We start from the raw sequence: 60,948 nt of genomic DNA on the forward strand, positions 1-60,948 counted from the left end.
CACAAGACCGCCATACTCCTGATAAGACCTCTTTCACACTGCCTGCGTTTTTCAGGCCGTACAGTGCTAAAAATAGCACCTGTATAGCGTCTGAAAAAAGAGTCTCTATTCACTCCAGTGTGAAAGCCCGAGGGCTTTCACACTGGAGCGGTGTGCTGGCAGGGGTCAGAAAAAGTCCTGCCAGCAGCTTCTTTGGAGCAGTGAAGGTGCGGTGAACTCACCACTCCTCCACCTCTGCACCCCATTGCAATCAATGAGGCAGCTCTGCGATACCGCCGGCAAAACGCAGCTCCGGGTGTATTTAACCCCTTTTTGGGCGCTAGCGGGGGGTTAAAACCGCCCCGCTAGCGGTCGAATAGCGCCGCTAAAACAAAGGTAAAGCGGCGCTAAAAATAGCGCCACTTTACCGCCGATGCCCCCCCACGTGTGAAAGGGCTCTAAAGGTCCAATCAGGTCCGCCTGAAAAACTGACAGGGGAACCTGATCAGACAGCCCGTGTAAAAGAGGCCAAGCAGGGAGATGACAAATAATACATTCATTTTAATTTTAAGAAAAAAATAAACAGTTTTTACTTAAAAAAATAAATAAATAAAAGCTATTACGAAAAATAAAAGGCTATCCCCACACTCACCATGAGGCAAAAGGCGCCAGATGATGCCCGAAATCACTTCCTTCTCTTCTCCACTTTGGGAAGGAGATGGGCGGGCAGTGAAAACAGGCAGGTATCACAGCACTGCCTCCATTAGCATTGCATTGCTGGTTGTAATAACAACGGCCACCACAAGATGGTGATTCCAGAAGGACTCCAGAAGGACCGAAGAAGGCCGCAAAGCCACGGCCTCAATTACCGACTGGCGCGGCCCGACGCGATCACACGGGGGGGGGGGGAGGGGGTGTCGGAGTCCACACGGAGACAGGATACCCCCAGCTGTGCCGCCCCAAGCGCCGGGGGGTCGCTAATTTAGTTCTAGTCGCAAATGCGACCTGGCGCCCGGGGTTTGTCGAACCCTGGTGTTAATCCCCAGAGGGAACCTGTGTCCACTGAGTGCCCTGTCTATTTGAATTCAATCCCGGGAGAAACGAATGCACCTTTAGGACTATACATATTGCTTGTCATCTCTTAAAGGGAACTATACCGTTCTCACTGAATATTCAATCTATATAAATTTAACTCTGGACATAGGCGTGCGCACAGGGTGTGCCGGGTGTGCCCGGACACACCCTAATCACCCCATGCGCATTAGTATTATCGCTCTGTGTAGCAGCAGGAACATGTGAAAGATCTACCTCTTACTGGCTCTGCCGTAAGAGAAGTGTCTATGCTCTTCTATTTCACTGTGCCGGCAGAGAGATCAATTTGCCGGGGTCATATATATGTAGACACACACACATGCATGTGTGTTTGAGCTTTAGGGTGCACACCCTAATGCAATAGGCTGCGCACACCTATGACTCTGGATGAACTCTATGCACTTTATGTTGCCAAGTGGTTATCATTAACACTACAAGCCTTCTAATTGGAGTCCATATGCACGGACCTGGTGCATCCTATTATCTCCAGCTTTAATTGTTCAGTGAAATTGCCGTATTATTACTTTGTTTATTAATAGGATCCAACTTTGTTAAATCAATGGGGAGTGGTGTCTGTGAGGCCTGTATGTCTGATTGTGTTGGCCACCTGTGTCCTTAAGACAACTGTCTATTTTTTAAATGTACATGGTGGAGGTTAGTAGTACCATTATAGTTATTAATTTCTAGTGTTATATGAAATTTTCGAAATAAAGTTATATTTTATCTTTAATAACGGTCTTTCCTTTTTGAAGAATTCTTTGGGAATTTCTTTGTGTTCCCGCCCCCCTTTTTTGTATGCCTAAACAATTCAGAGGAATACAATCCTATGGTTGATTATCTTTGTATCTCTGGGGTGATGGTATACTCTGCCACAGTAGGGACTTACTAATCTGAATAGATATCCCTGTGTTTGACCTATGTGGATGCAGTCAGAGCGTCAATTTTAAATAGTTTTTTGATTACGGAACAGCAATGCCTATTGCCTCCTGGGATTGATGACAAACATCTACCAGGAGGCATTGCAGGCAAGAAAAGAAGCGTTCGGCCGCAGCCGAGCACAGGAAATGAAAATTAGAATAAAGAATATAAAAGTGAGTTTAATAAAACAAAAAAATAATATGCCAATTCTTTTGCAGCACACACAGCGGCTTTGGATGCCGAGGAGTTTAAAATATGGGTGGAACTCCACTTCAAGTGGACCTCTCCTTACCCGCCGACTGTATCTGGGTGGATTTTAGATCTCAATAGGATTATTCTTTTTGAAAAACATTACATACTCCCTAAGAAATTCCATGAGTGAGTTTGATGCTACCTGGTCAAGATGGCTTCAGTCAAAGACTTTAGGTATCATATAAACCAATAGGTACTACGTACTTTGTAATATTGGATACTGTTTTTGTTTTTTCTCTTTCTTTTTTTTTTCATAAATACTCCAAGTGTAGGGTGGGATTGGGGGACAGGGGTCTTTTTGTTGTGGTGGGGTGAACTAGGGTTTTTCTTTTGTGTTGTCGGGATTTGCCTGGTTTAACCACTTCAGCCCCGGAAGATTTGGCTGCTCAATGACCAGAGCATTTTTTGCAATACGGCACTGCATCGCTTTAACTGACAATTGCGCGGTCGTGCGATGCTGTACCCAAACAAAATTGACATCCTTTTTTTCCCACAAATAGATCTTTCTTTTGGTGGTATGTGATCATCTCTGCGGTTTTTAATTTTTGCGCTATAAACAAAAAAAGAGCAACAATTAAAAAAAAAACACAATATTTTGTACTTTTTGCTATAATAAATATCCTCAATTTAAAAAAAAAAAATATATTTTTTTCTCAGTTTAGGCCGATATGTATTCTTCTACATATTTTTGGTAATAAAAATCACAATAAGCGTATATAGATTTATTTGCACAAAAGTTATAGGGCCTACAAAATAGGGGATAGATTTATGGCATTTTTATTATTATTTTTTTTTTTTTTTACTACTAATGGCGGAGATCTGCGATTTTTATTGTGACTGCGACATTATGGCGGACACATCGGACAATTTAGGTGAAGGGTTAGTGTGTGGGTGTGGCGCTGTCCTAATTCATAGAAATACTTAATAAATCATGTGTAGCCAAATCCCATATGTAAAGTCGCATATAAAGTATAGACCAAAATTGTAAATAAAAAATTCAACGAAAATAAAACCAAACATAAAACAGCAAAGTGACCCCCTTTGGAGTGTGTAGGTGTAACGTTGTCCTAGTTTAAAAAATACTTTATAAGTCGTGTGTAGCCAAGTCCCACATGTAAAGTCGCATGTAAATTATAAACAAAATATAAACAAAATCGCATATAGCAAATTTAACGGCTAGGTTGGCCCCCTTTGAATTGGGGGAGGGGGAAGGGGAACAGGGGATGAAATCAAAAAATGACTTTAGCCAAAACTATTCCATCTGCATAAAAACCCCATATAGTGATTGATTTAAAAGTCTTTGACATACATAACATTGCTGAATAATTACATAGGTTAAATCGTGACTAGTGCTCAGTGCAACTTAAGTGAAAAACTTGACATCTTTGTAAAACAAGGCAGGTATTTGTATTAATCTTGGTGACCAGGTGCTCGTGTCTTGTGATCATGCGGACACTCACCAGCTTCTTTAACCCCTGCGGGGGTAATGCGCAGTCACAGTGTATGCCACTGTGCGGCAATCCACAGGCTGTTTCTGGATCACGGTGACGTTTTAGGCAGCTTCTTTAACCCCTGCGGGGGTAATGCGTAGTTACAGTGTATGCCACTGTGCGGCAATTCACAGGCTGTTTCTGGGTCACGGTGACGTTTTAGGCATAAGAGAAGAAAGAGGAGATTCTATAGCGTAAAACCATAAAACACTCTTTATTGAATGCAGATGACAGAATGGTACTCACATTTAAGCAGTTTATAATAGGCAACCAAATGTCATCAAAACAGGAGAGCGTCAGATTTAAGTTGGTGATCCTCTGGGAGATGATGCAAAAGCGTCAAAAAAGTCACGCCCTACACGTTTCGTCATAGGGACGTCAACTGGAGCGGACAATTTACACATCGGATACTTATTATAGCAAAAAGTTTTTAAAAATGCGTTTTTTTCAAAATTGTTGCTATTTTTTTGTTTATAGCGCAAAAAATAAAAACCGCAGAGGTGATCAAATACCACCAAAAGAAAGCTCTATTTGTGGGAAAAAAAGACGTAAATTTTGTTTGGGACCCACGTCACACGACCGCGCAATTGTCACTTAAAGTGACGCAGTGCCAAATCGCAAAAAGTGCTCTGGTCTTTGGCCAGCAAAATGGTCCGGGGCTTAAGTGGTTAAAGGAGCCGATGTATAGCTACGACGGCTCGCGGGATTGTGCCGACCTGCCGCAGTATAATGACGGCAGGTGGTCGGCAAGCGGTTAATGTGATTTTGTTTGTAAACTTTGTTTGTATTGTTTCTTTTTTTTTCAAATAACATTTTATTGATCCAAAAGTCAGGTAAGTTACAAAGACAATGATATCTTGTTGTATAAGATTTGCCATGCCGGAGGCAAAACCGGCAAGTAGTCGGTATCAAGAGAAAAACATTCAGTTGTATAAAGCTTAGATTAGTAACCATATACTGTGCAATAATCAACATATGCATATAGACGTGTAACCTTACATCATCCAGTAAACATAAGGAATAAAAGAAAGAGTAGAGAAGAAAAGGAAGGAGAGGGGAGGGGAGGGAGGGAGAGGATGGGGGAGGCTCCACCTGTGGCTCAAGGAGGATCTTCTCGTCTATGCCAGTCTTCCCAGACCTTATCATGTGTTTCCAATCTGTCTTGCAATCTAGCAGTCATTTTTTCCATTAGCTCTATATCCTTGATTCTGGCATATAGATCTGTTGAGGTAGGCGGGTCCCTTCTTTTCCAGTAGAGGGCTATGAGACACCTCGCGGCTGTCAAGATGTGCCGAAGCAGTTTCTTGGAGTGCTTAGGTATCTGTAAGCCAGATACTCCCAAGAGGAATAATTTAGGGGTTCTGGGAACCTGTACTCCCAGCAAGTGGGTTAGTAAGGATTGCGCCTCCCTCCAGAAGGGCTCTATCTTGGGGCAGGACCAGTAAATGTGATATAGTGTTCCCCTTTCTCTCTGACATCTCCAACATCTATCTGAGCTAGAGGGGTAGATGGCTCGGAGGACATCAGGGGTCATATACCAAAAGAAAATGATTTTATAGGCGTTTTCCTTATAGAGTGTGCAGAGAGAGCTTTTAGCTGCTTGAGACCAAATTGTTTGCCAGGTTGCTTCTGGTATTTCTTCTCCCAGTGCTCTTTCCCATCTCAACATGTATGCATGTTTACCCTGGGTGGCAATACAATATGAATTTAGCACCTTGTATATATCTGAGATTAGTCCTCGACGTGCGGAGCCCTCTAACATCAGGTTCTCAAATACGGTTGGAGTTGAGAATTGTAAATTCGGGGCTATTGACTGGGCATAGTGCCTGATCTGTAGATACCCATAAAACACCTGACGGGGGAGGTTAAATTTCCGTTGGAGATCGATGAATGAGAGCAATTTGCGCGTGCAGGGGTGCACTAGATGACCAAAATGGAACAAATTTCTGATTGCCCATGGTGAGGACATTTGATGTGTAAGGCCTGCAGGCAGTCTGGGGTTATAAAGAAAGGATGTGAGGAGAGATCTCTCCGAGCCCAGTTTATGAGTTCTGGAAAGTTTACGCCAGAGAGAGCGAAGAAGAGACATAGGACCCAGGAGCCGGGTCGATTCCACCTCCACATTTGCATTCCAGAGTAAGCTATTTGGGTGTATGGGTGCCAGCCAGATTTTTTCAATTTCAGTCCATCTATTGTAAGACCGTTGGGGAAACCAGGTCGCCAGGGCCCGCAATTGGGCTGCTTGGTAATACTTGTTCAAGTCGGGAAATGCCAGTCCACCCTCTGAGCGCGCCGCCACTAATACTGATTGAGGTATTCTGTGCCTCCCGTAGTTCCAGACAAACCTCACCAGATCCGCCTGAAGTTTCCTCAGATCTGACCGAGGGACCGGAATGGGAAGCGTCTGGAAAAGGTACAGAAGTTTGGGAAGGATGGTCATCTTTACAGAGGCCACCCTCCCCAGGAGGGATATATGGTGGACCTTCCATTTTTGTAGCAACTCCCTTATAGATCTATAGAGGGGAAGGAAGTTGGCTCTATAGAGGGTGGTGTACGACGGGGTGATCTGCACTCCTAAGTATTTAAGGGCTGTAGTTTTCCAGTGGTAGGGGAAGCATTGTTGTAGATGTTGAACCTCTACTGGAGGGATATTTATGGGAAGGGCCTCTGACTTAGACGCATTTATTTTGTAACCGGATAGAGAACGATATAAATCTAGCTCAGCATGTAAATTAGGGAGTGATATCCTAGGTTGAGTCAGGGTAAGTATAATGTCGTCCGCGAATAGTGCTAGTTTAAAATCCCTGCCCCGTACCGGAACCCCGTGTATATTTGGATTTTTACGCACCGCCGCTGCCAGAGGCTCCACACATAGTGCAAATAACAATGGCGAGAGAGGGCATCCCTGGCGCGTTCCGTTAGCTATCGAAAAAGCTGATGATAGGGCAAAGGGTGTCTTAACCTGAGAGGAGGGATTTGTATATAAGTGTTGTATGGCCCGCAAAAAGGGGCCCTGGAACCCCATGTGTTTCAGTGTGGCAAACAGGAACGGCCATCCAAGGCGATCAAAGGCCTTTTCAGCGTCCAGCCCTAGGACCAATGTTTCTAGGCCGTCCCTGTTTGCCACCTCTATGAGATCAATAATCCGTCTCGTATTGTCCCCTGCCTGACGGAGGGGGACAAAGCCCACTTGATCCTTATGTATTAAGGAGGGAAGTATTAGGTTCAGTCGCATCGAGAGGAGCTTGGTAAAAATTTTTAAATCAGAGTTTAGTAGTGCGATTGGCCTATAACTTGCGCATAATGAAGGATCTTTTTCAGGCTTAGGGATCAGCGTGAGGAATGATCTCTGCATGTCTGAAGGAATAGGGGTTTGCTGGAGGAAGGCATTGTACAATCTGCACATATGGGGCAGGAGGACCGGGAGAAATGTCTTATAATATTCATAAGGGAGGCCATCGGGGCCGGGGGACTTTCGTGACGGTAAACTTTTAATGGTGGCTGTCAGTTCTTCTACCGATATCGGGGCGTTAAGGGAAAGTAAATCAGATGCCTGAAGTTTAGGAATATTACTGTCTACTAAATATTGTTGCATACGCTCAGCTAAGTCAGGGGAAAGTGGGTCGTGTGGAATTTCAGGGTCATTATATAGGGCTGTGTAGAATTCTCCGAAAGCCTGAGCTATATCCTGGGGGTGTGAGAGAAGTGTATCTCTTCTATTTTTTATTTGATGAGGGGTGGTCATATGTGATCTTTCTGACAGTTTACGTGCTAGTAATGAGTGGGCTTTATTGCCTTTGTCGTAGTACGTTTGTTTTAGTCTAAGGAGAGCTTTCTCTACCTGGCCTAACGCTAGATCCCGAAGTGTAGTACGCAAGCAAACAATTTTTTTAAGAAGGGTTAGGGATGGCGAAGTCTGTAGTTGGGATTCTAAGGTTTTAAGATCCTTCTCCGCCTGAAGTTTGGATGCCTTTGCATCTTTCTTCATGGCTGAGGATAGTGCTATACACCGCCCCCTGAGGACCGCCTTGTGGGCCTCCCAGAGAGTGGCAAGAGTAACATCTGGTGTGTCATTTTCAAGAAAATAGTTTTGTAAGGTTGACTCGAGTTCTAGTTTAGATGGGGTGTGTTGTAGAAGAAAGTTGTTTAGTTGCCAGTGACATGGTTTACGTGTATAGGTACCCATCTTCAAGGACATAGTCACAGGGGCGTGGTCAGACCAGGAGATGGGTAGGATCTGAGCGTCCACAGTGGCGCGAAGGGTGGCATTGTTAACAAATAGGTAGTCTATACGAGAGTGCATGCGGTGAGGAGAGGAGTAAAATGTATATTGTCTGTCACCTGGGTGTAGTGCCCGCCATATATCAAAAAGAGCATAGCGCCTAGTGAGTTGGCGAAATAATTGTGCTTCCCGAGCCACTCGGGCTTGGGGTTCTGTGGGGTTCATTACATGGCGATCTAGACCAACCGACTGACATAAATTAAAGTCTCCTCCAATGATCAAGTAGTCGTTGGGGGATTTAAATATGCGCGCTAGTACTCTAGTTAAAAAGTGTATTTGATGGGTATTAGGGGCATATAGTACACAGATAGTGACCCCTTGATCTTGCCATTGGCCCCGTAAAATAATGTAGTGTCCCTGTGGGTCTATAAGAGATTCAGTGCATTTGAAGGGGGAGCCCTTTTTGAACAAGATCGCCACTCCGGCTTTTTTGCGGGGACTAAACGCCTGGTAAACCTGAGGATAGTATCTGGATGCAAATGTGAAGGCGCCTCCCCTATTAAAATGTGTTTCTTGCAGCAGGGCCACATCCGCCCCAGACTGCCTGAGTTCCCTCGTAACTAGATGCCTTTTTTTATTTGAATTTAGGCCGTGAACGTTAAGTGATATTATTTTAACCATAATTGAGGGTATGTGTGAGCTCAGCGTTACTTAGCTTATCCAGCCGCGAGAGTGTCTCATCATCCAAGGAGGTGAGGGATCCATACGTAGGACATGTCCGGTCAGCCCTCCCGAGCCGATGATGTGCCAGGGGAAGGGAAAGAAAGGGGGAGAGAAAAAAGAAAAGGAGAGTGGAAAAAAGAAGAAAAGAGATATTAGTTATCAACACAATCAAAAGAAGCAAACATTGCAAAAAGACCCCAAGCAATCCAGATCGCCCGGGATCAAGTAAGTTCCAATAAGTCTCCCCGGGCGGGCTCCCCATAAAGAGTCCAGTCCGGGGGGACATAGAGAACCCAACTGTCAAATACAGCAGTATTCAGAGAACCTCCTATAACAATAGGAAATAAAAAGGGGAACTTTGGTTAGGTAAACCTAAAGGGGGACTAGTGACCAGAGAAACTACTACTGTCAAGTCTCCAACTGAAAGTGCCTGATGTGAAGCAGGAATTAACAGGCTTTGGGCCTAAGAAGGGGGGGTTGCAAATATAGCTGATGGGTGGGCCAGGGGGGGGGCCCAATATGGCAATCATCCATTCCTATGCTTAGTGGACCCTCTAGGAGAGTCTCTGTCCCTGGGACGTTTTGTTGGAGATATCTTCTGCCAGATCACCGGCGGGGGCGTTGGTGTTTCTACCAAGTCCCATTCTTGAAGACGGGGGACAGGAATTTCTAGGGTGTTGCAAAAGTTATCAAAGTCCTCCGGGTAGCGCAAGATGGCGGATTTTCCTTGGTGGCGGGCTGTTAAACTGAAAGGAAAGCCCCATCGATAAGTTATGCGGTTCTCCTGTAGTGAGGCTAGTAGAGGCTGGAGAATTCTACGCTTTTGTAGGGTGATCCAGGAAAGATCAGGGTATAGCTGTATAGGCGCATTTCCATGAACAACCTTCCTGGCGTCTCGGGCCTTTCGCATGATGTCTTCCTTTAAGGGGAAGGAGTGGACTCTGCATATGACGTCACGTGGTCTGGAGGCAGGTCCCTTGGGTCGTAGTGCACGGTGGGCTCTGTCCATCTCTATGGGTTTATTCAGGGGGTCCCCCAATAAGTTGTTGAATAAAGATTGCAGGGTTTCGTGGAGATCCTCCGGGCCCTCCGATTCTGGTAGTCCTCTAATCCGAATGTTGTTCCTGCGACCCCTATTATCTAAATCTTCAATATGGCGTTGCATATTTCTGAGCATTAGGTGGTGATCAGCTCCTTGCATTTGAGTGCGATGTATAGCAAGTTTGGTCTCCTGAATCTCCTCTTCAGCCATCTCCACTCTCTCAGATAGGTGTTTGAGGTTGGCATGAATTGTTTGGATTTCCGCCCTGCATGCGGACTTAACTTCTTCAATAAGGAGTTTAAAGTCCTCTTTAGTGGGTATGGCTTGGAGACATGCTTGCCATGTAGTGTTTTGTTGGATTTGTGGGACATCATCCATGTGTTGTTGGGGACAATGCAAGAAAGGGGGCTCCCCTCGTGGAGCAAGGGGGGGCTCAGTTCCTGGTGCTCCACTAGGCTGAATATGGGTGCCCTGTATGTTACCCCCTCTTAAGAAAGGGGGATGAGAAGCAGTTATTACGCCTTCTCTGTGGGTCAGATTTGGAGAGTTAGTCACTTGTGCATAGGACAATGCCTGATCCATGCCTCTTTCTGTCGTGGTGGAGGTATTATGCCGCGCTTGTCTTTGTGGCTGAGGTAGGCCCATGACATAGTGGCGTTCCTGCAGGGGGTTGCTTTCCCCTGTTTGTTTTGTGAGCTGGGGTCCCAAGGCGTACTCCGGCGCCGGTAGTGGGGGAAAGTCTCCCGAAGTCAGTGAGGGTGAGGGGGACCCCCTCCTTCCTGCTGAAAGAGCCGGGTCTGAGGCCGTTCGTAGCAGCCGCGGGTAGGCCTCAGAGCACTGGGTATAGCTGGCTGCTGTGAGGCCTTGTGTAGTGTCTCGGGGGTCATGCTGTATCCCATTATGGGGCATATAAGGTTGTGATGGACTCACCCCTCCTGGGTCTCGGGTGCCCGAACCGCTCCTCTCCCGATCCAGCACCAGCGTGTTCTGTGGGTACAGCAGCGGAGGAGAGTTCGGCGGCTGCTGCGGCATCGTGGAGAGAGAGCATGGCGGCGGCGCCATCTTGTCCATCCCGCCGTCGGAGCCGGAGGGAGGTTTAAAGTACTCCCGGAGGGTCGTTGAGGATCCGGAGGGTGGCGCGGATGGTCCCCTGGGATTAGAGGAGCGGGTTGTTTGTATTGTTTCAATGTTGTTTGCATATAAAAATAAAAAAGGATTTGATTTAAAAAAAGAAAGTGTCCAGACTTGAGGTGGTTAAAGCACTGCACCTGAGCAAAGCAAACCAAAAACACTATTTAATTTATTTTTAATAATCAAAGCAAACTCATCCATCCATCCATGTCTCAATGCCTTATTTTGCAGAGAAACCACTTTGGAAACACCCCTTAGCATTACTGGCCATGGCCATCTTGAGTAAGGTGAAGGCTCTCTGCTGGCTGCTCTAGCTGCCACTGCCACTGGAATGCCTGCTGGAGATATTCTCTTGCCTGTGCAGGACACAGCTAACCCTCCTGTCCCTGGTGCTGCAGGACCGGTCAGATGTGGGGGTATGGTGTGTGTGTGTGTGATGGGTAGGGGGGTATCTAGGGGAGGGGGTGTGATCAGAGTGGAATGATCTGGTGGGGTATGTGGAGGTGTGATCAGAATGGAGAGATGGGGGAAGAGGATCTGGGGGTGTGATCAGAGTGGAGGGATCTGGAAGTGTCATCAGAGGGGAGGGTTTTGGTGGGATTTGGAAGTGTGATCAGAGTAGAGAGATAGGGGGGATCTGAAGGTTTTATAAGAGGGGAGGGGATCTAGGGGTGTGATCAGAGTGGAGGGATCAGGTGAACTATCTGGAGTTGTGATCAGAGGGGAGGGATCTTGGGGGATCTAGAGTTGTGATCATAGTGGAGGGTATCTGGGGGGGTGTGATCAGAGTGGGAGTATCTAAAAGTCTACAGGTTATGGGGCACAAATTACTTGCCTTGCCCCGAGCATTGACAACCCATGCTATGCCACTGGTAACAAGTCAATATGAATGTTTATTCTGTTACTGCTACTGGCTGTCTTCTTAAATAGTGACCTACTCAACTCACACTGGTATCACAAGCCCCATCTTCCTGGAGGGGACTCAGACTTCAAACAATGGACAGGGCACCTGACATTTGCATTCAGATGTGGGGACAGAGATGTCACATATGCAAGCATGTGCAATCTAATTGTCCTTACATATTACTCATATGCAGTCTATTTTCAAAGTGATTGTAAACATGTTATACTTACCTGCTCTTTGCACAGAGCAGCCCCAATCCTCTTCTCAGGTCCCCTGCCGGCGCTACTGGTCCCCCCCCCCGACTGAGCGCCCTCATAGCAAGCAGCTTACTATGAGGTTACTCGTGCATGCTTTCTCCTGAGCCCCGCTCTGTATGTCCATAAGACACAGAGCGGGGCTTGGCGCTCCCTCCTCACTGGCTATGAATGACTGAGTGTCTGAGCCAATGAGGCGGGAGAGCCTCTGCTCTAGGGCACATCGCTGGGCTGAGATCGGGCTCAGGTAAGTATTAGGGGGACTGCATGCGGAAAGTTTTTTTTTTTAACCTAATGCATAGAAACTTTCTGCCTTCAGAACCACTTTAACTATGTATTTTTTTGGCAGAACTGTATATAGTTCAATATGTTCTGTTGTTCCTGTTTGATGCTAACTGTCTGCTAGGAAGAAAATGGGGAAAGTCACAAAACTCAGTTCCCTAGAGGAAACGACAGTGACCAGAGCCAGGCACATTTCACATCCCAATTTTTTTTTTTTTCTTTTGGATGTCGATTTTTTTTTTCCCCATTACTTCCTGTACTGACCCAAGGGTCCATGTTGTGGATTTCCATACGGCACTTTGTACACCATGAAAATCCCAATGGGCTCTTTAAATATACAAGACTCCTCATAGGTTACTTTCAGTCAACAAGGATCTAATATACCAGGGCCTAATCCTATACCAAGTACCAATGCCAGGAGTTAGTGACTGATTGATAGTCTAGCAATTTCTGGTATTTTTTTATAGGCTTATGTTTTCACTCCTTAGTACACTGGACAAGAGCATTATTTGTATTATTTCTATAAGTAGCTATTTTGGCACATCAGGAGTCGCAGTGGAAGTCATGGTTTAGCTATAATGGAATCCTACTCATTCAGTCAGTCAGTAGTGGTCTGCTATAATTTCTGGAAATTTTAAAGCCATGAGGGAAAAAAGTTTTTTCCGTTTTTCTTTTGTCCCCTCCCCCTTTTTTTTCCCCCTCTGGGTTTTTTTCCCCCCCGTTTTTTTTTTCCCCCCCGTTTTTTTTTTCCCAGCTAAAATGGACTTTTTGTGAAAAATTACAGAAAAAAAATTCAGTGTGGAGTCGTTTTACAAATTGAAAGTCATTTTGATGCACTGGGAACATGAAATGCAATGTATCTAAAAGTACAGCTTATTCAGTAAATAAACTAAACTTGCTTTTTAAATTTGTATTGATATGTTAAGAACATTTCAACTATACATGAAAACAGGTAACCACCCTCTTTTCCCTCCATAATAGCATAAAAGTTTCCTATCAATATGCATTTTCAGTTATTGACAATTCTGATCCAGAAGCACATATTGCTCTTGCAAGAGCTTGATCAATTTTCTCCTGATTTTCAGGTGTCATTTTCTCTATAAATGAAGGGACTGTGTATTTTTGGTAGGCAGTGGTTTGTAACACTTCCTTACTTGAAGATGCTGCTGGTGAAGAAACACTTTGGGATGATCCAAAAGCAGCAGAGTGTTTCTGGAATTAGAACTCTGGAGGGAAAAGGCTACTTGCACTTTCATTATTATTCATTTGGAAAAGAATATTTCTTCTCACAATATTTGCAGCTTTGCTCTCAGCAGAAATTGCACTGTGGAAAGGTTTCCAAACTATAGATGTTGGTCTCAGCATTTTACTGAGAGGAGGAAAAGATAAAAAAGGGTTTTTGACTTACCATAAAATCTGTTTCTCTGAGTTCATTGACAGACACAGCCTTCTTTATTCAGAACCAAAGTCTTATGTCGCCCCCTACAGGAGTAGGACACTAGGCAGACAAAAGACTTGGCTACGCCCATGGGCAGTCCTAGGTGATATACACCCCCCTCTCTGCTACAGGCCTTCAGTTATGTAACAAGCAGTATCAGAAGTATTAAAAACTCCATAGAGGGGCGGGTGCTGTGTCTGTCAATGAACTCGGATGTTACGGTAAGTCAAAAATCCTATTTTCTCTTTCGTTCATTGACAGACACAGCCTTCTTTATTCAGAACCATAGGGATGTCCCAAAGCAGTGCCAAGCATGAGGGGTGGGGCAGCCAACAAAAACAAAAAAACCCAGGCCAACCAGACAACCTGGAGCTCAGTGAAAACAGCCTGAAGCCCACCTGACCAGCAAAAAAAAAAACCCTTCACGAGGGAAAAACCCTCTTGACCACAGCCTGCAGAACTTTGCAGCCAAAAGAAGCATCCACAGATGCCAGCACATCCACTTTGTAAAATCTAGTGAAAGTGTGCACCGACGACCAGATGGCCGCCTTGCAAACTTGCATTACTGATGCTTGATGACGGAAGGCCCAGGAGGCACTTATCGCCCGAGTCGAGTGTGCCTTCACGGGGAAGGGAGGAACCTGACCCTGGCCTGAGTCACCGTCTGCCTGATCCATCTAGAGATGGTCGCTGAGGAAGCAGATAGCCCCTTCTTTGGCCTGTCCGTGATCACGAACAGAGAGTCTGATCTTCGAAAAGACTCAGTGGCTGCCAAATACACCTTGACTGCCCATACCACATCTAAGGTGTGCAAGGCAAATTCCCTCGGATGTTGCGGCCGGGGACATAGAGAAGGCAACACGATGTCTTCATTTAAATAGAAATCAGAGACAACCTTTGGAAGGAAAGAAGGACAAGGACGAAGCACCACCTTGTCCTCGTGAATCACCAGGTAGGGCGTGCGACAGGATAGCGCCGCCAACTCTGACACTCTGCGAGCAGAAGTAATAGCCACCAAGAAGGCCACCTTCTGTGATACCGTGAGCAGGGGAATTTTTCGAATATCCTCAAATGGAGGCTTCTGTAGAACCAAAAGTACCCACGGTGGCAAGGGAGATCGCACCGGTGAAACCACATGTCACACTCCCTGAATGAAGGTATGCACCAGGGAATGCGAAGCCAGGGATCGTTGAAAGAAAGCCGCCAAGGCCGACACCTGGCCCTTGACAATACTCAAGGCCAAATTCTTTTCAACGCCCCTCTGAAGAAAAGTCAAAATCCAAGCCACCGAAAAGGAACGTGGGTGAAACCCCACTGACTGGAAAAAGACTTTCTAGCTCTGAGCAGCATCGGAATCACTGACGCAGATAAGCCCCTATCCTTCAAAACTTGGATTTCAATAGCCAAGCCATTAAAGCTAGCGACGGTAAGGCAGGGTGGAAGATCGGCCCTTGGGATAGCAGATCCTCCCTGAGAGGCAGCCGCCAGGGGGCATCTGCAACCAGACGCACCAGGTTGGCATACCAGGACCGTCGAGGCCAGTCCGGGGCCACTAGACCAGAATTGTGACATTCTTAATGATATCATCCAGAGTGGCTCCGAATAAACGATCGCCTTGAAAAGGCAGATCAGCTAGGGCCTTCTTTGAGGCTTGGTCCGCAGTCCAACACTTCAGCCACAATACCCGTCGAAGCACTACCACTGAAACAGATAGCTTAGAAAGCAAGGGAGCTGCGTCCAAAGAGGCATCGCAGACAAACTGCAGCCCCTGGACCAGTTGGTCCGCTAATTCCATGAAGGCAGGTGGAAACTGGTCCCCTTCCGAGTCATGGCACAACAGCTTAGCCCACTATGTCAGCCTTTGCGACACCATAGCAAAAGCCAAAATTGGCCGAAGCGCCGAACCCGCAATAGAGAATATAGTGCGGCTCAGAGACTCTGCCTTCCTGTCAGCCGGGTCTTTAAAGACCGGAGAGTCCTCAACAGGAATCAGTGGTTTTGTTCAATCGGCAAATCGGGGGATCCACCACAGGCGGAGTTGTCCATTTTTTGAGCAGACTTTCCTCAAAGGGATAACGCACAGCCAAACACTTTGGGATCACAAAGGGGCATTTTGGACGCTCCCAATCTTTACAGACAAACTTGTCAAAAAAGGAGGGATAAGGGAACACCTTTGCCGCACGAGGTGGCTTGTGAGTGCCAAAAGAGACCGGCACCTCCACTGCAGCCTTGACTGCATCCTCCATCTTTAAAGTTTCCTGCACAGAAGCAATCAGTGCATCCACCAGCGCCTTCTCGCGCGTAGCCACTGGGGCCGAGGAATCATTCCCACTGTCTGAGAGATCTAGGAGCGCGGCCGCAGACCCCGCAGGGTGGGTCCCGTCAATGGCAGCCGAATCAGTTTCAGGATCTGATGAGACAGATGAAGCAGGGGAAGGCAGGGGACGCTTTCTGCTAGTCCGCCACCCAAGTGCCACCTCCACCCAGGACACAAAGTACTCCAGGGCCGCCGTCAGTGCATCAACGGATGACTGGGACCCAGAGGGACCTGCAGCCTCTGACAGGGGGTCAGGAGGGGAAACATGCTCCTGAGACTCCATAAGAGAGAAAAAGGAGAGCCTTACACCAAGAGTGACCACTACAATGGGACACCCCCCACACGGTAGTGATACTGGACCACCAAGCCACAAACCTCTTCACCCCCACAGCCTGCAGCAGAGAGAGGAGGGATCCTGTAATTTCTGGAGTTTGTCCTGCGGAAGGACCACTCTGGCTCGAGCGGAATCCAGAGTCAGACCCAGATAAATCAATTTCCGAACTGGGGTCAACGCAGACTTTTGGTAATTTATCCACACATTTGGCGTCCAAGGGAGAAGAAAGCACAGGAGTCAGTGCCGGGTTAAAAAGAGGGGCTTCCGCCTACAAAAAAAACAGCGTCCTGGGCTACACAGTAAAGGGCCGCCTTTGCCTGATCCAAAAATCCACCATATCATGGCCGCCGAGCTACACAAACATGGCCTCCGGCCATAGGAACTCAGGCACTAGAGAAAAGGACGCCGGCTACGGCAAAATGTTCGCTGGCCACAGGACGTCCTCAGGCACTAGGGAAAAGGACGGCGGCTATGGCAAAATGGCCGCTGGCCATGCTACACGAGTCTACCACAGATGCAGGAGAACCCTGTAGCCTCCTAGGATGAGAGCGAGAGAGAGAGAGGGGATCCGGCCACCGGACCCAGTGCCCCCCCCCTGGTAAGCACGGCACCTAGGCGGTGCACATCCCCAGCCCACCAGTATTTAACCCCATCCACCAGGACGCACCACAGGCACACTACCTCATATGGAGGGAGGAGGGGAAGAGGGGGGTTACGCAGGGACCTCCAGGGCTAGGAAAAGAGGGTGTAGGGATAGAGGGGGCCCGCAGGACCGACTAACCCGGGGCCCGCGTCCACCACAAAAAATCCCCCTAAGGGGAGAGGGGGACCTTTACTTACCATACCAGGACCAAGCGGGCATCACTCCAGACAGAACCTCCTCGCCACCGAAGTGGGGAGCTGTCGGCCATGAGGGACGCTGCGACTCGAGCCGAGACCCGGTTGTATGCGACCTCGCGAGACGTTTAACTCGCAGGGCCAGCCCCCATCCAGTGGGGCTATGTCGCGGCCGACCTAGTGTGTAGCTGCGGTCTGCATGTGCTCGCTGGCCAGACTGGGGTGACCCCTGGATCGAATGTCCAGCCCATCGCCCAGCCCGGCAGTTGATTGTAGATCTCACTGGAAAAAACCAGGGGAAAAAAAAAATAAAATAAAAATTGCAAGGACAAGAGATCCCAACAGGGAACTAGGTCCTTACTCCTGACTAGGCAGAAAAGACTGAAGGCCTGTAGCAGAGAGGGGGGTGTATATCACCAAGGACTGCCCATAGGCGTAGCCAAGTCTTTTGTCTGCCTAGTGTCCTACTCCTGTAGGGGGCAATATAACCCTATGGTTCTGAATTAAGAAGGCTGTGTCTGTCAATGAATGAAAGAGAAACCAATTTACTGACCAGACTATAAGGAAAAATTAGTTTGTGATGGTAGTGAACATTAATAAGAATTATTTAAAGATGAACTAATAACAAAGATTAACTAATAACAAATTTACCCTCTTACTTGTCTGAGAGGACAGAAACTATCTACTGTATCCCAACAAACACCCAACTGTAGGAGGTACAAGATGGAGACCACAAGCAAACTAAACTGAAGAATTTCCACTGCAATGCCCTCTAGTGGCAGAAATGCAGATTTCTCTAAGTGTCTTCCAGGACAGCCCATGAGCTCCTCCTACCAGGACAGGAAACATGTTAACCCCCACCAGATAAAAGGGCGGTCCTCCAGGCCCCATGTCAGTATTTGGCTCTGTTTCCACTAGTGCGACTTTTCATGCGACTTGGGACTGAAAAGTCGCATGACAAATTGTATCCCATGATTTCCAATGAGTACCGTTCATATCTGTGCGACTTCAAGTCGCAGCGACTTCAAAGTAGTCCCTGCACTACTTTGGTCCCACTTTGATGCGACTTGAGGTCCATAGATACAGGCATTGCTTCAAATCGCGGTAAAAAGTCGCGGTAAAATCGCGGTAAAAAATCGCGGCAAAATCGCGCGACTTTGGGGACGCACTAGTGGAAACCTATCCTTAGTGTTTCCTCCAGACAGGGGGGGTAACGTTTCCTGGAACTGGTTCCCCTATGTCTCATGAACATGGCTCCTGTGGCATTTTTGGGGTGGTATTCCTACCTTCTTCTTGACCCAGAGCAGCACATCCACCAGGGGAGTAGGTCTGTGGTTGCTGTCCCTGCTTCTCAGTGCATGGGGAATGCCAGCGCCGCGGTGTACGTCGGAGCTCCAGTCCGTGAGCCGCATGGTGGCAGTCGGCTGTTCTCTCCCTGTTTAAACAGCATGGCTGGAGTGTGCAGGGGAAGAGAGGAAGCCGTGCATATGAAGGGGCAGAACTTATGCGTTCCAAGCTGGCCCACAGGAAGTATCCAGCAGGGTCATTTCCGTGGCGAGTGACGTCATCAGCGGGCGCTGGGAGACGTTCGTTCCTGTCTCAAAAAATGGCACGAACAGGTACGCTGGGAGTTATACAAGTAAAAAAGGCGCAATCCAAGATACCTCAATCAACTGTGCCTATGAATGCAAGGGCAGAATCCACACAGACATATATAAACCATATATATGAGTGGAAAGTAAGTCCATCAAGGCAGCCACCAAAAAGGACCGAAAGCCAAGTCCAATGTACTAGAAGAAAAAACAAGGAGAAGGGGCGCCACTGAGTATATATCAAATACATTTATTAATAAAAAACAATATCCACTCACATGTAGGACTGAAGTGTAGAGTTCAGGTACATCTCCCACAGGAGAAAGAGCGGAGGACTACAGGTGGCAGCAAGTCCGGATATACTAACATCACATCTGGTAGACTGGAGATGAGCTGCAGTAAGCCAACAGAGTAGTCCAATGGCACACCAAATAAAGCATAGCAGAGGAGCCGTCAGAGATGGTGTGGGTTCCAGGAAGAGGGAGATGGGGGCGTCAGAGCTGGTCTTAACCTGTGTAGCGGTATGCAGCAGAGCCTCGGCCGCGGACGCTGGACAAGGCTCTGCTGCATAACGCTACACATGTTAAGACCAGCTCTGTTACTCTGGCCTCAGAGCCTCCACTGAGTCTTCCAAAGAGAGAAGACTTATTATCGCAGGGTCCAGTGTCGCACCCGCAGGTGGTTTCCTTAAAGTTGACAACCTGGTATCTGAAGAAAAGATACTAAGCGCCCAGGGGTCCTCTGACAAAGTAGTCAAGACCCTGGTAAATTGCAGAAAACCAGTCACTAGAGTCATATATTCCAAGGTTTGGAAAAAATGTAACTCATGGTTATCTGAAAATCAAAGATTAACTCATGATGTTCCTTCAATTTTAGAATTTTTTAACCACTTGCCGACCGCCTAATGCAGATATACTGCGGCAGAATGGCACGGGCAGGCAAAATCACGTACCTGGTACGTGATCTGCCTCCCGCGGGCGGGGGGAGCATCGCGCCCCCCCCAGTGCCCGAGGCAGTCGGCTTCGTTAGGGGAGCGATCCAGGCTGAGGGGAAGACCACTCATTCGTGGCCACCCCCTCGCGATCGCTCCCAACAAATGAGATTCTTCTTCTGCTGCTGTATAGTAAACAGCGGCAGAGGAAGTGATGTCATCGCTCCTCGGCTCGGTATTTTCCGTTCCAGCGCCGAGGAGAGAAGACACCCGAGTAAGCGCACAACACTACACATCACAGTAAAACATACCAGGCATACTTTACACCCCCCATCACCCCCTGATCACCCCCCCCACCCCCCGTCACAGTGACAACAATCAGTTTTTTTTTTTTTCCTGATTACTGCATTGGTGTCAGTTTGTGACAGTTAGAAGTGGTAGGGCAGTTAGTGTTATCCCCCTTTAGGTCTAGGGTACCCCCCTAACCCCCCCATAATAAAGTTTTAACCCCGTGATCACCCCCCGTCACCAGTGTCACTAAGCGATCGATTTCTGATCGCTGTATTAGTGTCACTGGTGACGCTAGTTAGGGAGGTAAATATATAGGTTCGCTGTCAGCTTTTTATAGTGTCTGGGACCACCATATACTACCTAATAAAGGTTTTAACCCCTTGATTGCCCCCTAGTTAACCCTTTCACCAGTGATCACCGTATAACTGTTACGGGTGACGCTGGTTAGTTTATTTTTTATAGTGTCAGGGCACCCGCCGTTTATTACCGAATAAAGGTTTAGCCCCCTGATCGCCCGGCGGTGATATAACTTAAGGTTATATAAGATTTTAGGGTCAGATAGGGTCTGCGTCGCCCCAGGCAGCGTCAGGTTAGTGCCAGTAGCGCTAACACCCACGCACGCAGCATACACCTCCCTTAGTGGTATAGTATCTGAACGGATCAATATCTGATCTGATCAGATCTATACTAGCGTCCCCAGCAGTTTAGGGTTCCCAAAAATGCAGTGTTAGCGGGATCAGCCCAGATACCTGCTAGCACCTGCGTTTTGCCCCTCCGCCCGGACCAGCCCACCCAAGTGCAGTATCGATCGATCACTGTCACTTACAAAACACTAAACGCATAACTGCAGTGATCGCAGAGCCAGGCCTGATCCCTGCGATCGCTAACAGTTTTTTTGGTAGCGTTTTGGTGAACTGGCAAGCACCAGCGGCCTAGTACACCCCGGTCATAGTCAAACCAGCACTGCAGTAACACTTGGTGACGTGGCGAGTCCCATAAGTGCAGTTCAAGCTGGTGAGGTGGCAAGCACAAGTAGTGTCCCGCTGTCACCAAGAAGAAGACAAACACAGGCCTGTTGTGCCCATAATGCCCATCCTGCTGCATTCGCCAATCCTAATTGGGAACCCACCACTTCTGCAGCAACCGTACTTCCCCCATTCACATCCCCAACCAAATGCAGTTGGCTGCATGAGAGGCATTTTCTTTATGTCCTCCCGAGTACCCCTACCCAACGAACCCCCCCAAAAAAGATGTCGTGTCTGCAGCAAGCGCGGATATAGGTGTGACACCCACTATTATTGTCCCTCCTGTCCTGACAATCCTGGTCTTTGCATTGGTGAATGTTTTGAACGCTACCATACACTAGTTGAGTATTAGCGTAGGGTACAGCATTGCACAGACTAGGCACACTTTCGCAGGGTCTCCCAAGATGCCATCGCATTTTGAGAGACCCGAACCTGGAACTGGTTACAGTTATAATAGTTAGTTACAAAAAAAATTGTAAAAAAAAAAAAACACAAAAAAATATATATAATAAAAAAAACAAAAATACCGTATTTATCGGCGTATAACACGCACTTTTTTCCCCTTAAAATCAGGGGAAAATCGTGGGTGCGTGTTATACGCCGATCCCCACCAATGTTGTTTGATCGGAGCGATCGCGGCAATCGCTGCCGACATACACAGCCGTGTGTAGATTCAAATATGGCGCCGAGACTGCAAGGACTCGGCGGAGCCGAGATACACATAGCCGAGTGTTCTCGGCTCTTCTCGGCGCTGCATAGAGCTGATCAGAGACCAGAATGGCTCCAATCATCTCTATGGCCTAAGAAACCGGAAGCTATGAGAATTTCATGACTTAGATTTCGCCGGATGTAAACAGCGCCATTGGGAAATTGGGAAAGCATTTTATCACACCGATCTTGGTGTGGTCAGATGCTTTGAGGGCAGAGGAGAGATCTAGGGTCTAATAGACCCCATTTTTTTCAAAAAAGTGTACCTGTCACTACCTATTGCTATCATAGGGGATATTTACATTCCCTGACATAACAATAAAAATGATTAAAAAAAAAAATGAAAGGAATAAGATAAAAAAGCAAAAATAAATAAATAAATTTAAAAAAAAGCACCCCTGTCCCCCCCCTGCTCTCGCGCAAAGGCGAACGCAAGCCTTGGTCTGGCGTCAAATGTAAACAGCATTTGCACCATGCATGTGAGGTATCACCGCGAAGGTCAGATCGAGGGCAGTCATTTTAGCAGTAGACCTCTTCTGTAAATCTAAAGTGGTAACCTGTAAAGGCTTTTAAAGGCTTTTAAAAATGTATGTAGTTTGTCGCCACTGCACGTTTGTGAGCAATTTTAAAGTATGTCATGTTTGGTATCCATGTACTCGGCCTAAGATCATCTTTTTTATTTCATCAAACATTTGGGCAATATAGTGTGTTTTAGTGCATTAAAATGAAAAAAAGTGTGTTTTTTCCCCAAAAAATGCGTTTGAAAAATCGCTGAGCAAATACTGTATGAAAAAAAACACCCACCATTTTAATCTGTAGGGCCTTTGCTTTTTGCTTTTAAAATGTATAATGTTTGGGGGTTCAAAGTAATTTTCTTGCAAAAAAAAATATTTTTTCATGTAAACAAATCGTGTCAGAAAGGGCTTTGTTTTCAAGTGGTTAGAAGAGTGGGTGATGTGTGACATAAGCTTCTAAATGTTGTGCATAAAATGCCAGGAGAGTTCAAACCCCCCCCCCAAATGACCCCATTTTGGAAAGTAGACACCCCAAGCTATTTGTTGAGAGGCATGTCGAGTCCATGGAATATTTTATATTGTGACACAAGTTGCGGGAAAAAGACAAATTTTTTTTTTTTTTTTTGCACAAAGTTGTCACTAAATGATATATTGCTCAAACATGCCATGGGAATATGTGAAATTACACCCCAAAATACATTCTGTTGCTTCCCCTGAGTACGGGGATACCACATGTGTGAGACTTTTTGGGAGCCTAGCCGCATATGGGACCCCAAAAACCAAGCACTGCCTTCAGGGTTTCTAAGGTTGTAAATTTTTTATTTCACTCCTCACTGCCTATCACAGTTTCGGAGGCCATGGAATGCCCAGATGGCACAAATCCCCCCCCCCCCCAAATGACACCATTTTGGAAAGTAGACACCCCAAGCTATTTGCTGAGAGGTATAGTGAGTATTTTGCAGACCTCGCTTTTTGTCACAAAGTTTTGAAAATTGAATACATTAAATACATTTTTCTTTTCTTTCTTCATTTTCAAAAACAAATGAGAGCTGCAAAATACTTACCATGCCTCTCAGCAAATAGCTTGGGGTGTCTACTTTCCAAAATGCAGTCATTTGGGGGGGGGGGGGGGGGTTGTGCCATCTTGGCATTTTATGGCCTTGGAAACTGTAATAGATAGTGAGGAGTGAAATCAAAAATTTACGCCCTTAGAAATCCTGAAGGCGGTGCTTGGTTTTCGGGGCCCCGTACGCAGCTAAGCTCCCAAAAAGTCCCACACATGTGGTATCCCCATACTCAGGAGAAGCAGCAGAATGTATTTTGGGGTGAAATTCCACATATGCCCATGGCATGTTTGAGCAATATATCATTTAGTGACAACTTTGTGCAAAAAAAAAAAAAAAAGTTTGTAATTTTCCCGCAACTTGTGGCAAAATATAAAAAATTCCATGGACTCAACATGCCTCTCAGCAAATAGCTTGGGGTGTCTACTTTTCAAAATGGGGTCATTTGGGGGGGGGGGGGGTTGAACTGTCCTGGCATTTTATGGCCTTCAAAACTGTGATAGGTAGTGAGGAGTGACATCAAAAATTTACGCCCTTAGAAATCCTAAAGGCGGTGCTTGCTTTTCAGGGCCCCGGACGCGCCTAGGCTCCCAAAAAGTCTCACACATGTTGTATCCCCATACTCAGGAGAAGCAGCAGAATGTATTTTGGGGTGCAATTCCACATATGCCCATGGCCTGTGTGAGCAATATATCATTTAGTGACAACTTTTTGTAAATTTTTTTTTTTGTCATTATTCAATCACTTGGGACAAGAAAAATTAATATTCAATGGGCTCAACATGCCTCTCAGCAATTTCCTTGGGGTGTCTACTTTCCAAAAAGGGGTCATTTGGGGGGGGGTTGTACTGCCCTGCCATTTTAGCACCTCAAGAAATGAGATAGGCAGTCATAAACTAAAAGCTGTGTAAATTCCAGAAAATGTACCCTAGTTTGTAGACGCTATAACTTTTGCGCAAACCAATAAATATACGCTTATTGACATTTTTTTTACCAAAGACATGTGGCTGAATACATTTTGGACTAAATGTATGACTAAAATTGAGTCTATTGGATTTTTTTTATAACAAAAAGTAGAAAATATTGTTTTTTTTTTTCAAAATTTTCGGTCTTTTTACGTTTATAGTGCAAAAAATAAAAACGGCAGAGGTGATCAAATACCATCAAAAGAAAGCGCTATTTGTGTGAACAAAAGGACGCAAATTTCGTTTGGGTACAGCATTGCATGACCGCGCAATTAGCAGTTAAAGCGACACAGTGCCAAATTGTAAAAAGTGCTATGGTCAGGAAGGGGGTAAATCTGTCCGGGGCTGAAGTGGTTAAAGAGGGTGTCCTCAAATGTCTTTCAGTTAGTACCTTAAAGGTACAGGCGGCAGCTATCAGTGTTTTTCTCCAATTTTCTCTCTTGGAAAATCCCACTATAGCTAGATTCTTCAAATCAATTTCTAGGTCCAGGCCAGTAGTGGTTAGAAGTTGTCCAACCTGGGACCTGTCCCTGGTGCTTCAAACTCTGGTAGAATTCCCTTTTGAGCCCCTAGAGCAGGGGTCTCAAACTGGCGGCCCTCCAGCTGTTGCGGAACTACAAGTCCTATTATGCCTCTGCCTGTGGGAATCATGCTTGTAACTGTCAGTCTTGCAATGCCGTCTGGGACTTGTAGTTTCTGAACAGCTGGAGGGCCACCAGTTTGAGACCCCTGCCCTAGAGGATATTTCAGTTAAGTTTCTTACCTTAAAAACAATTTTTCTTGTGGCAATTACCTCAGCTCGTAGGGTAAGTGAGTTACTGGCCCTATCAGTGAGGGAGCCTTTCCTCACAATTTTTGGGGATCGGGTTGTTTTGAAAACTGATCCAGGATTTCTGCCTAAAGTGGCCAATACATTCCACACATCCCAGGACATTGTACTGCCAACCTTTTGTAGCTCGCCAAAGGCCGACCAAGAAATAAAATGTAGTTTTTTTAGATGTGAGAAGAATTCTTCTCATCTACCTTGAGGTCACCAAGATCTTTAGAAAAACAAACGCCTTGTTTGTCTTCTTTTCAGGAGCACACAAGGGAAAGAGTGCATCTAAAGCCACCTTGGCTAGATGGATAAAGCAAGCTTTTTCTGAAACTTACAAAATTAGGGAAGTTCCTCCGCCTTTTGTCACTGTGCATTCAACATGAGCCTTGTCTGCGTCTTGGGCTGAGAGGGCTGGAGTCTCACCGAAACAAATTTGCCAGTTAGCTTGAGCTATTTTGCAAAGAAGAATGAGCAAAAATTTCACTGTAGATGTGCAAAGCTGTTAGAGACATACCAAAAAAGACTTGCAGCTGTAATTGCAGCGAAAGGTGGTTCTACAAAGTATTGACTCAGAGGCTGAATACAAATGAAAACCACACTTTTCAGATATTTATTTGTCAATATTTTGAAACCCATTTATCATTTTCTTGAACTTCTCAATGATGTGCCACTTTGTGTTGGTCTATCACATGAAATCTCAATAAAATACATTTATGTTTTTGGTTGTAACATGACAAAATGTGGAAAATTTCAAGGGGTATGAATACTTTTTCAAGGCACTGTATCTAAATTTGAGCTGCAATAAAAGCATATTTTCAGTAACTTCTTATAACATATTAAATTCTCTTGTGTCAGGTACACAACCAAATAGAACATAGCACCACCTTCCGCCTTATGCTCTGCTCCTCCACAGACTTGCACCAACGATCCGATTCAGACCTCCCAGCATCCGCTCCAGACCTAGACTCCTCCGTGTCTTAGCACCACCAAACAGTCCTCTTTTGAGGGAAGCTTCTGTATGATGAATAGATTTCCTTGTTGCTCACTGACCAACAAGGAAATCTATTCACCATACAGAAGCTTCCCTCAAGAGAGGACTGTTTGGTGGTGCTAAGACACGGAGGGGTACAGGTCTGGAGCGGATGCTGGGAGGTCTGAATCGGATCGTTGGTGCAAGTCTGTGGAGGAGCAGAGCATAAGGCGGAACATCCAAGGGGACAGCCATTTTAAGTTACCCACTCTATGCCCATTACCCCTGCAGGGGTGACTACTTCTGGTGAGTGGGGAAACATTGGGGGAGCACCTGGAGTCACCAGTTTTTATGAGCACAGAAGTCACCGGTCTTTTATTTTTTTCTGGATTCACTCATTGGGAGGATACCTTTGGTATCCTGGCTTGGACTGTTTAACACACTTTTTATGGATTAATCAGTGCTTTAATTATATAATTGTATACTCACACGCAATTTTTGGCACAAATTTTGTACTTAATTTATAATTAACCCCACCAGGAGCAAAGCAAGTTGGACTTAGTACATACACTGATCACACATTTAAATATTTTCCAATATCGTTGCAAATAATTTCAACTCTGTGGTGATTTATTGTTTTATTGTTTCGCTGTGACACAGCGTTTTTTGTGATTTAGCTATCTTGTGATTTAGCGTTTTTTTATTTTTCACGCACTTATATATGTTTTATTTCTCAATTGCACCGTAGAGTGTGTATATTTATATAAGGTGTGCACTAGTTGTTTACTCACCAATTTTATCATAAGTTACACTAATTATAATTTGCGTCACTATAGGGTAGCGCCATATCCCCATCTTTCCTCTGTTTATGCATCATGTGTCCATCTTTTACACCTGAGGGTAAGCATAATTACCTTTTTTTTTTGAGGTGGACAATGTTCTATCAACCTATCACTTTATTTATATGAGTGGTCTAAGCTTAGATTTTTATTATGTCAGTATAGTGTGGTGAGCCCCTCAATCGCAGTACATGCATTACAATCTACTTGGACTTCATCTTTGATTCACTACGATATCATATACATATCTACTCAGATCTTGGGTAAGCATTCCCCTTCTATATATACAAGCTTTGACAAATAGGGGCTATGTAGCTTGGTCTATTCTGATACAGTGATGAACCCTCTTGCTAGCTAATACCCCTTCCTTTTTTTTTGGTTGATATAGTTTACCTCGTCTTGACACTTGAACCTGATGGTTGCCTTCCCATAGGCCGGCAGGCTATATTTTGAGATCATTGAGCCTTTTCCTTCCATAGACACCTAGTATATTATACTACATCCATTTTGGGTAAGTGTGCTTGTTTCTTTCCAAAGGGATGAAATGATATGTAATAAAGACATAGATTTTTTTCACGAGGAATGGGAAGAATAGCTATTTGTGGATAAAATGCTATAATCTGACCTATACGAACACTCTAATAATATGTTTGTATTTTTTGATATGATGTGTGATTTTCTTTTTTTTTGTTATAGATCTGTTTTTAAATTGTCTGATTTATCAATCTCAATGAGCCTAACTCTTCTGGTCCTGCAAAGCGGATGATCCGCAAAACGCGTTGACCCTTCTAGCAGACCTTATGCACAGATTTGTTTGTAATGTATTATATTATTATTGCTTTTTATATTGTGTAAAATAAAGACAAAATTATTTTAGACATTGTATGTTATTAGTATCTGTTTCTATGTTTTTGTGCACACAGGGGTATATTTAAAGTCCGATTCCCAACACCCATTCTCCCTCTTTGCTACTATATACGGGGTGATACCCCTGTGATCTCATATTTTCAATATAGTTACACTCCTTCCCACAAACACATATATTAACTGGGGTGCCTGTGCCAGGTTTCAGGATCAGCTTAATATTTGAGAGGAAAGGTTGCCTAATGTGTGTTTTTGATTCACAATGCTGAGGCTGCCACTCCCTCTTATCTTGGGATATAAAGTTCCCTGGAACTTGTGTTCAGTCCAGTGTAAAGCATGAGTTTTCACTTGTGTTCACTTGTTGACGTGGTATCATCATGGCAGGTAAACTAACTGTTGTAGAGGGCATGGCTCTGGCTGAAGTTATTGCTGCAAACTGGGAGCAAATCTACAACTTCCAAGCAAGACCTGGGGACATCTTGATAGACACTTACCCAAAATCTGGTAAGCACATAGCAAACTCAAATTTTTTTTTTTTCAATATTTAATCTAGAAGATATTCATTTAGGTTTATACTTGACACTGTATAGAGAAGACTTAGACAGATTTATTTCTTGAATTAGAGCTGTTAGACTAGTGAAATGTACCAATACTCTGTGTATTGGAAGTGAATAGATACTTAGGAAGGTCCTCCTATTTCCTTATTTCACAGCATGTTTTGTATGTGGCTAACCTTAATGCGCTCTTTTATAATAAGACATCCAGAGCAAAAATTGGATGACAATTTATTGTGTATGGAGCAGCACTGCTGACTATGGTAGGAAATATTTTCAGTATACTCTGCTTAGCATCTGTGTCAGTAAGAGTTAATGTGCATTTGGCACAAACAATTGTAAGTTTTATGTTAACATGGTTATCAGCAGCTTCTCACAGGACTCAGGTCTTGGAATAATTGAACCCTTAATCTTCTGTAATATAAATATTTTGTGACTAGAAGGTAGCAACTTCATGAAAATACAAGGAGCAATGACACTATCCAACCTTGCTGGCTCCCCCTGCAGGTTGGGTGCTTGTGCTGCCTAGAGTTGTTGTGATCCCCACACCCAATGTACGCAAAAGAAACAGCATGCATGATATGTACATTTGTTAAATAAATCTTTTACTGGATTCACTGGAGTGCAGTCATTTCTTCTATGAACTTCATGAAAAAAGTTTACATTTTAAAATTCCCAACAGTTTTGTCTAACGTGTGTATTTGTTTCAGCTAATGCTCGTAATGGTCTTTTATCATACTAAACTTTTACTATTGATTATTACAGGACCAGTCCACCCACAACTGTTCCTACCCACCTTGTGGTGTGCCCACTCTTTCTACTTGATTTTATTTGTTTGCATATGCTGTAAAAGATTAAGTATGAAATTGTTGATGCTGTAGTCCCAACATCTGATATAAAACAACTGAATCATGTCCCCATAAGGTTTTACTTTTTAGATATAATGGACACTGCTATTTGTATATGAAGGAAGCAAGAGTTGATGGTGTAAGGGGGAATAGGGATGAAAGGAAAAGGAGCAAGAGCTGATGGTAAAAAGGGGGATAGTTGTGGAAAAAAACAACGGTGTAAGTAAAGGGGCAAGTAGAGGGAGCAAGAGTTGATGGGGGGGGGGGGTGGAGAAAGGAGAGGGAGCCAGAGTTGGTGGTGGAGGGGGGGATAGAGGAGGAAGGAGAGGGAGCCAGAGTTGGTGGTGGAGGGGGGGATAGAGGAGGAAGGAGAGGGAGCCAGAGTTGGTGGTGGAGGGGGGGATAGAGGAGGAAGGAGAGGGAGTCAGAGTTGGTGGTGGAGGGGGGGATAGGGGAGGAAGGAGAGGGAGCCAGAGTTGGTGGTGGAGGGGGGGATAGAGGAGGAAGGAGAGGGAGCCAGAGTTGGTGGTGGAGGGGGGGGATAGAGGAGGAAGGAGAGGGAGCCAGAGTTGGTGGTGGAGGGGGGGATAGAGGAGGAAGGAGAGGGAGCCAGAGTTGGTGGTGGAGGGGGGGATAGGGGAGGAAGGAGAGGGAGCAAGAGTTAAAGTATAACTAAAGGAAAAATTGATTTTCTTTTTGTTTTAGATAGAGTGCAGAGGGATTAGAACACTTGTCAGTTATTATAGCTGTCTGTGCTCCTGTTTTGGAGATTCTCCCTCTCTATCCATCCTGTTTATCATGATCATTGAAAGTAAAAGAAAATCCCAAATTTTGGGTTGTCCCCAGAAAGGTAATAGGGGGTAAATCTTCCTAAGGGGGTACTAAGTCTGGCGAGCTAAGGGTCCCCAAGAAATTCCCTTAATTTGCAGGGAATTCCTCTCACTTCCTGTGTGGCTATGGGACAAGAAATAAAGGGAAATCTCTGCAATGGGACACGGATGGCAAAACAAAAATCTGACACGAGTTATAACTCTCCTTTACTTTATCCAAAATTTTAAAAAAAGATTTGCTTATAATTTTACTTTAAAGCGGTTGTATACAGCTGGAAGTTTTTTTTTTTCTTCCTGCAAGGTAAAGTCAAAATGGGCTAGTATGCATCGCATACTAGCACATTATGTAAAAGTTGTGAAACCTTAAAATGTTCCAGCGCTGGGATGCTTCCATTTTCACCTGTCTTCCGGGTTCTTGGGCTCTGGCTCTGTGATTGGCTGGAGCCGCGATAACATCACTCCTGCGCATGCGCGCGGGAGCTGTCGTTCACAGCACAGGGCTGTGGAACGGCACCCGTGGCTGTTCCAGAAGGAACGGCACCCGTGGCTGTTCCTTTCCTACCGCATGCGCCAGTAATGTCACTGGCTGCATGTAATGTAAATATCTTCTAAACGGTACACGTTTAGGAGATATTTACACTACCTATAGGTAACCCTTATTATAGGCTTACCTATAGGTAAATGTCAAAAGACGGAGTTTACTTCCTCTTTAATGGTGGAAGAAGGGATAGGGAAAGAAGGAGAGGGAACGAGAATTGATTGTGGAAAGGTGGATAGGGGGTGGAAGGAGAGGGAACTGAATGAGGTGCAAGATGGTAGAAAATTATTTAACAGCTTCCGGACCGCCCCACGCATATATACTGCGGCAGGGCGGCCCTTCAGCGCAAAATCACCTGTACCTGCTGTAACGGCAGGCTCCTATCATGGGACTGTGCATTTAAATCTATATTTTTCACTATATTGTTTTTTTATTGTTGATTTCCATTCAAGATACATATATTTTTTTTTACTTTAGCATTTTTTTCACTTTAACTATGCTGATGACACTGGGAAAGGTGCAGAGCTGGCACAAAAGAGAGGGACACTGCTGCAACTGGACAGAGGAACAGAGTGCCACAGAAGAGGGGGACACAGATCATACAGGACAAGAGTAGAGTTAGCACAGAAGAAATGGACACAGACAGAGGGGAAAGGAGCAGAGCTGGCACAGAAGAAGTGGACGCTGACAGAAAAGGTGGACACCAACAGAGGGGAAAAGAGCAGAGCTGGCACAGAAGAGGTGGAAACCGACAGAGGGGAAAGGAGCAGAGCTGGTATAGAAGAGGTGGACATCGACAGAGGGGAAAAGAGCAGAGCTGGCACAGAAGAGGTGAACACAGACAAAGGGAAAAGGAGCAGAGCTGGCACAGAAGAGGTGGACGCCGACAGAGGGGAGAGGAGCAGAGCTGGCACAGAAGAGGTGGACACAGACAAAGGGGAAAAAGAGCAGAGCTGGCACAGAAGAGGTGGACGCCAATGGAGGGGAAAGGAGCAGAGCTGGCACAGAAGAGGTGGACACCAACTGAGGGGGGGGAAAGAACAGAGCTGGCACAGAAGGGAAAGGAGCAGAGCTGGAACAGAAGAGGTGGACACTCGACAAAGGGAAAAGGGGCAGAGCTGGTCTGGCACAGAAGAGGTGGACACCAACAAAGGGAAAAGGAGCAGAGCTGGCACAGAAGAGGTGGACACAGACAGAAGGGAAAGGAGCAGAGCTGGCACAGAAGAGGGGGCACCAACAGAGGGGAAAGGAGCAGAGCTGGCACAGAAGAGGTGGACACCGACAGAGGGGAAAGGAGCAGAGCTGGCACAGAAGAGGTGGACACCGACAGAAGGGAAGGGAAAGGAGCAGAGCTGGCACAGAAGAGGGGGCACTGACAGAAGAGAAAGGAAAAGGGCTGGCATAGAAGAGGGGGGCACTGATGAAAGGATCAGCGCTATTGCAGGACAGGGGGACACTGATAACACTGGGGAAAAGGAGCAGAGCAGGGTTTGGGTGTAGACAGACAGGAGAAGAGGCCACAGAAGTGGAATGTAACATTTAGTTTATGCTCACACTAATACTGTGCAGTAAACACTGCGATCATGTGCATGTTTCTCACCGCATTGAAATCACACTGCACTTGCAATCCGCAGCGGGCGTCAGTACAATCTTAACGTCACCCTAAATGCAGGTCGCAAACAGTGCGTTTGCTGGCACCAGATTGCATGGTACAAAACGACCATGCAATTTGGTTGCAGTGAGATTAAAAAATTGCTCAATGTACGTCTTTCGTGTGATGCTGTGTGTTATGAGGCCATTCAAAATATCACATGTGAATTAAACAGAAAAGCAGTGCGGTTCCTGTGCAATTCACATGTGGTTCATAGGAGAATATTATTAAGGAGGAGAATGAAGATAGTTAACATGCTGAGGTTAACATATGGAAAATCCCCTTACATTCCTTAATGGAAAACATTGTATATTGTGTACTCCCTCCCTGTGTATTATACATGGTCCAAAAGTCCAAGATTTGAGAAACCATGGTATTACTGTCCAACATCTACAGAATGTATACAATTGGGTTGAGTAGACCTGTAATAATTTCTGCTATACGCTGTCTATTGTTATGGGAAACCTATGTAAGGATAACTATTGCATAGTGTAGATCAATCTCTTTGTATATATAGTGAGGCTTGATATGTCTGGGTCTTTGATGAGAGAACATGTGAATTTCGAATTTCAGGGACCACTTGGATGCAGGAGACAGTGGATCTGATCCTACATGACGGCGATGAGAAGATATGCATGAGAGCACCAGTATATGAGAGAATTCCCTTCATTGAACTCCTTCATATGATGAAGCCAGGTCAGAAGACATTGTGAGAATAGACTGATGATTGTATGTACACACACACATCCTCAGTGTGCCACCATAGCTACGTTGGACACTGAGAAACTATAAAGAGCGGTTTACCATTCACAGGCCAAAAACTAGCAGAGGTGGGTTTTTGGACATAGGTAAAGGAACAGTGGTCTGTAAAGAACAATTTATTAAATGCTAAGCTCAAAACACCTGCCCAGTAATCAAGTAGGGGCTCAAATATCGTGATAACATGAAATCCAAATGCTGTAGCTGTTGGAACCTCTATCTACTATTAAACAGTTCAAGGGGATTGTATAAAAATGTGGATATGATATGGCTGGTTACAGGCACATCCAGACAAAATTCTTGAGATCCTGCTGAGAGCTTTATCATATTACCAGTCAGAACAGGCTGTATTAAGAGAGGAATCGCATGTTTTTTTCATTACTCTCTGCCCAGAGTTGGAACATTTCCAGGGGTTTGATAACATGGCACAGGTTATTTCAAGTTGGCATCAAGCAGTAATCTTGTTAATCATTTACTTGTTAGGCTTGTGAAATGGCCTGATGGACAGATGCATAAGACATAGCAATAGAAAGAATTTAATACTGAACATAAGAGCATACTCTTACTCTTATATGATATGCTACAGTGGTTATTATGGGCAACATAAGTTCCCTTCCTGGTTTGTAATACAGAAAAGACCAGAGACTTAGGATAGTTATGTCACACAGCGGCAATTGGGTTACCAGACTTGGGTGAAATTACACTTGCCATTCTATCAATAATGTGGCAATATAAGTGCATTTTATTTGCTAAATACAATTTTATAGTCCCCAGATAAACTGTTAGCCCTGTTTGTCATTTTTCAGGTGTAAACTCAATTTTCTAAACTATTTGCCATAATTAATATTTTCAGCTCTCATTGACCCATGTTACAGAAAATAACAAATTGTACAGCAAATAACAATTGTTGGAGCTTAGTGAATTGAGCACAAATGTGGCTGTAAACCCTTACATATACCCAGTGAAGTGACTGGCCTCAGGTGATACACAGAGATAAAACAAACCCCACTACATAAGTTGTACCTGTTTATCTGCAGTCTTCTCTTCTCTATAGCCATTTGAAGTCCAGAATGAATAAAGCTTGTCTGAGATGTCAGAAACAAGGAGGCAGGGTGCTAAAATAACACACTACAGAGCTCAGTGAGGAGAGCTCTGAGAGATTATTGGAGGGAAGCCCCCCCCCCCCATAAACAGCACACAGGAACAGAGCTGAGGCTGTCAATCAGTTGGAGCTTCCTCCCCTGTCACCTTTCTTTTCTTGATAGAGCAAAGTAAGAAAGAGGAATACAAAAAAAACACCACATCCCAGTATTTTAAGAACAGAATTGGAGGACTAGAGGTCACAAGCCTCGGGACTTTAACGGTGTTATATATTGGGATATAAAACCACTGATACATCAAGTAAAATATGGAAATTTTATTACAAAAGATAAAAAACACGAGACAACTTTGTATTCTTATCACAAATTCAGTTGTTCCACTAAAGCATACTAAACAGACAATACCACTCTCTCAACATGTTTCGCTCGGCAGAGCTGCCTCAGGAAATTTTTGGTGTGGCGTCTATTGTGCTATAAACAACAGAAGATTGAATAAATGCTCATGTTGAAATATGGTATGTAATAAAACATACAGGTTAGCATAAATATGAAAACTATGCAAAAGGCATCAAAAGAGAAATATATAGAGAAATATCAGGTATGGGGCATAGAAAAACATTTATGACAGTAGTGGCTACAGAGATAAAGAAACAGTGAATCTTACCAGAGCTGCTTAGTATGTATATATCACTTATGATTGAAATGACGAAATACAAGTTTCATATGTGCACAGAAACACCCTGCCTCTTCACATTGATCACCATAGGGTTTGCAGAAAAGGACAAAAAGTTTGTTTGGAAGTTTTTTCCTGTTAGGAAAAAACAACACAACATGGTAAAAAAGGCATATATATGTATCAAAGTACAAGGATCATAAATGGAAAAATCCAGTTATCTGTATAAGAAGGGAAAGCAAGTTACCTTCAATAAATCGACACAGTTGAATCAATTGTATATTCTTGAATCGCACCCACAGTGATGAATAAATATTCACCTCAATAAATCAATAAATTGGATGTTGTTGGTGGGGGGGGCAGGTGGTCTGGAAGACCCCAAGTGTGAAAAAATAGAGGCCCAAGCAGACCAAACACTGATGCTCCCCAGGTGGAAGACCTAAAAAATATCTATACAAAGAGTCAAAACAATGTGTGGAACCAAGTTCCAAACACGTCAATCCAAAAAATGCTTGTATGTAAAAGAATTATTCTTACCAGTGATAGATGAAGCAGAGGATTAGAGGATGGCCAGGAGAGGTTTTAATCTCACCCTTCTCCTCGGTGTTTTGGACAGAGAGTAGCGGGGGAAGCCACCGTTTTATGTCCTTAACCGGCGCGGCAACGTCTGACATCATCACCGCGTCGCAGACATAGGGGAGAGTGCCAGTGCGCATGAGCCAAGGCTTAAATGACAGCGCATAGATGGCACGGGATGCATACAGTCTACGGCGGCCATTTTAGAAATTCTTATGCGCACACAGAGTGGATGCAAAAGAATTATTCTTACCAGTGATAGATGAAGCAGAGGATTAGAGGATGGCCAGGAGAGATTTTAATCTCACCCTTCTCCTCTGTGTTTCGGACAGAGAGTAGCGGGGGAAGCCTCCGTTTTATGTCTTTAACCGGCGCGGCGACGTCTGACGTCATCGCCACGCCGCGGACGTAGGGGAGAGTGCCAGTGCGCATGGGCCAAGGCTTAAATGACGGCGCATAGAAGACGTGGGATGCGTACAGTCTACAGCAGCCATTTTAGAAATTCTTATGCCCACACAGAGTGGATAATGGGACAGAGCCAAAGTAAATCCAAGGGGAAATACAGACTAGACCGTGTATACCGAGCGGAGCTACATGGTGAAAAGGACTGACAAATAAACAAAAAAACAAAAGGCCAATAAGGACTGACTGATTCTACTAGGGCTCAGATGGATCAGAGTATTGATTAAAAACTGACACATGAGTGCCCGGGGTGTCCGTACAAGCCCGGTGGGAAGACAATGCAGAGCAAAAAGACAGAATGTAATGGTGTGCACATAAAGTCTAACAGCAGGTTTATTTGAAAAGAAAAACTGCTTGATGAGTCAATGGGTATGATAATAACCCAGAACAACTGATGTCTGAAAGATATAATTTAAAAAATATAAAAATTAATGAATTAGCAGTCATTAGGGAAGGTTCATTGGATATCTCATAGCCATAACAAAAATATACAATCATACAGTGCATTTATTAGCAATATGCAATATCTATAGTAACCTAACATATTAGGAGTTTACCATTCTAGTATATGATAGATAAAGATAGAAATGAGAAAAAAAAAAGAACACAAATAAATTGTTCATCAGAGTGTGCCGTATTTGGTCCTAAAGAAACTACTTAAAACTTAGGGCGTCATTTAACCCAGGGTACTTGAGAGTACGTAGATCAGAGATCCACCTGGCCTCACGTTGCAATAAAATTTTGTCATTGTCACCCCCTCTCTCATTAGGGGGGACATGTTCTAGGGCAAAAAAGTGCATCTTCGAATCATCAAAATGATGGCAGAGGCCCATATGGCGACTTATGGGTGTCTCTATCCTCTTTTTAAGTACTAGGGAAACATGATCCCTGATGCGATGGAAAAAAGGGCGTTTAGTTTTCCCCACATTGAATGCTTCGCATTCACACGTCATTAGGTACACTACACCAATGGACTGACATGTAGCCAAAAATGTGGGTGTATATATGCGTCCACTTGGGAGGGCAACACTCTGTGACGCATAAATGTATCGGCAGTATACAAATTTGTGGCATGGCCTAGTCCCTTTAGTGCTAACAGTAGTTGTAGGGGAGGGGGCATAATGACTATGCACAATATTGTCCCTGAGTGATCGCAATCTTTTGTATGTTATCTCAGGATATTCCTTCAGATATTTTGAGACATTGGGATCCCCCATAAGGAGGTACCAATGTCTCTGCATTGGGTCATGCACCTGCTGGTGCTGTCCTGAGAAACGGGTAATCATTCCCAATCTAGTGTTGTATTTTTTGACCATGAATCAGATTTGATCGATCCTGTTTTTTTGCTTTAGCATAACCCTTTTTAAGGCACTTGTTACTATAGCCTAAAATGGCTGCCGTAGACCGTATGCATCCCGTGTCATCTATGCGTCATCATTTAAGCCTTGGCACATGTGCACTGGCACTCTCCCCTACGTCCGCAACGCGGCGATGACGTCAGACGTCGCTGCGCCGGTTCAGGACATAAAACGGTGGCTTCCCCCTCTACTCTCTGTCCGAAACACTGAGGAGAAGGGTGAGATTAAAAACTCTCCTGGCCATCCTCTATTCCTCTGCTTCATCTATCACTGGTAAGAATAATTCTTTTGCACACAAGCTTCCTCTGGCGGTGCCAGCATTTTCAGATTGACATGTTTGGAACTTGGTTCCACACATTTTTTTTTACTCTTTGTATACATATTTTTTAGGTCTTCCACCTGGGGAGCATCAGTGTTTGGTCTGCTTGGGCCTCTATTTTTTCAAACTTGGTGTCTTCCAGACCACCTGCCCCCCCCCCCCCCCCCACACACACACACACACACACACACACACACACACACACACACACCAACAACATCCAATTTATTGAGGTGAATGTTTATTCACCACTGTGGGTGCAACTCAAGAATATACAATTGATTCAACTGTGTTGATTTATTGAAGGTAACTTGCTTTCCCTTCTTATACAGATAACTGGATTTTCCATTTATGATCCTTGTACTTTGATACATATATATGCCTTTTTACCATGTTGTGTTGTTTTTTCCTGACAGGAAAAAAACTTCCAAACAAACTTTTTGTCCTTTTCTGCAAACCCTATGGGGATCAATGCGAAGAGGCGGGGTGTTTCTGTGCACATATGAAACTTGTATTTCGTCATTTCTTTATCTCTGTAGCCACTACAGACATAAATGTTTTTCTATGCCCCATACCTGATATTTCTCTTTATGTTTCTCTTTTGATGCCTTTTGCATAATTTTCATATTTATGCTAACCTGTATGTTTTATATGCATACCATAATTTAACATGAGCATTCATTCAATCTTCTCTTGTTTATAGCACAATAGACGCCACACCAAAAATCTACTGAGGAAGCTCTGCCGAGTGAAACATGTTGAGAGAGTGGTATTGTCTGCTTTAGTGGAACAACTGAATTTGTGATAAGAATACAAAGTTGTCTCATGTTTTTTATCTTTTGTAATAAAATTTCTATATTTTACTTGATGTATCAGTGATTTTATATCCCAATTTACAATACCGTTAAAGTCCCGAGGCTTGTGACCTCTAGTCCTCCAATTTTCTTCTCTTGGTGCCAGGAAAACTTTTCAGAAGTGACTCATGCAGATAGAGGAATGAAGCAGTAGACAGGAATAACAGTGCTCATAATTGAGACAAGTACACACGATAGAGGAATATGCTTTAAGTCTTCTGTGAGGTGTCAGTACTTTACACTTCAGGGCCTGCATGCATCAATCTGATCCTTGCACATGTTGCCGTGAAAACTAAGACTGATGACACAGGCAACTGTGCTCCTGGCAATAAATTTCCAGTGGCAGGGTCACGCAGGAGAGCCTTCCACTTACCTCTGTGAAACTGCACTCCTGCTAGCCCTGGATGCTGAGGATCTCTCTATTGCTAACCAGGGAAGAACATCTTGCTGGTCTGGCTAGCGAGAGGGCAATTCCATATAGACTAGTAGACGGTTTCTTGGCGATCTGTACACTAGCAAAGTGGCGCTAGCATCAGGATCACCCATATGACATCAGGCTAACAGGAATAGATGGCTACTTGTAGCCATGTGATGATTCTCATAATAAAGTGATAAGCAGTTGGAGTTTGCCATATTCTGCTCTCTGTAGGAAATATTCTCTTGCTTTGCCATCAGATGGATATATTTTGGAAAGGCAGACAAAATAGGCAGTAAAACATCTATCTCTAACATCTACATTGCAGGGATTGAAGAGGTGAATGCCAGGCCATCACCACGAGTACTGAAGAGCCATCTGCCCTACCAGCTGGTTCCACCATCATTCTGGAAACACAACTGCAAGGTAGTTGCACTGAGCAATGTTCATGAATCCTACACTGCAGAAGCGACATTGACTGGAATGACAGTATTTTCTTTACAGGTCATTTATGTGGCACGCAATGCCAGAGATACTTTGACTTCCTTCTACCACTTTGACCATCTTGTGCGGTTCCACCCAGACCCAGGACTGTTTGAGGACTACCTGCAGAGGTTTATGAAGGGAGACGGTGAGGGGGAAAGATTGCATTAAGGTTTATTAGGGTTAAATCTGTAGGCACATGGCAGCAGGTGACAAAATGTTTTTGACCCTTTTAGAATTTTTCTGATGGCTCATGGGGTTTGATCTCATATCCATAATAAAGCCAGTCTTATTTAAAGCTGACCTAGCTAGAACTTTGACAACATAAAAAACAAAACGTTTTTTGTAGAGAAACAAATAAACAAAAAAGAAACAGGCAGGCGAAATAATTAATTCAGTCTCCCCTCCTCTAGAAATTGAGATTTATATGATTATATCATCTATGGCAGGCATCTCTATCCAGGGAGTAGATAGTAACCCTGGATAAAACCTGAACAAAGATGGAGCTATACTTACAGAAAGGAAGACAAAGGCTTTGCAAGAGGGAGTAATGTGATCTCTGTGAGACATAAAACACCAAGCATGAAAGAACTTACAATAAAGAACTGCAGCTAGGTATATTAAAGCAAAGCATGAACAAAATGAATCAGCAGTCATTGATTTAAAAAGTATGTGAACCCTATCTGGTAACTACAGGGAAATATTTTGTGTTTGATAAATGAAAATATCTTCATGTATTGACTGATTTCAGATTCCCAATTACGATCTTTTATTCAACACCTGTAGATGAAATGGTGCGTATATGAAAGCTGAAAGCAAAAATATCCTAGAGGCTTGGGCCTGTTCGGCAGGATTTTCCAGTGAGGTTACGGTTTAGTGTGTGGCTGTATCAAATTTTTCTGAAATAAAAAAATCCTAAACCAACAATACATAATATTAACATAATCACTCAGTAAATATAATGTGCAGCCATTATGTAAATCCTGAGACATTTCCAAGAAAACCCAACAAGGGTCACATTTGGAGTCGACAGGGAAGATTAGAATGAACAGGTGGGATTGTATCCTGAGGAATTAAACCGTGTAGTGGGACAGCTAAGATTGAATCCTGCAGTGAACACTGTAATGTCAATTGTGTCTTGAAGAATTGGGCTTTGTAGTAGGACAAGTAAGAATGGATCCTGCAAGTAAAGACTGTAGTGTAGATAGGTGATAAGATTTTGCTCATCTGTTCTTTTTTGTCTGTTACCTGTTGTTTTCTATCTGCGCAGTGGGCTGGGGCTCCTGGTATGATCACGTGAAAGGTTTTTGGGCAGTGAAAGACAAACCCAACATTTTATATGTTTTTTTTGAAGATCTCAAAAAGGTGAGCACATACATAAGCATATATTTTATTAATGAAATGAACAACCTGATTTTGAATTGGAGGAGATCTGGGTATATAAAGATTTTCTTTTCTTATGTTACTTTTTGCTGGATTTGCATAGTAAAGAGAATGGAATCAATGTCTTATAGGTTCAACCTCAAACACAATCCAGCCATTTAAGGTCAAGTGCTGGCAAAACAAACTTCCAAAGTGATGGAGGAGAGTTTAGACCGAATGGAATAGAAAACCCTTCCTGATCCTACAAAGACTTTTGGATCAATGCTGTGGCTCAGAATATTCCCACGCCAATCTTTATAACTGATTAGCCTTAATTTTCTTCTTTTTTTTTTTTTTTTAATTTTTATTTCATTTCTTAAACAAACAAATAATACACGACAATACATCATACACATTGAACCTGAAATATATTGGTAGAATATTAAGATCCCATCATAACAAAAAAGGAGAAAAAAAAAGGAATATAGTAATTACCGAAGAGGATATTTTATCTAGGCCATACCATGTATCCATTCAAATGTCAAGTCTCACCCCATATACTAAGGAAACAGGAGGAAGCAAACATTAGTCCCTTCTATCACCAATAGCCCCAGGTATCCCCTATAGGGGACACCCAGACTATGATTCATTACCCCCATCTATATTAGATGCCGTGTACGATTTGTCCAACCACTTTGCCCAGACTTTATCGTACTTACTAGGGCAACCCCTATTCTTATAGGTGTCGCTATACAATTGAAGATTATTATTTATGAATTGTTTCCAATATAAAAGCATAGGAGGACAGGGTTTCTTCCAATGTAAAGCAATGGCTTTTCTTGCATAGAATAATGTTGTATTAATAAATATTCGCTCAGTCACTGTAGGGGTAATAGCCTCTACCAAACCCAACAAACAGACATTGAAACCGTTAAAGGAGCAAAAGGTGATAGAATTTAATAAATCCACCACCTCCACCCAAAAATTAGCTATATATGGGCAAGTCCAAAAGATGTGTGTGAAATACCCCCGAGATGCTCCACACCTCCAACACTTAGAGGAGCAACCAGGATTTATCTTTTGTAGCCTATAAGGCGTGATAAATGCTCTTTGTAACAGTTTAAATTGGATCATATGGTCCCTCAAGGAAACCAGAGATCTCAGAGGGAAATCCCACACACCACTCCAATCCTTCATATCAATATCTGGTTTATCTCGCATCCACCTAGCTCGAAGACCCTCTAGTGGCAAAATAGAAATTAAAATAAGATGAGAGTACAGTCTCGAGGTAGGCTTATCCAGACACTCAGACCTAAGTACTAATTCTAGAGTGGACTGTATCATCATTAAAACTATCCTGTGGAAACTGTGCATGAAAATTATGAAGAAGCTGGAAGTATCTAAATAGATGGGAACTAGGTAAATTGAGGTAAGTGTAGAAAAAGTAGATCGTTTCTGATCAGCAACCACCCGAGAAAGTAATTTAATATTATATTTAGTCCATGCAATAGGCTTTGGTGTTTTAAAAAATTGAGGAAGAGTAGGGTTAAACCATAAAGGGGCATTTGGAAAAATTGCACCCTTTGGATAACACTCACATCTAAGACCAGCTGTAGTAATCGATATAATTATTAATATTATATCTGCGTATTAATTTGTCTAGTCCCTACCATTGGTTGGTCTATTAAACTCTGAGCACATGCTATTGTTAATATCACAATAATACCAGGTTAGCTATGAAACCAAACACACGGTGCTGCTAGTAAAACAATATCTTATTTTATTTCCCAAGGAGTTAGGAAACTATCATAAAAGTACTAAAAGGGTATTACAATGTTACATAGCTTACAATCAGAACACACTTTACTAACAGCACATCTCTACAACATATAACAACAATGAAATATCAAAGATACTTATCACACATGGTTTCCTCTGCGGGTTCTGGATGATAAAAGGGGTTTGGGCCTCATGGAATATAGGCCCAAGCCCTCTGTCAGAGCAAGGTCCCAAGATAGCATAGGGAGACCCTTACAGCAGGCTTCTCAGCAACCAAGAGAGGGATCAAAAAGCCTGTGTCTTCCTTTCATTCAAACATACACGCCCACTTGTAGCCACCCCCATTTGCCTTTTATCCAATATACATTGCCGAGGAGGTATCCCTCCCAAATGTCTGCCCATTCTCCAGGAAGCATGGTATATTGTCCACCTGGGCCAGCGTCTCTATTAGCCCTGTGTCAGATCTTCAATCGACATCTTGGCAGCAGTGGTCTCTTTGAAATTTGTACTCACACATGTCATAGCAGGTGGGCTTGAGCCAAGGCATTGTTCTTCTGATCACAAAGCTTTGATGTGTTTCATTCCTACCTGGCTGTGTCAAACAGGAAGTGAAATACCAGAAGTAAGATATTAAACCATGTTGCTATCCAACACCAGCCTCTCAGGCTCGAATAGTATTAAGCATAAGAATAATCACCTGGTAAGGTGCCCTACGACCCCTAAATAAAAGTACCTTAGGAGCTTCTGTGGAACCTACCACTGCTGATTCCAGCCGAGTGGAGGAGTTATATAAATATGGGGTTAGCCACCATACCGCCGTAACCAGCAGAGTGGCCAAAGAGTATTTGTATGAATCTGGAAAAGCTAATCCTCCCTGTTCACAAGGGCGCATCAGGGTACTTAATTTATACCTGGGGTTTTTCGACCCCCATAAAAAAGATGAAAACAGCTGATTTAATCTTGTAAAAAAGGATACAGGGAACCATTGTGGAGAATGTCTAAATAAATACATACATTTTGGTATAATTTTCATTTTTAAAAGATTAATGCGTCCCAATAAAGACAATGGTAGAGACTTCCATGCCTTCAATTTTGACCCAATGTCTCCCAGAATCGGAGTCAGATTCAAAGACATAAATTCAGAAGCTTGACGGGAAATTACAACTCCTAAATACTTGAAATTATCCACCCACTGCAGTGGAATATCCTTCAAAGCCGTGCTACGGGCCTCCATATCTATTGGAAACAATAATAACTTAGTCCAGTTCAGCCCTGTAACTGTATAAATTAATCCAATATCTCTAGGGCCCCTTGGAGCGAGGGGACAGTATCATTTAAAAATAATAGGAGATTGTCTGCATACAAAGCTACCCAGTCCCCCAACCAACTGATCCACAATCCCTTAATATTGGGGGGAGTGCGTAAAGCCTCCGCCACCAGCTCCATAGTAATCACAAAAAGGGTTGGAGAGAGAGGGCAACCCTGCCGAGTTCCCCTAAATAATGAAAAGGGAGATGACAACCCTCCTCCCATTTTTACTGCAGCTGTGGGATTCCTATATAAGACCTGTAACCATTTTATAAATACCATTGGAAAATCCATTCTGCGGAGTACTTCCCACAAGAAGGGCCACTCCAAGGTATCAAAAGCCTTTTCAATATCCAGGGAAGCATTGACCCTAGATCCTATAATAAGATGTGAGGCATAAATATTAGTATATAATCTCCTCAAATTCACATCAGTAGCCCTGCAAGGCATGAACCCTATCTGATCTGAGTCGATAATATTCAACATCAAAGGTTGTAGTCGTCGGGAGATTAACTTAGTCAAAATCTTGAAATCCACATTCAAAAGAGCAATAGGCCTACATGAAGCACAAGAGAATGAATATTTTGGATGCTTGTAGATTAAAACTATATGAGCATGACTCATTGAGTCCGGCAAGGCTCCCTCCTTCAGACAATAAGAGTAAAGAGAAGCCAATAAGGCTCCATGAGCCTTATAGAATTCAATTAGAAGGCCATCCGACCCCTGTGACTTCCCCAATGTAAAGGCGCCAATGACAGAAAGGACTTCCTCCAATGTTATAGGACGTACTAGCATCTCCCACTCATTATCTGTTAACCAGGCCAATGCGACTGAATCCAGTCAACCCACCAATTCAGTCGATTGGAAATCAGAAGGCAACTGAGATGTATATAATGTCTGATAAAATTGCCGAAAAGTCTCCAAAATTTTAGGCTGTGTACAGGCCATATCTCCAGAGGAGGTGCGTATTTCCGAAATCGGAAAACTAGATTGTTCATATTTATCCATCATGGCCAAAAAACGACCATTACGGTCTCCCTGCTCAAAAGACTTCTGTTTATTTTTATATAGATCCATCCTCGTGGCCTCAGTCATATGCAAATATAAGGCCCATTTGCTATGGAGTAAAGCATTAAAATTAGATTCTGAAGGATCTGCAGCATATTGGGCTGTTTTTTCATCTACTATAAACTTCAAAGCGTCATTCTTTACTCGTTGAGACTTATTGACCGCTTTAATAGTGGATATATATTGTCCTCTTGCATAGGCTTTAAAAGCATCCCATAGTATTGCTGAAGTAGATGACCCTGTATTAAACTCCCAATACTCTACTAGAAGGGATGGGATTTTATTAGCTATATCTGGATGTGAAATCCAATGAGTGCCCAATCTCCACTGTGCTGCATCACGAAAGTAAGTATTTAACATCTTCCATATCCGCTAGTGTCGCCGAATTAAAAAAAGCTAAATCTATGCGGGAGGCGGTCTTATAAGAGGTTGAAAAACAAGAATATGATCTAATTAATGGATTTTTCCATCGCCGAGCTTCTACCAGGTCTACCATCTGGGCCCAATTAGAGAGCTCTACAGAGAATTTTTTAGGAAGAATTGGTCTATCCAAAACAGGACCAAGTATAACATTAAATTCGCCCATTATCAATAGCTTAGCTAGACCGTACAAATACATTTTTTCCACAAGACTATATAGGAGGGTCTCCACAAAAGGAGGTGGTATATACACACTGAAAATTATATTTCCTGACAGGCTCCATGGCAGCATACGTGTGGGTAGGCTCCGCCTCCATAACTACCCAATAGGACCCCCTCTCCCATAAATCTTTGCTCTAGGCTGCTATCCATGTTCCTTTTTTGTCCTCCTCCGTAGGACCAGGTGTTGGTTCTCCTACCTGAAGATAAATCCTCCCTACGATCGATGATGCCGAGTGCCTAAGATTCCTCCGATAGGCCCTGACTGTTAAGCAGGGTATGGAGTGTAAAGCAGAGTAGCGCTGAAGATTGGATCGGTTCGTCTATGTGCGCACGGTCTATTGCCTAATGTTTCAGGCGACCATTATCTGCTGCCAAGTCCGGTGTGTATGTGTATGGAAGGCGTTCCTCGGCCCAGGTGATCGTAGGTGGAGTGGTAAAGTTTTTTTTTTATTTCATTCACATATGGCAGCAGTGTTTATGTGTATCATACCTCTGTGTGTTTTCTTCCTGCTTCCTGGTGTCCTAGATTGGCGCTGACGCTCTCTGCGTTCCAGCAGCCGCTCTCTCTGTGACTTCCGGGTACCGGCGTGCGTTCTGCGCATGCGCGGACCCAATACGAAGTCGAGGCTTGGTTCGCGCATGCGCGCGAGCGTCTCGCGTCTGACGTCGGCGATGACGTCACGGGCGCCACTTTTAAAAGCTGTGAGAAGCTTTCAGAGCCCTGGGAATGATCGTGGGGGATACAGCGACTTCCCGGGGCTACTATCTTGGCGGTTCAAGGTAAGACAATCTCTATTGTCTGGGGTTGGAGGTCTGTTGTCAGTCAGCTGATCCTGTGAATCTGTCTCTGCAGCTTCCTATTGTATTGACATTATGGACTCCTCACTGCCCCCTAGTGGCCAGCCCGCTTGTAGCAGGTATGTTTGCAGTTTTGCCTTTCTGCCTGTACAAGGATTGAGAGTAGGACACCAGCTGATTTTCTTTTCTATCTTCTCTGTGTTTCTTTCCTCACAGCCCTACTAGGTCTGATCCACACCGTAGTTCTCATAAAGGAAGTGGATCATCAAAATCACACCACCGGCAATCTTCCTCCAGGTCTAGCCATCATAAATCTTCCAGATCTGAACAGCGCAATAAGAATCCTTCTCACCCCCCTTCATCTCACTCTAAAGAGAGTTCAGGGAAATCATGCTGGGGATGTAGGATGCCTGTTCCAACAGACAAATCTCTCTGTGATCACTGCTTTTCTAAAGCCGCAGATGAGAGGGATGGTGCAGACCAGCGTTTGGAATCTATGGTTAGGCGGGTTGTGAAAGAATCTCTACAGGAGAGAGAAGCCCAGCAGCCCCCTGTGATTCCCCATCAGACCCATTATGCCCTCCAGTGGGCGAAGGTTCTGTGCATGAGACATGGGATTCCTCCCAACCAAGTCACCCTTCTGCTCCTGTTTCAGACAGCGAATCGGATCTGGAAGATCCTGGCGTGGGGTTTGAGTACGCTTTAGTTCCTTCTTTGGTAAAGGCAGTAAAGGAGGCCCTGAAGTGGGAAGATCCAGTTACTTCCCCCCCAAAACAGAGGAAGTTTTTTAAGCAGCTCAATAAGGAGCGACAATATTTTCCTTTTCTCTCTGAGCTAGGTGAGGTCATTTCTGAAGAATGGAGCAAAATGGACAAGAAAAGTTCCATGCAGTCAAAGGTCTCGAAACTATATCCTTTCAAGGAAGAGGAAGTAAAGCACCTTGAATCAGCCCCATTAGTGGATGCGGCTTTAATGAGACTAGCAAGATATGCAACGCTTCCCTTGGAAGACACTGTATCTTTTAAAGATCCTTTGGAAAGGCGAATTGATGCAGATTTAAAGAAGATCTACCTGACGTCAGGAATGGCATGTAAGCCAGTACTTGCAATAGCTGCAGTTTCCAAAGCTTTGGAATCTTGGTCTGATAATGTGGATGAGTTCTTAAGAGGTATCTCTACTGAAACAGCTAAAGATTCTCCTATCCAAGAGATCAGGCTGGCATCAGCTTTTCTTGGGGAGGCATCTATTGATGTCATCCGCCTGATGTCCCGGGTTATGTTGGCAGCTGTTTCAGCTCGTCGTGCCCTATGGCTCCGTCCGTGGTTGGCAGACCCAGCTTCCAAGCAAGCTTGGTGCCGAATTCCGTTTGAAGGTTCTTCACTGTTCGGCAATAAACTCGATAGTGCCATAACCCGGGCCACAGGTGGGAAGTCTGGTTTCCTCCCTCAAGACAGACGCCTACAAAATCAGAAACGCAATTTTCCTAGAAGACAAAACTCTGATCGCGCTAGGGATGCGCGCAGCTACAGACCTGGTCGGGAGTTCTCTAGATCCTGGAAAGCCAGGCAGTCTTCTTTCAAGAAACCCGTAAAAGGGGGTTCCTCTGGTAACCAGGACGCCACAAAGTCCTTTTGAGATTGGGCCCGCTCAGGCATGCCAGGTGGGGGCTCGTCTTCGCCACTTCGGGCATGTCTGGGCGGCCTCAATTCGAGATTACTGGACCGTCAAGACGGTCTCCTCCGGTCACAAGTGGGTTTTCAGCAATACCCCAAGACTCAGATTTGTTCCCACAGCTCTTCCAGGTTCAGAAGAGAAAAAGCAGGTCCTATTAACCTACGTGAGCTGTTTATTGGATCAAGGCGCAGCCGTCCCTGTTCCAGAAGACGAACAAGGCAAAGGCATGTATTCTCCTCTGTTCATGATACAGAAGAAAAACGGTACATGGAGGCCAGTAATAGATTTGACACATCTCAATTCTTTTATCCGAAAAGAAAAATTCAAAATGGAATCTTTAATTACGATCCAACACTCAATACATCTGGGAGATTGGATGATTTCAATCGATCTGAAAGATGCATACTTTCATGTGCCAGTTGCAACAGAATTTCAGCAGTACCTCCGCTTTGCGGTAGGCAATCAACATCTGCAGTTTACATGTCTACCCTTCGGCCTAACAACGTCACCTCGGGTCTTCTCAAAGGTCCTGTTGTCAGTTGTGGCTCTACTCCGTATCAAAGGGGTTCGTCTCCACCACTATTTAGACGACCTACTTCTCCTAGCTCAGAACGAAGATCAACTGTTAGAGCACAGGAGCTTAGTCATCTCCACCTTGCAGGAATTCGGGTGGCTTCTGAATCTAGAGAAGAGCCATTTAGAGCCAACACAATCTCTGGTGTTTCTAGGGGCTCACTTCAACACATTGGAAGGCACCATCTCCCTTCCAGAGGAGAAGATTGGAGTGATTCGGGACAGAATACACGCAGCCCTAGCGTCGTCTCACCTCTCAGCTCTCCAATGCCTGAAAGTAATTGGCACAATGACAGCTACCATTCCTATGGTGAAGTGGGCCCAATGGCATACACGACCCTTCCAAAAAGGGTTCCTTCAGCAATGGGATTCTTCCAGCCAAGTCCAGCGCATACACCTTACGTCATCCATGAGGACGTCTCTTCTTTGGTGGCTTCAAGGGAAGAATCTGCGCAATCACCATTTAATCATGCCCATCTCATGGGTCACGTTAACCTCGGATGCCAGCAGTCGAGGTTGGGGCGCTCACTGCCTTTCAGAAGTGGCGCAAGGCCGATGGGGTTTTTTCCGCTCGGGGGATTGTCTCCAACATCCTGGAGCTGAAGGCCGCCTTTCAGGCACTCCTGTCATTTCGTCACCTAATAGAAGGTTCATCTGTGATGCTAAGGTTGGACAATACAACCGCGGTGGCTTACATAAAGAAGCAAGGTGGAACCCGCAGCTGGTCGCTGCTACAGGAAGTAGAGCCAATAATGAGCTGGGCTCAGAAATATTTGTCCAACATCTCGGCAGTTTACATTCCGGGGGTCCAGAATGTACAGGCAGACTTCCTCTCGAGAGTACAAATGGACAACAACGAGTGGTCTCTCCACAGAGAGGTGTTCGAGTGGCTTCTGACCCTGGGAGTACTTCCAGAGGTCGATCTATTTGCTTCTCCATGCAATCACAAGATGCCCAGATATTATTCGAGGTTCAGAGACCCTCAGGCTTACGGGATAGATGCTCTCTCAGAGCGTTGGAAGTTTCAGAAGGCTTATGCCTTCCCTCCGGTACCGGTGATTCTGCAATTCCTCCGGAGGCTCAGAACAGAGAAGGTGGAGATCATTGCAGTGATTCCTTTCTGGCCCAACAGGCCTTGGTTTCCTCTGTTATCACTCCTGAGTTATCAAGACCCAGTTCCCCTTCCTCTCAGGCCGGATCTACTGTCGCAAGGCTCGAGGTTACACCCATGCCCATCTTGCCTACACCTCAGGGTGTGGTTCTTGAGAGGGAAAGGCTTGAATCCCTAGGCTGTCCGGAAGAAGCTATTCCAACTCTTCTTAGTGCCCGGAGGGGAAGTACGAACAGAGTATATGAACGGATATGGTCTAAATTCTCTGATCACATGTCTTCCCGGTCAAATCCGTGTAAGTCTCCAGCAGTAGAAGACATTCTAAGTTTTCTCCAATCAGGGCTGGACCTATCTTTAGCAGTCAGCTCACTAAGAGTGCAAGTTTCAGCCATCTCGGCCTTCACAGGAGTATCGTGGGCTAATCATACATTAGTCCGTCAATTTTTTAAAGGAGCTATCAGGCTTAAACCTCAGAGAAGACCTAGGTTCCCCAAATGGGACCTTCCTATTGTCTTGGATTTTCTCTCCAATCTCGGATCAGATCCTGACAAACCTCTTTCCATGAGAGATCTCACGCTCAAGACCACCTTCTTAGTAGCCGTGACGTCGGCTAAAAGAGTATCAGAGATTAGAAATTTAGGCTCAGAAGAACCTTTCCTAACCTTTTTTTCCAGATAGGGTAGTGTTGATTCCCATGCTTGGGTCAAACCCTAAAGTGACCTCAGTCTTTCATGAAAATCAAGAGATTGTACTTCCTACTTTCAGATCATCGGACGATCAGGATGTTCATCCACTTGACGTAGGCTACACTCTAAAGCAATATCTGGAGGTCACAAGTCCATTCAGACAAACGGAATTCCTCTTCGTTCTTCTTCATGGCAAAAACAAAGGAAAGCGAGCTTCGGTCAGATCAATCTCTTCTTGGATTGTGCAGACCATTCAGAGGGCATACAAGGCAAAGGGCTTGGCTCCTCCAGAGGCAGTGACGGCTCATTCGACCAGAAGTATCTCGACCTCGTGGGCAGCTTCAAGGCATGTCGCGCCTGAAATCATTTGTAGAGCGGCTTCCTGGTCTTCTATAAACACATTTGTTTCTCATTATTGTGTTGAGCCTGCGGCTCTGTCATCTATTAATTTTGGTTTACAAGTATTGTCGGCTGACAATGTAAAATAAATTTGGTTTCTTTGCTCAAACATTTTTGCCCGCCCGTGTGTATTTTTGGGCGAGTTATTTCCCACACGTATGCTGCCATGGAGCCTGTCAGGAAAACGGAAAATTTATATCAAATACTTACCGTAATTTTCCTTTCCTGATAGGCTCCATGGCAGCAGGAGTCCCTCCCAAAATGTCTGGAGTAGGCTAGTTACGGAACATGGATAGCAGCCTAGAGCAAAGATTTATGGGAGAGGGGGTCCTATTGGGTAGTTATGGAGGCGGAGCCTACCCACACGTATGCTGCCATGGAGCCTATCAGGAAAGGAAAATTACGGTAAGTATTTGATATAAATTTTCCGTTATCTCTGGCCCCACAGAAGAAACACAGTAAAACATTTTTACCCTGGGGGGGTCAGAGAATACATCTTCCACTGTGCAGGGTAAGGATCTAATAATCAATTTCGAAACCCCTCTAGAAAACGTGGAATATGTAGCGTGGTAAGCCTTCTGTACCCAAGGCTTCTTAAGGGCCAAAAGCTTGCTCCCCATAAGGTGAGTTTCCTGAAGTAACACTATATGTGGAAGATAACTTTTCAAATACTTAAATAACAATGCTCTCTTAAATTTTGAATTGAGGCCACGAACATTCCATGACAGAATAGAAAAGACCTCTTGGTCACGTGATGTCATCTAAAAGGAAAAAATATAAATGCTTAACTAATTAATTACATTGCAGAATGCATTGCAAAGTGATGGACCTTAGAAACAACAAACATCTGAATGAACAAATTTAAAAAAAAAATAATAAAAACGAAACAATGTGAATAAACATTTAACAAAAACACACCCCATGGGCGTTAATATGCCCTTCCTACCTTTCTCCAATGCCATCCCCAAAAAACAAGAAGGCGTGGAGAAAGCCTTATCCCAAAATCTATCAAAAGTAGGCAACTATAATCTACTTGTCCTATAAAAGGGGGGGGGGGGGGGCGGCAAAGGGGAGGGCAAGAAGAGGTGCCCCCACAAAACAGTTCACTCCCACCGCCCCAGATCTATACTCCGAGGCAGGAGGGGGAAGCTGTAGTTGATACTGGGGGTGTCTAGGAGAGGTCAAAGAAGTGCTGGTTGGTGTTCCTGATGAAGGATTATAATTCACTTATCGTCCATCTAGCCAGATGGAAGCAGCAGCTGGGGTGTCAAAAAAAACTGTCTGTCCGCCATCTATATTGCGCAATCTGCTAGAAAAAAGAAGGCTAGGACTTACGGCGTTACTGAACTTCTTAAAAATAATCCGGAAAAAATAATAATTTGGTATTTTCAAAAGGTATATATATATATCTTGTTTAGCTCTGGCAGCTGCCAGAACCCTATCCCTGTCTCGAGAATTCAATAATCGTAACAGAAAAGGCCTAGGGGGGCCCCAGGTTTAGATGGTATTGGTGAACAAAGGTGGACGGCACACTGCCTAGGCCCAAAACAGCCTTTGTTATAAGAAAACCATGCAACATTTTTTAACCTTATTGATTCGGGCATTACAATCCACAGCTTAAAGGCTCATATCCAAGAAACCTTTTCCATGCTGATGGTAAAATCATCCCTATTCAAGATAATACTGATATCATCCTGTTCTTTATACAGCAATGTAGTTCATTTTCTTCATATATTCTGATTACTCTCTCTCTCAGAACCCCTCACAGGAGATTCGGAAAGTGGCAAAGTTTCTAGGTAAAGAGCTGTCAGAAGATTTAGTAACCAAAATTGTAAAACTCAGCTCCTTTGAACACATGAAGAATAACCCCATGGCCAATTATTCTGAATTTCCTAAGGAACTTCTTGACCAATCGGAGAAAGGCTTCATGAGAAAAGGTAGGCTGTAGCTTTGATAAATGGGTGCTAATGATTTTATCCATTCGAACGTCAAGACTGTGTGGAGCCAGTAAAGTCCTGCCCTAAATACACACCAGTGCTTTATATTTACAGTACAATTTTCTACAAAAAGGGATGTAGTGTGGAACATGGTTGAATTCAGTCAATGGGTAGGTAAGAATTCTAGAAGGGAATATCGTGGGAATTATTTGCAGCTGCTGGACCCTTCATGTATGGCTTATTGCCGTGGGTGGAGTAAGAAAATCTTCCTAGAACATTGTGTAATTATGGGTTGCTGGGTGCAACTACTGTATAAATGAAGAACAGAAGATGGGGTCTAGGTGGATTGCTCCCTAATCATCGCATGAACATACTTTCATTTTCTACAGGAGGGGAGCATAAAACTGTTGCTGACATTTTCAGAATTTGTCTTTTTGTGCTGGCAGGTAAAGTTGGAGATTGGAAGACATCGTTCACCGCTGAACAGGACAAGATCTTTCAATTAGATTATGAACGTCAGATGAGTGACACCACTCTGAAATTCCCAGATCTGAAGTGAAGAATGGATATGGATGCTGTTAGCAATCAGGATGAGTCCCTGTTTTAGGCCTGCCCATCGGTTACCTTCAATGCACTTCCCCCTCATCTTAGTTTAGTTAAAAAAGTCCTATGTTCTATCATATTACACCATGGAAATAAAACATAGGTATGGTTTTAAAAATCTGTCTAACACTGGTCTTATTGAAGCAAATTCCATTCTCATACAAGCAGGAATTGCAGTCACTAAAAACATTCATACAATGGGGATGATTTACTAAAGTCAAATTGTCTGTGCTTTGCAAGTGCAGTTGCACTAGATCTGAGCAGAACATGCAAGGAAAATAAAAGAAACATTTTTGCATACACATGATTGGATGATATAAATCAGCAGAGCTTTCCCTCATTTCAGAGCTTCCCCTCAGATATAGCGCAACTGCACTTGCAGTGCACAGACTATTTGCCTTCAGTAAAATCAACCCCAAAGTGTTTTTTTTTTTTCTCAGGAAAAAGGTTTTTATTGAAAAAACTCAGTTTACATACATATCAATAACTCCAGTTCCGGTTATTCACAATATACAAACATTAACAATAAGCAACTCCGCACCACTATTGAAGTCATAACATTTATTGTAAACATTCCCGTATTAAAGCGTCACGAGAGCCTCAAGACCCACCACTCCACCCATTAGCCAACACCGTGCCTATTGCGCTGTAATGCGTATCTTAGCATCCCAACAATTTATCCATTATGAGATCCACCGGTGACAAACCCGGTGAGCTCAGCCAAGGTGACCACTGATCATCAAATTTTTTCTGGCGTCCCCTATGTTGAAATATGTACTTTTCCAACCGTAAGGTGTCACCAATTCAGCCGATCCATTCTTTGATTGTGGGGGGCTCAATCGCCTTCCATCTTCTAAGAATGACCAGACGTGCCTGAAACAGGGCCCTAGCAATGGGCGGTTTAAATTTGTCTTCTAAGGGGAGGTTATATAGGATACCTAGCAAGCATGGTTTGGGGTCGGTCGGGATTGAAGCTGAGAAAACCGTGTTAATGGTATTTATGACTCCTGTCCAGTATAAGTGTAACTTGGGGCATCGCCACAACATGTGGATCAAGTCCCCGTGGTCTCTCGCGCATCTCAGACAGTTCAAGTCCGGTCTCACCCCTATTCTGGCCAGCTTGGCTGGCGTGTAATGTACTCTCAATATAATATACAACTGGTATAGATTCTGTGCTACATTTAAGGACGACATTCGCACTGCCTGTAGCGCCTCTTCCCACTGTTCACTCTCGAGAGCACCCACGTCCCTTAACCACTTAGTCATTGTCCTCAGGGGGAACCCTGCCAGGAACACCCCTAATAGCATTGAGTAACAATTAGATATGAAGCCTTTGAGGTTATTCACCTCTTCCATGTAGTGAAATATGGGGGTCGTGGAAAGAGTCCATGGAGCCTCATTAGACTGAGCCCTTATGGCATGTTGCAGTTGTAGATAACAGAAGTACATGGTCCGGGGGAGCAAATACCGCTCCCTCAGATCAGAGAAAGGTCTCAGTTTACCTGCCATAAAGATGTGGTGTAAGTGTGTGACTCCGTGCCTCCTCCATCGGGCCCCACACGTCAGCATCTGTAGTTCCGGGTAGTACCGGTGGTGCCATATGGGACTAAATTTAGTGAAGCCTTCCACTGATTGTAACTGTCTGGCCTTGTTCCAAACTTTTTGGACTAGGGCAAATGTGGGAAATCTCTTGTTGGACTTTGCGTAAGCCAGAGCCTCCAGGCCACGTCTGTAATTCCCGTGACATGGCCCATCAGAATTCAGCATGTGGCCCGAGTCCAGCGGGGTAAGGACTCGGGCCACATGCTGCAGCTGAGCTGCAATGTAATAAAGCCATGGGTTAGGCAAAGAAAGACTGCCCTCATCTTTGGGTTTCTGAAGTTGTTCCAGTTTCACTCTGGGAGGCTTATCCTGCCATAGGAAGGACCTAAATATAGAGTTTATTATACAAAATATTTTAAGGGGGATCACCAGAGGGGTGTTGTGGAGCATATATAGAAGCTGGGGCATAAAAATCATTTTTATAAGGTTGACCTTTCCTACCAGTGACATTTTAAGTCTAGACCATATTTTAATCCTGGCCCGTATTCAACCCAGTAACAGTGAGAGGTTAAGAGAGATGTAATCTTTTATATGCGGAGTAATCTGAATGCCTAGGTATTTAAAGCTAGAAGTCTGCGGTATTTGGAGTGCTGCGACTGCGTGGGCTTCTAGCTCTGTATCCAGTGCCATTAGGGAAGATTTCATCCAGTTAATCACCAGCCCTGAGTACTTCCCAAATTGCACTATGATCTCCATCACCACTTTAAGGGAATCGGATGTGTCTCCCAGTAACAGCATGGTATCATCTGCGTATAGCATGATTTTTTCTTTTAGTTCCCCAAACCGGAATCCTTGAACCTGTGGGTTAGACCTAATCAGGGAAGCCATTGGCTCGATTGCCACCGCAAACAAAAGCGGTGACAATGGGCAGCCCTGACGTGTCCCCCTGTAGAGCCTAAAGGGAGGGGATATATGTCCTGCCTCCCTAATGACCGCCTGTGGGGAGCCATAGAGAAGCCTGACCCAGGACAAAAACCCGTCTCCAAATCCAAACCTTACCATAACCGCCCATAGGTATTGCCATTCTATACTGTTGAAAGCTTTATGGGCGTCTAACGACAGTAGTGCCCTTGTTATCTGGCTGCGCCTGATGATTGAGGAAGAGTCTGCGGAGATTTATAGCGGTGGATTTTTGGGGGATGAAGCCCGATTGGTCTGAGTGTATTATGGAGGCAATAACCTTGTTAAGTCTAAGTGCCAGGATTTTAGCCAAGAGTTTAATGTCGCTTTGTAAGAGGGAGATTGGCCTATACGAACCCGGGTCCAGAGGATCCTTCCCCGGTTTCAGTATAAGGACAATGTTCGCCCTTGTCATCTATTCTGGTAATCTGTGGTTGGACCTAGCCGAATTTAGTACTCTAAGGAGGTGGGGAAGGATGGATTCGCCATATTACTTGTATATTTCGGTGGGGAGGCCATCGTCGCCAGGAGCTTTAGAGTTGGGGGAGAGGGCTATCGCCTCTTGAAGGTCTTCTATAGAAATAGGTTCATCTAACATATCTTTTTGAGATGTCGAGAGGCATCCCACGCGATATTGAGATCGGGATGGTCTGCATTACACTCCCAATAGTCTCTAATTGACTTTAATAAACCATCATGTGAGGGAATCAAGTTCAACCAGAAGGCATTGGGTTTCCAAGGGGCCCTTTGTAGGTTTGCGGTCGGTCTGGCAATTAATTGGATCAGAATGGGTGAGTGGTCAGAGATGCCTCTGCCCAAATATTGGATTTCCTGCAGGAAGCGGGATGTCTGGACAGAGCAAAGACACATGTCTATTCTTGACAGGGACATGTGGGTCTTTGAGAAGCAGGAGAACTGCTTCTGGAGAGGGTTATGGCCCCGCCATGTATCCAGCTACCTCGCCTCCCCGGCAAACTTCCGCAGCGCCGTTCGGGCAATTTTGCGGCCGTTCCCTGGGGGCGGGTGCTTGTCCAGGACGGGGTACATGTAACAATTCATATCTCCTACTGCTATGAGCGGGAGATCAGGATGGCTCAATTGAAAGGCCAACAGTGTCCTCAATACCTCTGAGTTGAACGGGGCGGAATATACAGAGCAGCCAAAATACATTTCAATTGGTATATTTTACATTCTAGTATAACATATCTCCCCTCAGTGTCAATCAGTTGATCATATACCTGGAAATCTATTGACCTATGTACCAGAACGCTCACTCCCCTAGAATAGGAGGTGTGTGTGGAGTGATATCCCTCCCCCACCATGAATATTTTATACAGGATACCGTATCGGGAACCAAATGAGTCTCCTGTAGGCAATAGATTGCCGGGCATGTTTCCGAAGAACCATGGATACCATGGTACGCTTTACCGGATCTTGCAGACCTCTAATGTTCCAAGACAATATGGGTACAGTGGTCATCTGTGGTAGTGGAAGTCCAGTAGTAAGTGGCTTGGGGAGGCCCGGGCCTCTCGGGTGCAGGATGTTGCCATTTCAGACTTGGTCCCTAGGGGATCAGCAAAAAACAACAGCCATTTCTCAACGAATTCTGTGGGGTTCCTGCCCTCCGTCTTCTCTGGCAACCCCACAATACGCACATTATTTCTCCTCATACGATTTTCCAGATCATCGGATTTAATCTCATTGGCTCTGGTCAATCTGGCTACATTTTGGGAGTCTCTGAGCAATGGGGCCATTTTATCCTCCAGATCACTAATGCGTCCTTCTGCTGCTGTGGTGCGTTCTCTTATCTTTTGCATGTCGTGACGAATAAAACCCAGTTCCTCCTTCATGCCTCCAAATTGCTCCTGCAGTAAATGTACAGATGCTGTGCAGTTCTGCACCACTCTCAGTATGTCTGCAAGGGTGGGTTGCATTTGCTCCTCTTCCCCCCCGTCCTCCATGTCAGTATCAGGGATGCCAGTGCCTCTGTAATCCGCATGGGACTGTGTGCTTATTTCCCCTGCCAGGGCTGCATGCAGTATGGCTGGAGTTGCATCCATGTTCTCCTCTCCTCTCTGATTTGTTTGTCCCCCCATTTTTTGTGTGTAATATCTCATGTCCTTGGGGGGGTCTTTCCCAGGTTGTTTGGGGGTCTTGGTTGGTTACTCACAGTTTGTTGCTTGTCAGCTCCGCGTGGGGCCTTGGGGATCGACGGACCGGCGCCATCTTGGATTTCGGGCCCCCCCCCGGTCTCTGTCTGTTTTCTGGTAAACATGACTGCCTGCGGGTCCAGTTTAGATGCCGGTATTGTCTGGGGTGAGTCCTGCTGCTTGTGGAGCCGAAAACCGTCGTTTAAACTGGCCGGGAGAAGGATCGGAGGAGGATCTGTGAGGGAGCGCTGTGGGATCCGTCCTCTCACATGCCGTTCTTAGCCACGCCCCCCAACCCCAAAGTGTTTAATTACTTTCTATGTAATTACAAAAAGAGAATAAGCTAATTCTGTACCTGACACCCTTACAAACCATATATTTTCACCTAAATCCTGCTCTTTTGCTGGCTCAGAGTTGTTCAGCTATCACATACTGTGAAGGAAGATGACACAACAAACAGTGACCTTATGTGACCATTGTACACAATGCTGCTCAGCTCTTCTGTAACCTTGAATCACTTAGGGACCAAGCCAAAATGAAAAACTGTGGAGAGGCTCCAGGGTATTCACACTGTAAACAACATTTTCTGTCATTTCCTGGCAGTAGGTGAAAATATACAAATGCGCAGCCCTGACGCCTGACTTTGGCCTCCCTGTTACATGCTTCATGAAGCATATACAGCAAAAATCTACCCTAAAAATTTTTTGGGTATGCTAGAGCTCAAGTCCAGGAGTCTGTAAGTGTTAAAGTAGAACTAGAGGCAAAGAAAAAGGCATATGATACAGCGTGGATGTAGGATTAAGAACTTTTCCACTATTTGTTATAAGGTGCCAGCTAAATACATTACTGGGAAAAAGTATGAGCATGCAAGAGAGGGTGGCTATGTTCCTAAATACAAAGGGACCATGGAGAACAAAGCCTCTAACAGAAATCAGATCACAGCAGCAAAAGAAACAAACAAAACAAAACAAAAAAACAGATGTTGGTCACTTTAAAGCGGAGGTCCACCCTAAAAAAAAATTGCATTAAATGCTATTGAAAAATGAGAAAAAAAAAAATAGAAAAAAATTTTTTTTTTACTTACCAGAAATGGATGTTGCTAGGAAGATTGTCCTAATCTGCCACTTCCTACACCACGGTGAACTTCAGTCCTCTCCTCCTCGCGTTGTCTTCTGGGGAAGGTGGCGCGGTGTGTTCTGGGAACTGTGTGTGTCCCAGAACACAGCCGGCCATTCACAAAGTACAGCGCGACTCGCGCATGCGCAGTAGGAAACGGGCAGTGAAGCTACAAGGCTCCGCTGCCTGTTTCCCTTACTTCGAATGGCAGCGTCGGGACCCGATCCGACGGATGAATCGGGCCTCGGGCGGCCGACATCGCAGGCACCCTGGGCAGGTAAGTGTGGTTATTAAAAGTCAGCAGCTACAGTGTTTGTAGCTGCTGACTTTAAAAAAAAATTTTTCTTTAAATTAGAGAATAACAAATTAAAGCCTAACTCCAACTAGCAGTTTTTACACAATAAAGGATTAGACCACATGAATAAAAGCAGCAGACTGTTGAAAGCACCGTGTTATATGGTCATGTCTGCTAGACAGCTTGGCCTGTAAAAGGAAATGGAAAAATAATGGATATACCGACCACATCAACAGGTAATAAACCTTGTGTAACAGGGGAAATTATTTTAAAGATAATACCAAAAGATTGACGACAAAAAGGAGGAAGGTGGAAACGATACAGTAAAATTGATAAATAGTGTAGTATTTAAACTTAGAATCATAGACTGTTGTTGTAGAATGTGGAGTATTACTCATATTAGGCTGACCATACACTAGTAGATTTTTATATAAACATTTTATGAAAACTCTCAGCATGTTCCATGACTAGGGGAATGAGGGTAGAAAGTACTTCAAAATGTATGTTTGTTTTTAACATCTTGGATCAAATGGGCTTTCGCGAACATAACCCACATTCACTGGTAGAAATTAATTTGCTTGAGAAAATTTTTTTTATCCTGCTCCTTTGAATTGTCTAAGTGAATGTTGATTTGAGCCTACTAATGATTAGAAAACCAAAGAAAAGTTCTTAAAACAAAACATTTCGAGCAAATTTCCAATAGTGTATTACAAGCTTTAGTTAGGCTGTTTAATCTTTACTTAGAACAGCAACCTGTGTTTCTTCAGGTAACGAACATACATTCATGAAAAAAAATAAGCACACTCCATGGAATCTGTAGACTTTTTCAACATACTTGAACAGGCAAGTGTTAGATCCTCATTCAAACCATGCCTACAAATAAAAAGTGACATACCTAAATAAAAATACAAGAAAAAAAATCCTTATAATTCGGGAGGGAGAAGGGACTGACAGGTGGAACAGCCAGAGTCCGGTGAAAGCAGGAGTACACACAAACTCTGACAGGAAGGTGAGGAGGCAGTGAATAGGGAGCAGCTGTATGATAGGAGGGCGCGAGAGCAGTGAATAGGGATCGGCTGTATGATAGGAGGGCACAGGAGCAGTGAATAGGGATCGGCTGTATGATAGGAGGGCGCGGGAGCAGTGAATAGGGATCGGCTGTATGATAGGAGGGCGCGGGAGCAGTGAATAGGGATCGGCTGTATGATAGGAGGGCGCGGGAGCAGTGAATAGGGATCGGCTGTATGATAGGAGGGCGCGGGAGCAGTGAATAGGGATCGGCTGTATGATAGGAGGGCGTGGGAGCAGTGACAGAGGAGCGGTTGGTGTATGACAGGAGTACAGGAAAACACACTGACAGCAGGAGCTTCGGGCACACAGTGAGAGTGGGTGCAGGACACTGTGATAGGAATAACTGCTGAGAAGCTGTGTGGGCTATAGCAAGGGAGAATCTGGGGCGCTGGGAGTAAGTGGAGTAACTGGGAGTATGTGTGAAGAACTTGGTGCATTGCAGCAAGTGGGAGGATCTGGGATAATTGGGTGTAACTCAGTAGTTTGGAGCATTGGGAGTAAATGTGAGTGACTGGGAGTATTGTGAGTAATTGGTTACTAGGTAGCGACTTGGTGCTCTGGTAGTGTCTTAGGCTACTTTCAAACTGGGGGCGTCGGCGTAGTTTTTGCAGAGGTTTTCGGCCGCTAGCGGGGCACTTTTAACCCCCGCTATCAGCCGA

General features: G+C 44.5%; 1 protein-coding gene across 1 annotated transcript; it reads left to right on the forward strand.

Annotated features, from left to right (window-relative positions):
• Positions 1–28,097: 28,097 nt before the first annotated feature.
• LOC141108187 (sulfotransferase 1C1-like) lies at positions 28,098–53,273 on the forward strand. Its single transcript, XM_073599518.1, has 7 exons — positions 28,098–28,299; positions 32,790–32,912; positions 39,061–39,158; positions 39,237–39,363; positions 40,486–40,580; positions 52,372–52,552; positions 52,999–53,273. The coding sequence occupies exons 1-7, from the start codon at positions 28,173–28,175 to the stop codon at positions 53,109–53,111; spliced, it is 864 nt and encodes a 287-aa protein (XP_073455619.1). The 5' UTR covers positions 28,098–28,172; the 3' UTR covers positions 53,112–53,273.
• Positions 53,274–60,948: the final 7,675 nt, after the last annotated feature.

This window comes from Aquarana catesbeiana, linkage group LG09 (genome assembly GCF_042186555.1).
Source record: "Aquarana catesbeiana isolate 2022-GZ linkage group LG09, ASM4218655v1, whole genome shotgun sequence".
Taxonomy (NCBI): Eukaryota; Metazoa; Chordata; class Amphibia; order Anura; family Ranidae; genus Aquarana; species Aquarana catesbeiana.

What these genes read in the sequence shown, in the direction of transcription:
- LOC141108187 (XM_073599518.1), top strand. Translation starts at nt 28,173, where the DNA reads ATGGCAGGTAAACTAACTGTTGTAGAGGGCATGGCTCTGGCTGAAGTT. An exon ending in TCTGGAAACACAACTGCAAG is followed by an intron (nt 39,159 to 39,236) that starts GTAGTTGCACTG and finishes TTTTCTTTACAG; the next exon opens with GTCATTTATGTGGCACGCAA. An exon ending in GAGGTTTATGAAGGGAGACG is followed by an intron (nt 39,364 to 40,485) that starts GTGAGGGGGAAA and finishes CTATCTGCGCAG; the next exon opens with TGGGCTGGGGCTCCTGGTAT.